At 49.7% G+C, this 54,725-nt stretch overlaps 2 protein-coding genes across 2 annotated transcripts; one reads left to right on the top strand and one right to left on the bottom strand.

Annotated features, from left to right (window-relative positions):
* The first annotated feature begins 8,600 nt into the window (after nucleotides 1–8,600).
* On the top strand, nucleotides 8,601–11,489 carry PSRC1 (proline and serine rich coiled-coil 1). Its single transcript, XM_044675506.1, has 6 exons — nucleotides 8,601–8,619; nucleotides 8,753–8,810; nucleotides 9,820–10,258; nucleotides 10,768–10,902; nucleotides 10,941–11,175; nucleotides 11,389–11,489. Exons 1-6 carry the CDS (start codon nucleotides 8,601–8,603, stop codon nucleotides 11,487–11,489), a joined length of 987 nt encoding a protein of 328 aa, XP_044531441.1.
* A 4,021-nt stretch (nucleotides 11,490–15,510) lies between these two features.
* CELSR2 (cadherin EGF LAG seven-pass G-type receptor 2) lies at nucleotides 15,511–48,576 on the bottom strand. The gene is made up of 34 exons (XM_044675505.1): nucleotides 48,531–48,576; nucleotides 47,748–48,395; nucleotides 31,073–31,295; nucleotides 29,461–29,576; nucleotides 29,142–29,230; nucleotides 28,694–28,851; nucleotides 28,168–28,331; nucleotides 27,940–28,065; nucleotides 27,351–27,517; nucleotides 26,775–27,071; nucleotides 26,518–26,692; nucleotides 26,290–26,431; nucleotides 25,334–25,454; nucleotides 24,985–25,168; nucleotides 24,627–24,728; nucleotides 23,661–23,755; nucleotides 22,163–22,372; nucleotides 21,609–21,792; nucleotides 21,204–21,347; nucleotides 20,843–21,008; nucleotides 20,407–20,574; nucleotides 20,068–20,194; nucleotides 19,770–19,970; nucleotides 19,272–19,446; nucleotides 19,072–19,184; nucleotides 18,681–18,760; nucleotides 18,453–18,579; nucleotides 18,181–18,303; nucleotides 17,540–17,667; nucleotides 17,269–17,357; nucleotides 16,936–17,122; nucleotides 16,653–16,822; nucleotides 16,228–16,465; nucleotides 15,511–15,628 (listed from the first exon to the last, which is right to left on the bottom strand). The coding sequence occupies exons 1-34, from the start codon at nucleotides 48,574–48,576 to the stop codon at nucleotides 15,601–15,603; spliced, it is 5,511 nt and encodes a 1,836-aa protein (XP_044531440.1). The 3' UTR covers nucleotides 15,511–15,600.
* Between the last annotated feature and the right edge of the window lie 6,149 nt (nucleotides 48,577–54,725).

Raw genomic sequence — 54,725 nt, 5'->3', positions numbered from 1 at the left:
GTGATGAGAACAATGTTAAAACAGTCTTGTCCTACCTCCCCCCACCCCCTTACCCTCAGTCCTACCTTCTAGCCCAAGATAATATGAAGAACCAGATGGATATCCAGGGAAACCCCAAGTACAAAGCCCTTACTGACCAGGGGCTCTGTTCCTTGGAGATCCTGCAAAGCCAGGACCTTTTTTGGTGGGGGAATCTACACATGCAAGGCTATCAACCCTTTAGGAGAAGCATTTAGGAACTGTCGAGTGGATGCAAAAGGGAATTCTTACATAAAAGAGAAAAACTTGGGGCCCTGGGAACTTAGTCATTATTATCTCTTAGAAATTATCCCACAGTTGGAAACTGGGGATCTAAAGCACAAACACATTTGAAGGAAGAGCGGCTATGCTTTCCTTCTTATCCTTTAGGCTGTGCTATAATAATCATTTTCCCAGTATATTTGAATTTAAAAAAAAATTATCATTTCATTTCTTCACACTCCTTAAAATAGATAAGGCAAAAATCCCCATTTAACAGATAAGAAAACCAAAGTACAGAGTATGGCAGTGGTTGGTAGCAAAGCTGAGACTAGTATGCAAGTCTCCTGAGCCCATTCATCCCAGATTTTTTTTCCTCTAGAACCCCCAGCCTCCCCACACTTCAGATAGTTCTGTATGCTGAAGACCCCCCTAATAGGGTTTAACTCTGCCCTCGAGATTATTCAGGGAACATTTTATATCCTTCCACTTCTCTAAATGCATTCCATCAGTCGAGATCATGGCCTTTCCAAACCTCTCTTGAAAGAACCCAACATAGCCAAGAACCTAAGGATTTTTTCAGTCTTGTGAGTACTGGGAAAGCAACAATATGAATGTCCAGAAACCAAAAATCATCTGTCCTCAGGGCACTGGGAATTTTCCTATGAGCCTCTGAAACTGATGTGATAAAATGTCCAGTTTCTCATAGCCCCCAGAGAGCCCTCCTGCAAGAATGTGGTGGACTGTAAGGCAGGTAGGACAACTCTGTGGCACAGTGGGCCTAAAGTCTGGAAGATTCATCTTCCCGAGTTCAAATCTGGCTCCAGACACTTATTAGCTGGGTGAACCTGGGCAAATCACTTAACCCCGTTTGCCTCAGTTTCCTCATATGGTAAAGTGAGTTGGAGAAGGAAATGGCAAACGACTCCAGTTATCTCTGCCAAGAAAACCCCAAATGGGGTCACAAAGAGTCAGACATGACTGCAGAGCAACAACAATAAGGAAGGTTAAGGCGAAAAAAAATCAGTCTCTTAAAATTGAGTTTGGAACGAGTCTGAGTCATTTACCCTTAGTCCCTTAACACTTTAGTATGCAGCCACTACATATTTACAACTTAAATCCATTCCTTCTTAAGAAATAGAGCTAGAATCAAACCCATACTTGATAAATCCTTTATTGTCTACAACGTTTAAATCACCCAGATGTTAGAAATTTTCCCAGTGGTTATTAGAAGCTTAAATAGAAAACGAAAGAGTGGAAGGAGAGAAAGTGGAAGCAATGCTTATAGATGACTTTTTATAGGAACTATCTGTGAAAGACAGGAAAAATAAAGGTTTTATAAGCTTGTGGTATGGTAAAGTCAAGAAGAGGGTTTTCCTTGCTCCAATACACATGCCTAAATTGTATCTAGGAGTTGGGATTGAGTTGGTATAAGAGACCCCCAAGCTATTGCTTTTGCAAATATTCTTTAAAAGATAGAAAATGCTGATATTGACTTAAAAGTAGACAAACTAGATAATTTTTGCCTTACTATATAAATGATTAAACACAGACTATACCTTTCTTCATATTCTAATTCTAATAACCCTATCATTCTCTTTATTTAAAAAAAATTTAGCCAGATTACATGTAGATACAATTTTAATAATCATTTTCTGACATTTTGTGATCTGTGGTCCCTCCCTCCTTCCCACCCCTCCCCTACTCTTCTATGAAATGATATTTTGGCTTAACCCTTTGACCCTGGGGCTCTGATGGCCTTGATGGCCTGATTAGTAGTTGCCTATCTTTTCTTCTTTTTTTTTAAACATCTAGCCACACATCACTTTACTCTCCAGTCACCTTGTGGCCATACCCAATATCAACTATCTCTAATACCCCACCCCACTCCATGCCATCCTTTTCTAGTTAGGGGATCATCGGGATTAAACCAACTCTGTCATTTATCACCCCAGTAACTTTCTACCCCAAAATACTTCTCCCAGGCCACAGTCTATCCAATTGACAGGGGTTCAACCCAAGAGACAATGAAGCCAAAGCAAGGTAATATAGCAAAGCTTTCATGGAGGAAAGAAGTGCCAAGGGCGAGTCTGATGCCAGTAGAGGTGGCTGCGGAGTCCCACTGGGTTGGGGAATCATGAGATCCTATAGCATTAGTGGGGTTCAAGGGTAATATGACTTGGGTCAACTCTCTTGGTTGTCTCTGGGGAAGGTGAGCTACTTGGATTAACTTCATTGGATGTTCCTGATTGGGGTGGGAAGTTGCAAGATGTTGTTGGCAGCCATGTTGTGGCTTCCTGTTGCCTATCTGGGGTTTCTCAGTCTTCCGGTTCATCAGCCACCATTCCCTTTTATGTCTATTAGAATGTAAGCCCCATAAGAGCTAGGATGGTCTTTGCTTTTGTATTGGTATATCCAGTGCTTAGCACAATGCTGGGCCTATAGGGTTAATTTTTCATTCATTCACTTATTCAGTCTCCCCTCCATCTCTCTTTACCATTTCAAAACTTGAATGAATGGTTACTCCTTTTTTTTAGTAGCCCACAACTTAAAAAATATTTTTTTCAATTATATGTAGAAACAATTTTTGAGATTCAGATTCTCCCACTCACACACACACACTTTTCCTCGACCTGGGTTGTAAATGTCATGCCAGGTCCCTTCACTCTTCCTACAGTTACTGCCCACACAGGATGTTGATGCCCACAATGAATTCATATAGACAGAATTCAGGATCCAGCTGGAGGACGACGCTTCTCCCGTGCCCAGACTACAGTCTGTGCCTTTGGCCACCTAGTATCTATCTAAACATTATTGTCAGTGCCTTGAGTCATTCTGGTTGGTGACTGGTCTTGGGAAGCTACACAGAGCACAAATCGCCTGCTGCCCACTGACTTTAGTTTTGAATGTGTGGATCCCTGGAAGGAGCCTCACATCTGACACTCAAGGGAACAGTTCTGAGAGAGGCCGACTGATTTACGGAGAGTAGCAACGCAACAGGTTCTTTCTCTTTCTCAAACCTGAGCTCTATTTACTACATACAAATTCCCCTTTGAGTTGGATTTTTTTTTTTGGACACTTTTTCCGTAGAAAGGATGTGATAGGACCAGAGAGCAGGACTAACCCAACCCCATCTATTGGGCACCCACTGCTTACAGATCTCTACTCGTTGGGTTCTAAGAGGCTCCAGCAGAGCTGGAAGAGACAGAGTGGAAGAAGACATCAGCATAAGAAGGAGAGACAGGACACGTATACTCAACAAAGATATTAATAACCAATATAGGAAAATCAGGTTTCAGAACTCTGAACCTGAACGCGGGAAGGATGATGGAGTCAAGGACATCCCCTAAAAGGAATGGACTTTGGTTGGCTTCCCTTCCCACCCCCACCCCCCACGAGAAAGTGGTCCTGGATCAATGCCATGTGAGGTAGTGGGGAGCTGGGGCCTGGCTGTGGAGAAAGCACCTTTGGGGTAGAGGAAAGTTTGGTTGGGAAGGCTTTGCAGTTTAAAGGAATGTTCTGCAGGAGGTGTCAGAGGTCAGAGCCGACAACTCACGGGCAAGTGAGCAGATTTTCTTCCCACTTGAGCAGAGTCCAAGCCAAAGGCTTAAGGAAACATGATACTCAATGATGCTGATTCAGTTCATAAACCCCAGCCTACCAGCTGTCCTGTGGAGCTCAAAGCTAACCGACAGGGCTTACTTCCTCCCCTCCCCCCCAGCTTGGTAAAGGAGCAAGGGCTTAGTCACACTCAATGATCCTTTCCCCATCTTTAAGCAAAGACTCTGGCAATGAGGTGTGAAGAGTTGCTTCCTCTCTTCAGGTCTCTAACCAGCCGCCCACCCACAATCCCCTGGGGAGCCCACAATGAATGGCCTGAGGTTGGGTCAGAGGTTTCTGTGGTTAGGGTGGCCATATTTCAGCTTTTGCTGCTGTTGATAAACTCTTAGGACCCCAGTGACCCTGGGTGAGTCACTACACCCAGTTGGCCTCTGTTCCTCATCTGGAAAATGAGCTGGAGAAAGAAATGGCCAACTACTCCAGTGTCTTTGCCAAGAAAACCTCAAAAAGGGTCACCACCAGTCAAACCTGACTGAAAAAAATTACTGGAAACAAAAGGCCCCACCAGTGAGTCAGAAGAAAGGGAAAGTGGTCTCGGTTCACTGGCTTTTTCCTGGTTCTACAACTTTCCATTTAAAGGAGCAGCCCCAGAGGCACTAAACCCTGGACAGTCCCACACAGCCTCCCAATAAATACTTTAGGGTGAGGAGGGGCCCAGGGACACAGAATGGCTTCCCTTCCCCCCAAAGTCACCCTCAAGTCCAATCCTGGCACCCCGGAAAGTGGAACAGTAGAAAGGCACAACGGATTGACTCCTAGATCTCCCAGGGGCCCTGAGCCTCCCCCAGTGGATGATTTCAAAAATCCCAACACAGTTCCTCAAATCCCACTTAAAGACAGGAGACAGGGAGGCAGTCTCTTTAGCCCTAAATCACATAAACCTTCAACTTCCTGATTTCCCTCTTTCCTTCACCCCACCCCCCCTTTACTTCCTTTCGGAGTGAATGCAGTTAACACTTCACTGAACAGAGAGGGTCATTGTCCAGCACCCTCAACTGCCCTTAACACAGTTGGGAAACAGGAAGCAAAAAGGGGGAGCCTCATAGATGTCACCGAGTCCACTGACTAAAATTTCTGCTTTTGTTGAGGAGAACCCCTGGGAACCTTGCTCTGAGCTCCCTGCATCCCGCTGGGAATTTAGACAAAATGGATCAACCTAATGACTTTTTTTTCCTCCCTCCTCAGCTCTACCGTATATTAGAATGAGTAAATTGGGGTGTGTGTGTGTGTGTGTGGAGATGTTAAAAAGAATCAGGCTGCAGCAAGAATTGAACAAAAGGGACAGAAAAACTGGAGGAAAGGATACAAGAACTAGTGCAGGGTATGGAAATAGCCCTCCCCGCCACAGTAGACTACTCAATAACTGTAGTTGAAATTTTTCCCTTTTTGGGGGGTGGGGGTGGGGTGGAGAGATCTCTTCAATCTTTTAATCTTCAATTGTCTCGGAAAGCCACGAGTGGGGAAAAAAAACCACCTCCTCCCGGCAGGGAAGGGGGAGGGGCGCCGCCGAAAGGGTCAACGATTTTGGTTCTTAATTTAACCATTTTCTCATCACTTCAATTGCCAGCATTTGCTAAAATAAAGTTATAGCTATTTCCTCCTAAGTCTCTTGCGATGGTCTTCTTCAAACCTATCTACGTTAGAAGGGTCTAGTTTTCTCGTACATTAGGTTGTTTCTTGGGGGGAAAGTGCCAAGCAACTTGTTCCCCAGCCACAACCCTTGGTTTTAATGGGATAATTATATCGCGATCATCTCTCTCGGTTCAAGACTTCGGTGGATCACCGTGTCTGCATTTTTCTAGCCAAATTTCTCAACGCATGGAGAAAGGTTATTCATTGTGTATCCCTCCTTCCCCTCCACCCCGACCCCCAATAGGGTTGTTTTCTGTAATAGATATTGCATTTTAGAACGATTTCCATCCACTATGGCTCTTTTCTGAAGAACAGGGGATACGGTGATTTTGAGCAAATCGCTTAATCTCCCTGAACCTCAGTTTTTCCACCTGTTAAAGGGGCAGGGTTTGATCTAAATGGGCTCGGAGGTCCCTTCGAACTCTTAATCTGTCACAGTCTTCTTGTCTCGGAAAGCCACGAGTGGTAAACCACCTCCTCCCTCTCCTATTAGTTATTAGCCTATTAGTTTAGGTAGTCATCCGAATAAACAGTGGGCGCCTATTAAGAACCGAGGGGAGCAGGAGTATGGAAAGGCCCTGCCCTCGGGGAGCGTACAGTCTCGGTGGGGGGAGGGGCGCAAGGCGGTACAACGAGCGCATTAAAAAATACCTGCTGGGGGCGGGGAGAGGGGAACTAATAATTGGGGGCAATCAAAGGCTTCTCAGGCGGTGGCCCGAGCTGTGAGAGGACTGAGGTGCGGTATGGACAAAGGCTATTTTGCATCGCTCTCCGCCTCTGATCGCACAGTTCCAGAAAGGCCTAAGAACCACCTGGCCAGGATGAGCCAGGCCAGGCCGTGTCCGGGCGCGAGGGAAACAGTTGGGGAGCATTAACTGCCCGCGGAGGCGGGGCTGGGCGTTCAACAGCCGCTCAAAGGAGCGCTTTCTCGGGCGCGCCCGCCCCCTCCTCCGGTTTGGGCTCCCACCGAAGTGGGGGCAGGGTGCGAGCTCTCGTGCTAGCTCTCGTGCTAGCTTCTCCACCCCCACCCAAGATGCGACCACCTACGAGAAGCTGCAGCCTCTCAGGTTCTCCCGGCTCTTTCCGTTCGGACGCCCCGCCCCTCCTCCCTCGGACTTCCGGCCGAGAGGCTCCTCCCTTCCCTCAGCGGGGGGCGGGGTCAGGAAAGAGAAGTTGCCAATCCGAGTGCGCTTTCGGGAGAAGAGGGTGGAGTCTGGGGGATTCGAAAGGTACCTCGCGCCTTAGGGGTCAATTCCCGCGACTGGACGAAGAGAGAGGGTCTGCGGACTGCGTTAGGCAGTGGTTCCGGGGAGCCAGGTGGAGTGGGGGGCGCGCGAAAGACTGGCATGGGGCGGCAGGGACGGTGTGGGGGGGCGCCAGGGAATTAGAGATGATCCAAGAAGAGGTGAAAAGAAAAGGTCTGGGAGGGAGGAAGTGGGTCTCCGATGGGCAGGAGGGATGAGACTTGCAGGGCCGGTGTGCAGGGGGAGAGAGGAGGGCGTACGGGACTGGGGGAGGGGGAGTGCGTGCGGTGGGCTGGGGGACGTGCACGGTGTATGTGTGTGAGGGTTCTACTTGCCGGGCCTTGGGAAGGGGGCGTGCACGCGCAGCGGCCGTAGCCGCACCTGAGAAAGCATCCTTCCAGGCCCACCCCATTCCATCTTCTGGATGAAGAGGGAGGAATTAGAGCTCATGCACACACGGCCCCTCCCCCTAGCTCTCAGGTGTATATACTAACTGGGGAGAGTTTGGGTCCTGGAACTCAGGAAGATCTAAGTTCAAATTCGGCTTCAGACTCTGGGGAAATCATCTAACTTGTTTGTCTCATTTTTCTTAATCTATAAAATGGGAATAATAATAGTATCTATATCCTAGGGTAGTTGTCGAGGATTCAATGAAACCACATTTGTAAAAGGCTTTGCAAACCTTAAAAGCAATATGTGTGTATATGCATGTATATATGGGAGTGTATATATATGTGTGTGTGTGTATGGGGTGTGTATGTATATATGGGTGTATATGTGTATATACAGGGTGTGCATGTATATATGGGGTATGTTAATATGTGGGTATGTTTATATATGGGAGATATGTGCATGTATGCATATGGATGTGCATGTATATGTGATACATATATGGTGCATATGTATGTACATATATGTCTAGGTGGGAACAATACTATGTATTGGTTCCCAGGCAGAAGAGTGGTAAGGGCTAGGCTTGGGCAGGGTCACACAACTAGGAAGTGTCTGAGGCCAGATTTGAACCCAGAACCTCTGTGTCTAGGCCTGGCTCTCAATCCACTGAGCCACCCAGCTGCTCCAGCCCAACTTCTGTTTAATTTACACATATTGTTTACTTACCTGCATAGAAGTTATGCCATTTCTTCCTTCCTCCCGTAGTGCAGTCTCTGACACATACATAGTGCTTAATGATTATTGAGTCAATCCCCCTCCTACTCTGATAGTCTCATGATTCCATGGCATTGGCTCATTCCGTCTAATCCAGAAGAGCCTGCCAAAGAACGCACAACATCTCCCAGGTAGAAGGGTCCCATGATCTAGTACAGCCTCTATCTGAAAGAGAATTCCTCCACAATGTCTCCAACCAGGAGCTCTCCAGCTTCTTGAAAATCTGAGGTGGGCAGCTGGGTGGCTCAGTGAACAGAGTCAAGAGGACCTGGGTTTCATTCTGGCCTCAGACATTTCCTAGCTTTGTGACCCTGGGAAAGTCACTTAACCCCAATTGCCTAGCCCTTATTGCTCTTCTACCTTAGAACTAATAATTAGTATTGATTCTGAGACAGAAGATATGGTTTTTTTTAAAAATCCAATGAGAGGATACCCCACTCACTGCCTTTAGAGGTAATCCATTCTATTTGGGGGCAGCTCTGTTTGTTAGGAGGTTTTGCCTTACATGAACTGAAATCCACCTCTGAAATTTATGCCCATTGCCTCTGGTTCTGCTCTCTGGGGTCAGAGGAGCAAAACCTGGGTAGAGAGTAGGGAAATGCCCACTCTGAAGAGCGAGGGAAAACCCAACCGTTTAATGCTTCCCCCCCCCCCCCCCCAATTCTGGCCCAGGTTGACTCTGTCCTTGCTGGCTACAACATGGAGAATCTGGAGGAAGGTAAGAAATCCCTGATGCTGAATTGGGATCTGGGCTTGGAGCTGTTTGGGCTGAGAATCCTTTGTAGACCAGTGATATGGAGACAAAGTCATTTCTGGAGCTTAGCTTTAGTTCCCGTTATCTCTCCCTTTAGACATAAAGTTTATTGTGGACGAGACATTTGATTTTAGTGTGCCATCACCTTCCGACAGGTAAGGGTCTTTTTGTCCCATTTCTGTGTGTGTGTTTTTAAAACCCTTAACACTTAAGTATTTGTTCTAAAGCAGAAGAGTGGTAAGAGCTAGGCAATTGAGGTGACTTGCCCAGGGTCATACAGCTAGATTGATTTGTTACTCACTGCTGATCCAAGGCCTTAAGGATTGGATAATCTGGGCAGGCTGGTATAAATGGGCTGGGGGGGTGGGGGGTGGTTGACTGGGGCCAAGAAGGCATGGTATCATCAAGGATCAGCGTTCGTAATGTCTGGGAGGGAATGATAATGACTCTGTGTTAGGATTTCAGAACAGTGAAATAAGAAAATAAGACGTTTGCTCACCCCTCACTGTGGAGTTTTCTTGGTCAACCATCCCCAAAGTGGCCTGATAGATCTTTCATTTGCTGGTTGGGGCAGTTGCAGCGGTGTGCTGGCTCTCTGAAAAAAAACAACAAACCAACAAAGTTTAATCTTCATAATCAACTCTTTCTATTGCCTTTTTAAAAATCCTTCCCTTCTATCTTTGAATCGATACTAAAGAGTGGTTAAGTGACTTGCCCAGGATCACATAGCTAAGAAGTATCCACTTAGCTGTCCTGATTACTTTCTTAATTATAGACCATCCACAAAACAATAATTCACTCTGATTTGTAGCATTTGCCAATTTCTGAGGACTAACTGCTCACACTGAAAACTGAGCCTAGAGATAAGCTGGCTCCAGCACACACACCCCTATTGGCACTCCAAGTAGCCTCTAGACACTAAACTTTGTAGCCTGAATTTTGAATGAATGAAAAAAAAAAGTTCCAGGCATCATGGTAAGCACTGAGAATGCAGATATTTTTAAGACAGAGTCTCCCCTCAAAGGACTTCTCTTCCAATAGGGGAATACAGCCCATGTAGTGGCGAGATGACTTTGAGTTCAGCTGGCACAGCTGCCCCCCTGTCCCTTCCTGGGTGGGATCGGTGCCTGGTTCTGGAACACCTAGGTCTGCTCTCTGATTCAGCCGGGAGGAGGAAGAGGCTGCTGACCCGGGGATTCCTGAGCGGCCGCCCAGACGGGGCCTGGCCCACCGGAGTGATCTGAATACGGTGGCTGAAGAACCCCAGGGATTAAGGCTAAGCTTAGGCCCCCTTAGCCCGGAGAAGCTGGAGGAGATTCTCGAGGAGGCCAACCGTCTGGCGGCTCGGCTGGAGCAGTGCGCCCTGCAAGAGAGGGATGCCATCGGTGATGGCACCGGGCGGAAGGTGAAGGCCAGTCCCCGAAGGGAGACTTTTGTGGTGAAGAACAGCCCTGTCCGGGCCCTGCTGCCCACCGTGAGTGCCTCAGTCCGGGGGGTCTCTTCCCCAGGAGGCCTGAGCCCCCGGCTCCGGGGCAGTGAGAAGAAGGCATCAGTCCGGGCTGTGCGGACCGTGTCAGGGAAGAAGCCAACCAGCACCAAGAAGGTGAGTGTGAAGGGACACTGGGGAGATCTATGCCAGGAAATCTAGGGGGACCGAGGCGTGGCTTTGCCCTGAAAGTTGTCACTCTGGCCTTCTGGAATGGGGCCTGGAACTGTAGGGCCGGTCCAGGGTGACTCCAGTGGGAAGAACTGTGCGCACGCCTGCTGGCCATCTTTGAGGACAGGGACAAGGCTTAGAGCAGGGAGCCTGGGATGAGGAGAGGCCTGGAGGCCGAGCCACAATAACTAGCATTTTCAAGTAGTGCTTTACATGTCATTTGAGCCTCCCAACATCCCCTGGAGGTGGGTGCTGCTATTACCCCATTTTATAGATGAAGAGACTGAGACTAAGCAGGGAAATGCCTGGTCCAAGGCTTGCTTTCAGACCCTTTTCTACATCACCATGCCAGCCAGGCCCATCATAACACAGCCTCGGTCAAACGTGGGGGGTGCTTCACCTCAGAGCTCTTCTTGCTTCCCCTTCCCTTTGTGTCCTCTCTCTCTACCCCCCAGGAGGTGCCCACGAGTGGTGTGTCCCCCAGTACCAGAAGTCAGCCTTCTCCCCTCAGCCGGATCACCCCTCCAGCGCGGGTAAAGGGGGGTCCTGCTGGGAGACCACCTGCTGCCGGTAAGGAGGCTGGGGACGCTGTGCCAGGAGCCAGGGAGTTGGTGGTTCTCTTTGCTAGAAACGCTTCTCTCTGCCATCAGGCTCAGCATCCCTTAGCCTACAACTTCCCCTGAGCACCCTCCAGCGCCCGGCCGTCAGGCCCAGCAGGCTGCCCACACCTACCATTGCCCCCAGACCCACCGGCCAGATGCCACTCACCAGCCGGAGCCCCCTGTTCGGGAAAGGCAGCCTGCCTCTGGAATCTGCTCCGCCTCGGAAAGGGCCGTCGAGGCCCAGTGCAGCTGGGCCCCGAGGTGAGGAGACTCTTTCCCCTCAGCCAGAGGTGGCGGCGTGTGCCCTGCTCCCCTCTATCCATGCACTGGGCCTCGGGAGGGGATGGGGAGAGGGGAGACCTGGCAGAGAACTGGGTGTCTGGGGCTCAGGCTTTGTTTCCTGGGGTCTCCGGGCACATACTTGCTCTCTTCTAAGGGGGTCTCCCTGTTAATAACTTTTGTTCACCCCCCACCAAGTTCCTGCTCCCCAGAAATCAAACCTTCCGGTGTCTGCTGCCTCCCGAAACCATCTGCAGGCCCCCAGGAAGATGACAGTCCCTGGACTCACTAGGTAACGGGCATCAAATGTAGGTACTCGGCCTTGGGAACGGATGGAGCAGGGCTGTGGGGGAGGCCCCCAGCCATTCAAGTTCTTATTCTGACTCTAGGTAATGAGGTCAGGCCTGCGAGGGCAAACCTTGGCCAAGCCAACTCCGGGAGCTCCTGGGCCTGGGCCCCGGCCCTTCTCTCAAGCCAGCTGTCTTTACCCAGCTTTCATCATCATCACCCAGGCTAAGAGCTGAGGATCCCCCAGACCCTGATGCCGTGGCCAGAGAGAGCCTCGATTTGAATGAGAAAATATTTCTTGGTCAAAAGGGTAGGAGACCTGAAACATAATCCTTCCCCCCCACCCCCCCAATAAAAAGAGTGAAGGAAAGTAAACCCTTCTCGCATCCCATCACCACCCACCCACCTCTCACTCAGCCTGAGCAGCTCTGATTCTGCGTGTTGGGTGGCTGGGCAGAACTTGGACAAAGTGACTTATTTCATGGTCTGGGCAGTGACCACGTTACCTCCCAGGAGAGACATGTTCCTGAGTCACCACCATGCTGGATTCCATGTTGGTTTGGGGCCAGCCTAGCCAGGATCTCTTTTTGCAAAGTCTGTCTTCTGGGAACACATGTACACAGCTCCAAAGGACCAGTTTTAGAAATAATTCTCATACTGGTTTTTCTTCATTTTTTTAAAAAAAGTATTTTTTTAAACATTTATGTCTCTTGTAAAAATCATTCTGTTCCATCTTTAATAAATGTTTTGCCAATTTTTGCATGACTTCAGTGTTTGGGAAGTGAGATGGTATGTGTGTGTGTGGGGTGGCCTCAAGAATGCCAGCATTAGTGACAAACCCTAACCAGAACTAGCTTTAGTCTCCAGAATTTTCTGCATCATCATCATGGACTGGGGGGTGTTGGGTCATAGGAAAGCTGCTTCCCTTTGGAAGGTGGTGGTGGGGAGCTACAGTTGTAGCATCCAGAACTCTGGGAATTGAAATGAGAGCCTTCTAGTCAAGTCCCAACTCTGACACTAGCCTAGGTGTGACCCCAGGGGATGAAGGCAACTCTCAGGACTGGAAGTTGTAGCCAGAAGCCCACTGGCCAGGACAGAGAAAGGGCCTCATCCAGAGGCCAGATTAGGCCCAATCAAGAACCCAAGCAGTGTGGGGAGGCTTTCCCTCAGTCCTTCCCTCTAAGAACTGGGGAGCTGGCTGGAGGAGGGGTGCTGCTGCTCAGCGGTGTTGGGGTCACAAGCACCTACACCTCAATTACCACAAACCCACCTCTGCGGGGCCCTTCGGTGGCTCTTCCCTCCCCTTCATACTGCCTTTCATGTCACATAATTTTCATATGAGTCATTTTATAAACTTTCTCTTATCTATATTGAAATGCCTGTAGGTGGGGAGAGCACATTCGAATTATCTCTTCCTGCTGTGAAGCCAGGGTAGTGTGAGGGATGAAGCTGGCACTCAGGCCAGGCACGGCCATTGCCATCTTCTAGCATCATAGACAAGTAACTTCCCCTCCTTTACTACGCCTGTTCCTGGTGCACATGAAGCTCCCACATTTCCTCTGTCCCAGAGAGTTGTGAGAAGAGCACTTTGTAAGCCCAAATGCAATGGCTTTGCTCCTGTCACCTCTGACAGACACGGACAAGGCAGGACCGAGGGATGCCTCCTCTGTTGCTTTGGCCCATTTCACTGGGGAAACGCCATACTTGCTATCTACAGCACTCTACCATGGGCCAGACAACCTGTGGCCACTGAGGCAGACCTGCATCTGCTAGATGGGGAGCTGAGGTCAGAATCCACCTAGCTGGCCACATGTCGAGTCATCTTGCCCCACAAGATACCACCGGGGACAGCGGTGGTCACATTTCTCTTCGGGTGAAGAAATCCACATTTTCCTAATGCATCACAGATTTACTGCTCTAGACTTGAGCAGTGTGTGTTCTATCAGCACCTCGGGGTCCTTTGGTTTCCTGCTCTTCACCTGACCCTACTTTGGCATCCTCCTTCCTCTTCTCATTCATTTTCTTCCTCTGAATCTCAGCCCTCGGCTTTGCTCCCCAGATCATATGAACGCTTCTGCCAGAGAATTAGGGGATCAGTTAAGAGCTGCACGGAGCTTCAGGCTCCACCTGCTGAACCCCCTTGGTCACTATTCCCAACCTCAGCCCTGCCCTGGGCACGGGTAACACGATTCAGGCTTACCGCCAGCACCGTGTTCCTTGGCCATGGCAAGCAACAGCTACAGGGATAAGGCTTTGTGGTGAATGTAAGTCAAGACGTGAAGGTAGGAAAAGTGCTGCCATTAGGCAGCTGTAGGGGGTACTGGGCCACCCTAAAACTTGCCTGAGCTTTCTCCATCCACTCAGACCAATGCCCCTTCCTTCCAGAAGAAAGAGGCAAAATGGGTCAGGCTGGCAGTGCTCAAACCTGCACAGAACTAGTTTATTAAGTAGAGGGAGAAGGCCAAACAAACCAAAAAAAAAAAAAAAAAAAACCAAAAAAAAAACTAGAATATTTACAGTGACAATCAAACTGTACAATCCAACAATTAGTAACAAGTCCTAAGTCCAGCATCTTTGTGTGTTTTTTAGAAGTCTTCAAGTAGTAAAAGCAGTTGCAGTTTTAACCCTTTGCAGGAACCAGAAGGGGAAGGGAGGACCAGGAAAGAGACGGGTAATCCAAGGCTGTAGGAAGAGCCATCCACTAGCCTAACCTCACAAGTAAGAAATGTCAACTCGCCCAGGCTGGAGCCTTTCTTCCCAGCCCACCTGCCCCAGGAGAAAATCGGTGACATCAGATTTGGTCTGCGTGCTTAGGATAAACTGACTCCAGTGAGCGGCAGCCGGCAAGATGGCAAGAAACCGGCTTCTCCCCCGAGGGGGCACCTAAGCCTGGGCCCCAAGCCAAAGCCTAGAGAAATACTAGATCCGTGACAGACATCCTCTGGGGCCAGACACAGTCCCATCCCAACACAAAAGGCAAATAAATTAAAAATAATATATATTATCTCTCTCTTCACAGGGAACGAGGGCAGGGTGCAGGGAGGGCAGATGAGGAAAGAATTGGAGAATAGTTCCTGGGACTTGGAAGAAGAGAGGCAATTCTGAGACCCCATCTTGAAGGCCACATCAGGCGATGGCAGACAAGATGAAGCCAGAGCTGAACGATGGCACGTGCCCAGAACGTAGAGCCCTCCTCACCCCAGGGCTGGCCCAGCCAGGGCTTCAGGCCTCCCCCAACACCTCTCCAGAGCAAAGGCGAGCAATGTAAACGGCCCCTCCCCAGCACGGTTTGGGCAGAAAGAAAAAAAGCACTTTTGGGTCAGCAAACTGAGCAGAAACCTTGGTTCTTGAGCACTGCCAGAGGCCTAGAGAAAAGGAAAGGGGCACCATTCCCAGCTGGGGGCACGGACTCCTGGGTCCCTTCCCCTTTTCATTTGTTCATGCAGCATCGGGGGCAGGGAGGCCGGGCCTTCTACACCCCCTCCTCCAGGCAGGGGTCTTCAGTTCTGGAAAGGACACTACCCAGGGCAACATGGTGTGTCTCTGGTCCCTTTTCCCTCAAACTGGAGCCCGCCCAGGGCTGGTGAGGCAAGCTGTCCCCCGCAGGAAGTGTGTGGCTTTGTCCTTTTCTTTTGGTGATGGCAGAAAGGGGGCAGGGAATTCCCATGCCCACCCCCCAGGACCTTCCCCTCCTCCCAGAGGCACAGCAGATGGGAAACTGGGGGGAGGCCGGGGAGAATCCTGGGAGGTCCCATCCTCTTGTGGGCAGAATAGTCAGTTTTCATCATATAAAAAATTCATCCCTGAAGACACAAGAGCAGAGATCCTTCCAGTTTTTTTTCTTCCTTTTTTTCCTCTTTTCTGAAAAAACGTTTCCTTGGAAGTGCAGCCCCAGAGGTCCAAAGTGCGTTGGGGCCAAGGGGAGATGAAGGGGGTGATTGGCACAAGATAGGCCGGGGGAGCGGGCATTCCTCCCGGCAATGCCCGGGGGCTCCTCAGATGGATGTCTCGTCACTGCTGTGGGGCAGGAAGAGGGAAGAAAGCACAAGACACCGTATGGGGCATGAGAGGGGCTGTCGAGGGAGGGGAGCCTTGGGCGTGGGGGCCACAGGCCCAGGGTTAATGCAGGAAGTTAAAGAAGAGAAATCTGGAGATGCAGGAAAGGAAAAGTGACAGAAAGGCAGAGAGCAGGTTAGTGTCAGAGCAGAGAAAGCAGAAGCTTCAAAACAGAGAAGGAAGACAGGAAAGGACCCCAAGCCCTTGCTTCCTCAGCTTCCTGGCCTGAAATCTGGATTCTCCAACCTTTGGGGCCCCCTCCCCCTTGGGTTCTCATCCCCCTCCCTCAACAGCAAACCTCTGGGCAGAGATGGCACATCTCATGCCCATGACCCCCGTCAGGGGCCCCACAGAGCCCAGGGCAACAGAGTGACCCCCAACCACTGCCACTGCCATGGGGTGGGTGACAGGAAGGAGGCAGCTTGCCCAGGCCCTGGGGGTCCACAAGAGAGGGAGGAGGCTTGCTCAGACCCCAGGGGGGCCCACAAGGGAGGGAGGAGGCTTGCCTGGGCTCTGGGGGCCCACAAGGGAAGGAGGAGGCTTGCTCAGAACCCGGGGGGACCCACAAGAGAGGGAGGAGGCTTGCTCAGACCCCGGGGGGGCCCACAAGGGAGGGAGGAGGCTTGCTCAGACCCCGGGGGGGCCCACAAGGGAGGGAGGAGGCTTGCCCGGGCCCAGCCACACACTCACTCTGAGCCTGATGAGTCCTCGTCCACTGTGCCGGCCTTGATGCTCATGGCAATGGGTGTGACCCCGTTCAGCTGCTCCTGCAGGGTCTGCCGGGGAGGGGGGCGAGGTGGGAGGGGCCCGGCCCGGCTGCCCTCGCTGGCTGAGGAGCCCCGGGAGGAGCCGGTGCCTGGCTCAGGGGGCAGTCGCAGGAGGTGGCTTTTCTCGCTGATGGTGGGCAGACACTTCTTCTTGAGTATGCCTGGAAAGGAGGGAGGAGGTAAGGGCAGGAGCAGAGGTGGATGCTGCTGAGGGCATAAACAGCTGGGGAAGGGCCCAGAGGTGGCCTGAGCATCATAGGCTCCAGCTCAGGCTGCGGGCCCCAGACCAGGGTGATAGTGTTGTCTGGCCCATCGGGGCAGAAGGCAGCAGGCTGGGGCGCAGCTCACCTTTGTGGGGCTGGGCAGTGGGGGGACAGCCAGGCAGGGGGCCCAGGGGGCCATCTCGAGACACGGCATCTCCGTTTTCCCGGAACCTGTCCTCGGGGCCGCCACCTCCATTCTCCTTGGTGGCTGTGGCAAAGTCGCTGGGCCAGGGGGCCTTCCCCGGTCCTGGGCCACTGTCAGCTGGAAGAAGGAAGAGGGGTCATCTCCCACAAGCACTCGGGCAGCTCCCCCAAGAGGAGGCTTCTCAGAGTCGTGCCTGCTGCGCCCGCCCACCCCGGCTGCCCACCTACCCTTTGGGGTACTATGCAATGGCAGCCTCTCAGCACCAGGCCCCAGCAAGCTGTCCCAGCCGGGCTCCCCGGGGAAAGCCCCATCCTCCTCTTCCTCCTCACTGTCTGACGAGTGGGTGGATGCATAGGAACCACTCTGGTCATCCTCAAGGGACAGGTCACTGTCCGAGTCTGTGTCAGGGCCTGAGCAAGGTGGGAGGAAGGGGAGGGGGTCAGAGATAGCCCCCCTCCTCTGTGTACACCTCTGCAGACAGAAGAGCTACACCCGGGGTGGAGGGGAGACAATAGGCATCTCCCCAGTGTCCACCAAAGGACCTGCAGGAGCTCACCGTGCTGCGGGTCTTGGGCTTCTAGGAACAGGACTCCTGGGTCCCCCAGCGCAGTGGGCCCTTGGCCAGTGTTCAGGCTTGATTCTTCCCTGCGGGGAGATGGGTCCACACCATGGAGGGGATCCGCGTCCCCCCAGCTCTCCCTCTGACCCATCTTCACCAAGCACTCCAGCCCCAGCACCCTGCCACATGCCCACCCTTGGGCCCATGCGTGCCTTGAGGGGGCACCTCGCTTCCCAGAGTGGGCCCATCTCTGCCCCCAGGCCCTCACCTGAGCAGGAAGGGAATGTAGCTGGGCTGACTCTTGCCCGAGCGGCTGGCGCTGTGCAGGGAGCCGGCCGAGTCTCCGTAGGGCTGGTAGAGTCGGCCATCTACGTAGGGGCTGGGGCAGTTGTAGGACTGGGGACAGAGACAAAGGTGAGCAGCGACAGCGGAAATCCCGGGGCCGGCTCTCCCTGCACCCTCCTGCAGCACTTCTCTAAGGGGAGGCCCCACGTCCCTCTGCTGTGGCTAAAAGCCTGCCTGGCCCAGGGAGCCCACATGGAAGGAAAGGATTTCTGGGGAGAAGCGGATGCTTGGAAAGGGCCTCGTCTCGCTTCAAGCCCCAACAGTATCCCGCGCCACGGGGAAGGTTTCTCTATAGGCCCTCTTCATTTCAAGTGTTTGCTAATTATTTCAAGGAAGTCCCAGGGCAGACACCCCCAGGCCCCCCACTAGCTCCCTCTTCCTCCACAAGCCAGACACTCCTGCCCCATTCTGCCTCTGGGGAACAGGGAGGAAGAAATTCAACCCAAGCAACATCCCCAAAGCATCTGCCGGGCCCTCCATGATGGGAGTGAGCAGACCCTCCCAGGACTTATGTCCTACCTCCCCCAGGTCTAGGCGCCACTCCCCAGGGCCCCCCCCCCTCACCGAGGTCAGAGTGGACTTGGTGGTCAGGGCAGGGTCAGGGCTGGGCTTGTGGCTACAGGCGAACCTCAGTGCCTTCCGGACCTCCCTGCTGAGTACTACATAGGAGAGGAAGATGAAGGGGCCCTGGAAGGAGAGGAGGGAGGAAGGGGTGTCTGGGAGTCTGGCAGCCCCAGAGCCCCCCAAGACCACACACCTCTGAAAGCTTCTGGACCCAGAGCAGCGCCCCCCTCTCCCAGCCCCAGGCCAAGCCGGCCCCCCGCTGCGGCCCCTACCTGGACGCAGTTGCAGGCTGCAAAGAGATGATGAAAGAGGAGAGCGTCGCTGTTGACGGAAAGCAGGGCCAGTAGCCACGTGGCACTGAGCAGGAGCAAGACCACAAAGGCCGAGCGCAGGCCTGAGCTGAGGAGAGAGGGGCCCTGCCTGGTGAGCCCCAGATGACTGTGGTGGGCACAGCCCCGGAGAGTGCGCCCTGCCCCCCGTGGCCACCACCCTCTACTCACACGGTGCCCTTCTTCTCGAAGCCCTGGCGCTGGGCGGCACACGAGGCACGGGCTGCCAGAAGATACAGGAAGACGCTCATCTGGGGGAGCCGGGGGTGGGAGAGAGAAGGAGCGTTACCAGGGGGAGGGGAGAGCCCGGCCCCCGCCAAGGGGTCCTGATCATCCCCCTCCTGCTGGCACATGGATCTTGGCTGTGCCCAGGGAGAGCCAGTGAGCAAGGGGGTGTTCCTGTCCACTAGGTGCCCTGGCTCTCGTGTAGTCTGGGCCTGATTGATCTCCCATTTGCTTCCAGGGGACTATAAGGAGCCCCAAAGCCGCCCGGGACCCCTTCCCACCCTCCTTCAACACGGAGAACGCCTCCTGCCCAGCCACCTGCCCTCTGAGCTCGCACCGAGACGGCGAAGGCCACGGGGCCAGCGAAACTCCAGATGAGCGTGTCGTAGATGGACAGCCAGCAGAAGTCGGGGTTCCCATAGCCCTCGGGGTCCAGTCCCACAGCAAGGCCTAGAGAAAGAGAGGAGGATCAGGGACGGGAACCGCAGCCAAGGTCTGGTTAGGGTCCCCCCGGATCTCCAGGGGCAGCCCGGGTACCTGTGATGAAGGCGGGCACTCCCCAGCCCAGCATGTAGTAGAAGCGCATGGGGCCGCTGTTGACGTCGCGCACCTCGGTGAGGGCCCGGTACAAGTGCAGGGCCTCGAGCAGAGCCCAGGAGAAGGCGCACAGGTACAGGAAGTGCAGCAGGATGGCGATGACCGTGCAGGCAAACTGTGGGGGTGGGGCACAGGCCACGACTCAGCGGCCTGAGCACCGGCGAGCCGGCCTGCCTCCTTCCCTGAAGCCAGGTGGGGGGGGGGGGCAGCTCTGGAGTTCATGAACTTGGAGGAAAGTCGTGTCTTCACTGATTTCCATCAGGGCCTCGGCCAGGCCCACAGAACAGGGAGAGCCTCTCCGCTGATGGGGCAGGGCAATGGCGGAGGGGGCTCTAGAGGGAGTTAAGGGGGTAACACAGCCACGGGAGGGGCAGGGAGCTGGGGGGAGGTGCCACGAGGGTACGAGGACTGTGGCCAGAGCTGGGGGAGGATGCTTACCGGCAGGTCAGCCTGATTGATACCCAGCAGGAAGACGAGCTGGGCCAAGCCAAGGGCTGCCACCAGGTTCCTGCGGATGCCGTGCTGGTTAGAGCGCAGGGCCCGCAGGGAGGCCAGGAAGAGGAAGGTGAGGAGCAGGGCAGCCAGCGTCACGCCCAAGGCTGCGTAGGTCACCGTCTTCAGGGGCAGGATCTCCCCGTTCTGTGGGGCGGGGGAACACGAGGCGTTCATCTCTCCCAGGGGTGCCCCTTGCCCCCAGCCCTGTGGCTTCCTCCACCCCCCAGGACCCAGTTCCCACCTCCCGGCGGGACACATCCATGAGCACGGCAAAGCTGGTCATGTGGTTACACTGGCAGCTGACGTGGCTCTCGTTCCTGAAGACCACCTCGCAGCCTCGGGCTGACCAGCCGCCTGTCCCGCTCACCCTGGGCGGGGAACAAGGCAGGAGGACATGAGCAGTCTGGGGTCAGCAAGGCGGGGAGCCGGGGGTGGGGGCTTGGAGGAGAATGGGATCGGGGCCCACCTGGCCCAGGGTGCTCTAAGGGCCCCAGCGGGGAAGGAAGGGAAGGAGGGGGTCCAGGTGAGCCTCCAGGCCTCACATCCTGGGGGAGGCCGCCCCCCACCGGCCCTGGCTCACAGAATCGAGTGATTCCAGAAGACACAGATGGGCTTGGAGCGCTCCTCAGTCTCCAGCAGCCGGAACTGCACGGTGACAGGCTTGTCCAGGGCCCGAGGCAGCTGATCCTCGTCATCATGGACGCTGATGCTCACCACTGGCGTGTTGATGACGGGACGTTTGGGGACCCTGGCAGGGAGGAAGGAGGCGGCCCCCAGGGCCACGCAGGACACACACCAACTCACCATCCCTTCCTTCCCCTGCGCACGCTCTAACAGTGACCCGAGGCAGCCATCACCCCCACAGCCCCATGTAAATGCCGGCTCTTCCTCCCGACCCTCCCACACGCACCCAGAACCCCAATGAGCAGGGTGGCCCCCGCCTGCCCTCCCCAGTTCTATGGCATCAGAGGAAGGGAAGGAATGGGGGGAGGGGGGAGGCGGGTGCCTAAGCTCACCGAAGACTGCGCTTGTCAGGGTCATAGTTGTGGGGCAGCAGCCCAGCCAGGGTGCGATAGATGATGACACTGGCCACAGCCTGGCCCTGGCTCAGCTCGGGGTGTCTCCTCTGCCGCCGCCCCAGCTCCTCTTGCTCCCGGGCCTCACCTGGCACCACTGGCCCACCTGCTGGATGATGGTCTAAGGAGGAGGAGTGAGGCTCTGAGCACAAAGACCTCTTCCCTTTCCTGAGATGCCTCCCCCAAAATCTGCAGCCAAAACTAATCCCTCCCCACAAACCCCCCTCTTCCCAGCCCCCGATGCCATCTGCCTATGAATCTGTTCCTCTGTACCTGGAAGCTTGCCCCCCACCACACAAACCTTGACTTTCTGTTGGCTTAAAAACAGATTCAGGGAGGATGACAGTTGTCTCAAGATCAGGGGGCCGCTCCCCCCGAAGTGCCTCATAGTGGGGCAGCTTGGCCCCAGCAAAGTTCCCCTTGTCCAGGCGCACAACAGAGATGACTACGGGAAGAGAAGGACACGATAGGTCAGTTCCGTCTACTCTAAGGGACAAACTAGAACCCAGAAATGCCCTTATTGAATGTGGGACTTGTGAGTTTCCCAGAAGTACCCTGGACTACCCAGGATACCCTTTCCAACTGCCTTGCCCCCACCTTCCTGGTCCCATGCCAACCCACTGGGCCTTTATGTTTAATTATTGAATGGGCCAGCCTCACTCTCCCTATTCCCTCCCCCCCAAAATCCAGAGGACTCTGTTCTGACCAATGTTGGGTGTGATGATGGTGAATGGGCTCAGGTAAGTGTGGCGCATGTTCTGGGCCAGCGCACTGGCATAGGCCTCATAGTGGTGCAGCAACCAGGCCGTGCCACCCTCCGTCTGCTGAATCAGTTCCCAGTGACGCTTATTGCCAACATCGAGAAGGGAACTGCCAACCCTCAACAGATTCTATGAGACAGAGTTGCAGAAGGGAACAAAATCAATCTGTGGAGAACCAGCTCTCCTCACCGCCCCCCCCTCCAGCATGGCAGCGGGCAAAGGAAGACCACTCTTGGGCATTCCCGCCACCTCCTCTTCTCCCCTTCATCCAGGATCAAGATCATCTCCTCCAGGTGTCTTTCCTTCTGTGTCCTAACCTAGCTATCCGCCATGAGCCCCGATGACACGTCTTCCATCCTGTTTGTTCTGACCAGTCTGGGGCCTGGGCCCTGCTCCCCGCTCTCCTCCCACCATGCCCAGGACGGGAATCTGCCTGGTGGAAGCCTCTCCTGACTCATAGCTGCCTGGTCCATCCCTGAAGTTACTCCTCTGTGCCCACCTCAGTGAAGTGCACATCCTGGGTGGCAGCCAGTCCAAAGCCCCTCTGGACGCTCTCGTGGGCCAGAAGTTTAGTGGCCAGCTGGTAGGCCACTTTGACATCACTGCCAAAGTAGCCAGCAGTGTGCTGGGTGGCATTCCGGAGCAGTACTGCCAAGCGCTGGGAGCGCCCGGCATCTAAGCCCGACTCGTTCCTCTGTAGTCGTTCAGCCTGGGGACATGGGCACAGGGAAAGTGGAGGGCGATGAGATGGGGAATGAGATGATGAACCTTCACACAGGTCAGTTCACCTGCCCCAAGCTCCCAATACCAGTGGCCGCAGGGGCTACTCAGGAGCTAAGGGCCTCATCCAGGGCCCCAGAGCAAGGGGCACAGCAGGACTTGAAGCTGGACTGCCCGTACTCCCTGGCTAGCACATTACTCCCGATACTGCAGTGAGTACTGCAGGGATCCAGCAGTTGGGGTCACTGACAAGCAGGACCACAGTCTCCCTGCCTTCTTGTGAAGTAAAAGGGGGTAGATGGAGAGCTGTGTGTCCCATGTCCATGAGTTAACAAGGGGAGGACAAACATTAGAAATTCCAGTCAAACCACCTCACGCCCATGGGACTGGCAAAGCTGCCAAAAGGGGGAATGCCCAATGCTGGACGGGATATGGGAGAGCAGGTCACAGGTGCCCTTTGGTGGAGCTTTGGCCTGGCCTGGCCCTTCTGAAAGCCAGTCATGAACTATGTCCAAAAAGTTATGAACCTGGGCATGCCCTGTGACCCAGGGATCCACTCCTGGATCCAGACCTTGAAGAGGAAGAGGGCCCAGGGACACAGAAATAATTGTCACAGCAAAGAACCAGAGCCTGAAAAAGAGATGAGCATCCACAGGGGCAGTGGCTGAGCAAGGAATGGCCTCTAAGAAATGAGGAAGACTACCTGGGAAGACATCTATGAACGGATGCATAGCAAAGGGAGTAGAACCAGAACCATTTATATAACAACCATATCAGGCTGCCCAGCACTCTGTCCACTGTGCCATCTAGCTGCCTCTATTCCCACCTGGCAGAGAATGTGTTTTGCTTCACTATACATATTTACCATGGGTTTGCTTTTTTTTGCTTTGGGTGGTGGAAGGGAAATGGAAGAGAATAAATTTGGAACTGAAAATTAAAAAAAAAAATACGAGTGCTATTACCTATAAATTCTGCTTCTCATATAGTATTATTTCTTTTGGAGCTAATGGCCAGGAAACAATGGCTGTTGAGAAAGGATGCCCCTGTGCCCCTCTCCCTCCCAGGGTCACAGATCTAGAGTGGACCTCAGAGGTTGCTGTCTCTCATCTTAAAGCCCAGGACTCCAGGGAGGTCCCGAAGCCTGGGAAGACTGTCAGAAGCAGGCCTCTCTTTCTGGAACATGCCAAGGTCTGTCTGTCTGTCCCCTAGGTGCCCCCCTCTCCACGTTGAGGAGCAGAAGGGCAGGAATGCTGAGCAGGGGAAGGGGAGCCACTCACAAAGCCCTTCAGCTCCGAGAAGGTGACTGAAGTACAGTTGAAGAGGTCAGGGGGCAGCCATCCTCGGTGCTCGTCACAGTGCCGCACTGCTGTCCCTGATGGGGGGCAGAAGGTGAGGGGCCGCAGTGGGCAGAGAGGAAGGAGGAGGGAGCTCTCTGGAGACCCAGGCCCAGCTGGGGCTCCTGTCTTTGGACGTTCTTGGCCTCCATGCCATCACGTACCCAAGTTCTCCCCTCTTCTTCTATCAAATCAAAGCCCTTTCAAGGTCAAGTATGGGGTGGTGGCTAGCACACTGGGGGACTACTGGGGGAAACCTGGGTTAGAATTCTGCCCCCAGAGCTCTCATCTGGAAGTTCCCTCCATTGAGGTAATCCTAGTTCTTTCTGGAATTAACGAGCCCTTAGTAAGAGTTTTATATAAACTCTCTCATTTTCCTCCAGGGTTATAGACAGGGCCAAGTTGAGGCCTGTGAGTTCACTAGAATAGGAACTGCAGCACTGAGAAGTTAAGGGGCTTCCAGGGTCCTGAAGCCATGATGCATATAGAGGCAGAATTGGAATCCAGGTGGCAGGCCTATAGCTGGTTCTTTATCCCACCAAACCTTCCCTCTCTGACACCCCCGCTTAAGAGCAGCATAGAAAGAGGCAGGGATGACTCCCCCTTCCATACTCTCCATTCTCTCCAGGGCAAGGAGCATGGCAGGGCCAGCTGTCCCAGAGCCCTGGACCTAGCAAGGGCTCCTGAAACATCTGCAGTTAACTGAAATGAAGCGCTAGAGAGCGGAGGACAGAGCAGGGCCTCTGATGGCCTGTCCTGGGGCCTGTGGCCGCAGGAAGCTTCCTGCCCTGGCCTCACCTACGGGGTGAAGGGGATGGTGGTGGGGTGAGCCCTGAACTGGGGCACAAAGGCTCCTCCCAGCTCAGCAGGGCCCAAGGGTGAATGGTATCCCAGGGCAGGAAAACTTACCGAAGGAGCCCTTGGGGCAGGGTGCTGCGGCAGGCAGCCCAAATCGGGTCCGAGGCCACCAGATGCCAGCTTCAATTGCTCTCGGGCAGCTGTCGTAATTCACTGCAATGGGAGAGAGGATTACTGGCGGCGGGGATGGGGGCACCCTCTCCTCCCATAGCCATGCCAGGGGCACAGGGCGGCTCCCTCGGCGGGGAGCTCCTCATGTCTTTTCCTGGGAAGGGGCCGGCCGGCAGTGGCTTGATGTCTGCCCAGAAGCCCTGGAAGCTGGGGCAGTTAGTGCAGCCCAGCTAGCGCACCTCCCGGTATCCCCACAGGGGGACGCAGCCACTCTGTCTCCCATAACCTGCATACTCACCTTCGCAGCCATTGGCCGTCACCTCAGCGAAGGGGTTGTCGCAGCGGTCACACTGGCGCCCGATGACACCCGGCTTGCACGGGCACTGGCCATCCTCTGGATCACAGACGCGGGACAGAGAACCGGTGGGGTAACAATCACACAGGAGGCACGCGGGGCTGCCCAGGGGCCGATAGTGATTCTCCTAATGGGGAGGAGCAGAGGAAAGGGAGAGGATGAGGATGAGGAAGAAGCTCTCTTCCCTCCCTGTCCTGATGCCTTCTCCCTTGGGGCTGAGGGCAGCAGGGGGGCTGGGGGGAGCGAGGGGGTCAGCGGGGACGGGCAGGTCCGCAGAGCGGCCCCCACACACCTTGCAACGGCATTCCCCACTGGTCTTGTTACAGTCGGGGTCGAAGCCTTGGCTGACGTCACAGTTGCACGGGCCACACATGGGATGCCCCCACCAGCCTCGAGGGCACGGCTGGTCGATCCTGCAGGAAAGAGGCCCCCCAGACATAAGTGGCAAAGTCCCACCGTGCACACTGGCAGGGCCTGATATGGCTGGGGGTGCCAGGCTCACGCAGGGGCCCGGCCTGTCCCCCTTGTGGGGAGTGAGGCTGCAGTCAGAAGCGATGCTCCTCCAGGGCAGGAAGAGTATTTTTCTGCTGACTTCTGGATGAGGCCATTCCTCACTGCCCCCAGCTGCTGAGCTCCTTGAATGGGTCATGTCTAACAGTCTGGGGCCTGACATTTAGGATTCCCATCTTACAGAAGTGGCTCATCCAGGGTCATTGCTTCTAAGTGCTGACACAGATTCTGGACTCGAGTCTTCCTGACTCCAAGCTGAGTATCCTCGCCATAGTGCCAGCAATGGCTACAGCAGGGACTCCTTTTTATCTTTTCATCCCCAGCACCTGACAGAGATGGCACGTCTACACCTGGTTTCACTGGTATCAGGAATTCCTGATGAAGAAACTCCCTCTTGGCAGGGGCAGACCCCTGTCTGATCTGCAGCAGGTCTGGGGGGGCCCCAGGCACTGAGGCTCAGAGCGCCAACAAGGGCTTGGCTTGGGCTGCTTCTCCATCGGCTACACCAGGTGGCCTGTACCTGGCGTGCAGTCAGCGACGAACAAACATGTTCCCATGAGAGCAGGGGTGTTTCCTGCCCCCATTTGGCCCTCCTACCGAACTGGGCATTAGGGCCTCTGCAAAGGCCTCTGAGGTCTTCTGGCCACCCTCAACTGGAAATCCCCTCATGACTTTCCAGCCTCCCACAGAGACTCCCGAGCCCCAGGAGCTGCCAAGCCTTCCTGCGCCCCAACCCACCTGGTCTCACAGTACGGCCCAAAGTAGTTGTGGGGACACTCGCAGGTGTAGCCATGAGGAGCGCTGGGTTTCCGGGTACACACGGACTGGTGCTCGCAGGGGTTCAGGGTACAGACATTGGCACAGCTATCGCCGTAGTAACCTGAGGGCACAGACTCGGGCATCAGGGCTCCGTCCTTGCGGCCTCGGTTCTCGGCTCGGCTCCCCCTCCCCGCTCCCGTTCAGTACCAGGATCGCAGCTGCAGGAGTAGCTGTCCCAGTCGTCGCTGCAGTAGCTGTTAGGCGGGCAGGGGTTTGAGTCACAGGGATCGGGGAGGCTGCAGCCCTGCTCCACATTGGCACGCTCCGCTCTGCTGGGGTCGAGGCTGCTGGCACCATCTGCTGCCTCACCCACTCTCACGCCCTGGGGGGGGGGCAGCGCTGAGATGAAGCAGGGCCACCTCAATAGGAAGGCTGCCGCCCCCATGTCCCTCCCCGGCGCTCACCTGCATGCAGCCCCGGAAACCCTGGGCCACGGTCCCACCAGGTCCGGCCACAGCACCCACAGTGACGTTGGTGAGGTGCAGCCCGTGCAGCCTGGGACCGAGGTTGCCCTCGGCCTGCTGCTGCCCATAGTCAAAGGACAGGACGGCATGGCCGGGTTCTCTGGCTCCTCCGCTGACTCCAAGGACGAGCTGCACGTGGTGCCAGTCCCCATCATTAGCCCTGCCTGGCTCCAGCCGAAGAGAGGAGGTTTGGACCCCAGTGCCCTCTACGCTCAGCATCACGTGGCCCTCCCTCATCTGGGGCAGGGCGAGAGCAGAGAAGAATGTCAGGAAACAGCTTCTACCCACCCTGCCCATTCCAAATGGCCCCCAACCTAGGCCACCTCCAGAATGGGCACAGAGTGTTTTAATCCACATGCCCAGCAGATGGCACTGGTTGTCCATCCCTAAGAAGATGAGGGCCTTCCTAGGTCTTTACCCCATTTCTAATCCAAAGCCCTCATCCCTGCTTTTACCCCGTGAGCCATCCCCTGGGCTCTAGTCCTTGTCATTCCCCAAACCACCCTGAATGTCCACCTGTAGGGTGATGGTACTGTGCCCTCTGGTGATCCCTTGCAGGAGGACGCCATCCGCCTGGCGGGTACGGAACATGAGGCTGAGGTGCCAGGACTGGGTAATGGGAAGTGCCAAGCCATGCCAGGCCATTAGGCTCCTACCCAGGAAGCGCTGAGGATTCGCCATCTCTGGAGAAGTCAAGGAAATGGGACAATGGATGGAGAATTTGGGGAAAAAATGGTTAAAGTAATCAGGGGAACTTTTCTGCCTTAGGGAGGGGATTGTGGAGCACAGCTGTCCATTTCGGGCATATCCTTTCTCTGCTCACTCTCCCCCAGCCCCAGCCCTAGCCCCAGCCCCAGCCCCAGCCCCAGCCCCAGAATCCTCTCCCCACCACACCCTAAGAGCCAAGCTCAGACCCGCAGTCTGGCTGGGCTCATTGTCTCCTCCGCTGCCCACCCCAGGGCAGCTTCGCCCAGGCAAGCTTTTCCACCCACAGACAGACTCAATTTGTCTCTGAGACATCAGGGCTCCTGAGCTTGGAGGAGCAAGTAGCACAGTCAGAGTGAGTGGAGCCTGCCCCATGCTCAGCCCTAACTTGCAGGCTTACCTTGGGCACAACTCTTGCCCCCATAGCCCAGGGGGCACTCGCAGCTGAATGTGTCCCACTGATTGACACAGGTGCCCCCATTGTGGCAGGTGTTGCTGTCACATACATTCTTCTTGGCTGGGCACCCTGGAAGAGAGAGACAGTCTCAAAGTGGGTCTGGTGCCTGGGCAGCCCTGGCAGGGCTGTGCCAAGGAAGAGTCCTCCCTGCCACTGCCTGCCCGTTCCTACCAGGCATAGTGCCATTGTTGGCAATGAAGTCAGCCATGTCCACGCGCCGACTATCCACCTGCAGGTTTCGCATACAGCCCACAAAGTGGCGGGTGCGGATGGGAAAACTCTCAGGCAGGTCAGGGACTCCTCCCAGCAGCAAGGGACCTGTGAGATCCAGGGACCTGATCCAGACATCACAGAAGGGAAGAAATAAAGGGAAGAGGCAGCAGACTTTTGAATCCTTTTCCCTACCCTTCCCAAAGCTCCCCAAGTCCTGACTACCAGCTGGTCTGGGCCCAGACTCTAGAAAGGGTGCCTGGCAATGCTGGGCATGACTGATGATAGGAGATCACAGCAGGAAGATGATCTGACCTGTGCTCAGGCCCCTCTAACTCCTCTGCTATCCCCTAACCTCATTCTTTCTCTCCCCTGCCCGTGTTCTCCCCCAATGTTTGACAAGGCTGGTAGGGAAGAGGAAAAGAAGGGAAGAAGATGTGCAGGGCCCTGGTGCCCAGCCTCTGACCCCCACCCCACCCCCTCTTACTTTTTGCTGCCAGCCTGGGTGCCCTGGGCAGCACAGGAATAATTTCCCAGGACGGCTCCAAAGCGCAGTGCCACGCCAGGATCACAATCATCCACTGTAACCACGGCCACTTTCAGTTCAGAAGGACCCTGTGGGAGTCCAGAACGCCCCAGCAGAGGCTATGGAGGAGATGGAGGAGAAAGGGTCAAGCTGGGGCAGGGGCACAGATACCCCAATACCTAGGCATGCTCCATCCCTTCATTGTGTCCTCCCTCTAGCACCATCTACGGGACACTGAGGGTGTTGAGGATGGAGGTGAAAAGTGACAGGCTCAGAACTGACCCTATGACAGAAGGTAAAGGTGGGGAGAGGGTGGGGGAGGGAGAGAAGAAGGGAGGGAGGGAGAAGGAGGAAAGAAGGGAGGGACGGAGCGAGGGAAGGAAGGAAGGACAGGGTCCACGAGCCTCACCTTATTGTAGTACTGCAATTGGACGGTGTGCCACTGGCCATCACTGACCCCTCCAGGGATGAATGGGGACACGGTGGTCGTTGATTCTCCTGAGAAAAGGAATACCAAGTGAACCAGAGCCCTGAGGGCTCGGGCATACTGGTGAAGTAGAGGAGCTAGCAGGAAGGGCACCTTGGGGTGGCATGCTGTCCTCAGGAGAGGGAAGCAGGGCCAAGTTTGAGCAAGGCCTGCAATGAATGCATGGGGCACGGGGAGACAACAAAGAGCAAAGAAATTCAGACCAAGGTGGAGGAGGGTGGCGGGGATTGAGGGGGCACACCTGCAGAGAAAGTGAGCTGGACTTGTTCCTGAATCACTTCAAGGGCCACAAAGTCATGCTTTTCATTGAAGCGCCCATTGTACAGAAGAAGCCCATCTCTCTCCTTTGTGGCAAACCTGCTTGTGGGATGCAGAGAGGGTTAAGAAATACACGGGAGGTGGTAGAAAGTAAACCATCAGGTGGGCTAGAATGAGAGTAGGCAGGCCTGCCAGAGCTGTCAGGGCTGAGAACTGGGGGAGAAGAGCTATGGGGAGGGGGTGGGTGCCTGCGGGGAACCAGGAGGCTGCCCCATCCCTGATGAATGGCCTCCTTTCTTCCAAGGACTGCCTTGGAGAGATGACAAGCAGAAACAGGTTCATGATGAACTTCTACTAGGTGGGAACACAAGAGACTTGGGTTCTGGGCTTTGCTCTGCCAATGACTTGTTTGACCACCACAGCAGGAGGGCCCAGCTTCACCCCACTGACCTCCCTGAGAGAGCTGGTGTGAGAATCATGTGAGATCGCTGATGGGAAACTAATAGAGAAACTATGAGTCACTGTGGAAATGTCAGGGAGAATGACTGTTCCTAGTGCTCTGGGCCAGAACCAAGAGAAGTGACTGCTCAACATCTGGGGGGCCAAACCAAGGAATACTTTTATTATTACTTCTTATAAATGCTTTTATGTGTAAAGATAGGTCTGAGAGCAATGCAATGGGGGGCTGGCCTGAAGCCCCTCCTCTGACCCATCTCAACCACCTGACCCTTAGAAGTCACACCCTCAGGGCTCTGAGCACTTCACCAGAATAACAGGAGAGAAGTTGTGGAGGCAGTGTCCTCACCCAGGAATTTTTCAGATCAATGAAATTACAAGTCCCACCTTCCTATTCTTATAAATACATAAGCTTTCCCCCTTTATGCCCTTACCTTTCATCTTCCAGAATCAAGTAGAGCGGTAAGGACTAGGCAGTGGGGGTTAAGTGACTTGCCCAGGGTCATACAGCCAAGAAGTGTCTGAGGCCAGATTTGAACCCAGGACCTCCTATCTCTTGGCCTGGCTCTCAATCCACTGAGACACCCCAGCGCTCCACAGTTAGAATATAAGCTTTTAATGTGCCCAAAGTCCTCTCCTAATAGCACACAGTTATTTTGTAGTAAGTCGAGATTTATGTGTTAAAGAAAAGGGTCACCATTGCTGATGGACAGTGATAATAACAGCTCACATTCCAAACAGCATCATAAAACTTCCAAAGTGCTTTACATAGATTATCTCATGTCCTCCCAAGAGACTGAGAAAGGGATGTTATTATCTCCACTTTACAGTTGATGAAATTGGGGCTAAGAGACTTTTGCCCAGGGTCAGACAGCCACTTAACATCAGAAATGGAATTTGAACCTAGGTCTTCTGGGCTCCGAGCCCATTATTCTATCCATACGTCATACTGCCTCTTAGAAATTAATTTTAAACTTATGGATAAGGATGAGGGGAAGTTATACAATTTCCCAAAGTTGTCTAGGGTCTAGGAGCTCCTGGTTTAGACTCCAGCCCCAGCATTTCTCCCAGTTCCCCCAATCCCTTTTCTCTGGGGCTCTCCCCTCCCTGATCTGGACCTGCTCCCTATCATCACTCACGTGAGGGCCAAGGTGAAATGGAAGCGCTGCCGAAGACCTCGAAGGGTAAGGAAGGATCGAGCCGGGAAGCTGCGCGTGGTCACTTGGCAGTAAGGTTTCTCATAGTCACCTGATGGGCAGTCACATTTGAAGCCCCCAACCAGCAAGTTGACACAGGTGCCTCCATTCTTGCAGACTCCAGGGGCACATCGGCCTGAGCGGGCGCTCACCTCACAGTGCTCTCCTGGGACAACAGGAGAGGTGGGGATGAGCAGCCCCCTCAGCCCCAGGGCATATCCCAGCCCCAGGATGCTGCCATCAAAGACCTGAGGTGCCCAAAAGGATTCAAGGACCTCAATGCTCCCAACATCCTCCTTTTCCCAAAACCCCATGTCCTGAATCCCACTGGATTTCCAACACTCCCTGTTTATTCCCCTCCTCTTCTCTATCCCCCACATTGTTGCACCACCAGACCCCCTCCTATATGCAGCACCACCCTGTCCCTGACCCAATCCTCAACCTTACAGATGTATACCTTGCCCACTCTCTTCCCAAATCTCCATCCCCTCATCCTCCTCAGCTTTATATCCCCACCCCCTGCTGTACCATCTTCATAATTCCTTAACTCTCATTGCACGCTAGACCAAGCTCCAATCCTGTGTCCCCCATGACCTGTGGCAGGCCTGTTCTGCTGTGTCTGACTCTCCCTTAACTCTCACCTGCCGAGTCCAACCAGTTAGCACTTAGTATGTTATGGTGACTCTGAAGACTGAATGGAAATTGACCCTGGCCTTCCAGAGCTTAGAACAGAAGCTAGCAGAACGTACTGGCGGGATCCGACGTGTCCAGAGAAGCAAGGACCCGCTAGTACAGGCTTTTATCGCCTCTTCCCTGGACCACCTTCTAATTGGTCTTCTCCTCCCTCCAAACCATCCTATGCTCAGTGACTCCAGCAATGTCCCTGGCCACATCACCACCTGCTGACTGAACTGCAGGGGCTCCCGAGTGTCTCCAGGACCAAACATAAGATAGTGTTTGGTGCTTAATGAAATCCCTTCAAGTTCTGGTTCCTTCTACATCCGAGTCATACTCTATTTGCCTCCCCATTGTGATCGGGTGCCCTCTGAGATCACCCCACATTCATGCAGCGAACATACAAAGTGCTCTGCACATTTCACGTGGTCTCTCCTGTTCAACCAAGTCTGTGGTGACTCAAAGCTAGTCAGAATGGCTAGCACAGCAGATGGCAGAGCTGGGGTGAAAAAAAGATGTAACAGACTAGAAAGTTGGGTCGAATCTAATAAAGATGAAGACTGAACCCTGAATTCCATTGGTACAAGGAACTCCGAAGGGAGAAAACTCCCTCTGCCAGGGCAGGGTGATATTTCTCTGCAACTTTCAGTGGGAGAGAGCTGCCTAGAGGAGAGCTATTTCAAGTGAAGTCCAAACACTGGCACAGGGCTAAACCAGATTAAATTATAATTTGGAGGGCAGCTAGGTGGATAGTGTTAGGTCTAGAGTTGAGAGGACCTAGGTTCAAATCTGGCCTCAAACACTTCCTTGCTGTGTAACCCTAGGCAAGTCACTTAACCCCAATTACCTAGCCCTCTCTGCTCCCTACTTTCTAAGCCTTGTATCGACTCTTAAGAGTTTTACAAATCAAAAAACAAAAACAATAACTGGAACATACTTAACAAAATAAGTAACACGAGAGAAGACAGATAATATCAGGTGGTTTTCTAAGTCAATATCCCCTGGTTTACTGGCCTTCTTTTCTATCTTGAGTTTGATACCCTTGGCCTAGTGCACTGGAGAAAGGAAGTGACTTGCCTTGGGTCACATAGTCAGCATGTGCCAAAGGCAGGACTTGAACACAGGTCTTTTTTACTTGGAGGACAACTCTCTACCCCACTCTGCCAAGAGTCAGACTTGCCACAACCAGCCAGAAAAACTCAAACCAGATTAAAATTTATTAGGAAATGTTTAATTAAATAAAAATATAATACAACACAGACAATGTGAATCTGTAGTTTTCTAAGTCAACAGTATGCCCAGGATTTGCTTCTGACTCCACTGCACTGTACCATAGTACTTCTCCTGAATCTAAAAGGGTAAGATTAAATAAGAAGTAATTAGGTCCTAAAATTCAACATCACAAGTGAAAAATATAAAAGGTGTAGCTAGTTGGGAGTTTGTCTGGAAAAAATAACAAGCAGTCCTTTCCTCCTCAATTCCAAGTCCCTACAGAAATGACTCCAAACCTCCTTCCTCTCTTTTCTTCAAGTCTCCCACTCCCCCATCCTTGAACATCACAGGCCATTCTCTCTTCCTTTTGCTGGTCTTTAATGAAGTCGTAACCCCTCTCTTCACCAAAGTCAACTCCTCTTTGACTATCCTTAATCCCATCTTCTATACCCATTATTCCCCAAGTCACACACCCCCACCTTGATAATCTTCAATCTCTCTCTATCCTCTAGTTTCTTTCCTGCCACCATCTCCTCCTTCCTCCACGCACACTCTCACTAGACCCACTCTATCACCTACTCTTTGCCAAATACAGAGTCCTCCTCCACACTTTCACAACCTTCTGTTAGCTCCACACATATTTCTTCATCACCTCCGTGATCCTTTCAGACAGACACCCACACCCACACACCCAGGGGAAAGAGTTCTAGATTTGCAGTCAGAGAGGCAAACCTGAAAGCAGTACTACATATGGGGTATCGTTATTACTGTCCACCAGAGGCCATTGTCCTCTGTAAGGAAGGCGATTTGACCTATTTTATTTCATCTGTAAAATGAGGGATTGTACTAGCTGAGCTGAAGACTCCTCCTAACTTCAGATCTCTCATCCCACAGTCCACCTTCTTCCCTCAAACACACCACGCCATCCCATCCTTGAATCCCACCCCTCTGCGCTGCTCCTGTTCTGTCTCAAAACTTCCAATTCTCCCTCCCCACAAACAGAGAGTACTCCCTCCTCTGGCCTTCCCGAGGCTCCCTTTGGGCCTCCTCTGCTACCAGATAAGAATTTTACATAGCAAACTGATTTCATTTGGAAATTTCAGTCCTGTCAACACAGATTTGGAGCTGTGCTAGTGGAGCCAGAAGCCTGGGTCCACTGAGCCCTTAGGCCTGTGGCCTGGACAGAAAGACTACCCATGGGAGTTCTTTGGGCAGATGCAGAGGATACTTGCTCTGGGTCTGGCTCCCTTTCCTATTGCCTCAATTTCTGTCATTGTTGGGCAACAAGATCAGGTTCTCTCCCCGGGGACAGGAGACACACAGATTCCCACTCAGGTGGACCAGGAATAGGCAGACGGTGGGGGAGGGGCCTGAAACCCAACCATAACCAAGTCTGTGAGCAGAGAGGGGATACGCTAGTTCTTTAGGGGGTCTGGAGTCCAGACAGAGGCCCCTGTGGGGTCCCAGGATGCTCTGGGGCTAGAAGCCTGGGAAGCTGGAGAGGGGCTATGGTTATCCAGGCTCCTAAAAAGCTAGTAATATAAAGTTGAGTAAAATGGCAGCTCTAGTCCCCATCTCACCTCCCTGATTTCCTTATCCCACTCTATCCTCCCTGTCTCTCCCCCAAGCCCAAACCAACCAAACCAACAGGCCCAAATTCTAGAGATGAGTTTTCAAATCCTTTGCTTGCTGACTGGCTTGTTTCCATGGAAACTGTTGTCCTACCACCCAGCCCTTTCCTCCTCTTCCTCTTCTTCTGGATAAAGACTACCCCCCTCTTCCCTCCTCATGTACCCCTCTTCCATCCTCTTCTTTTCTTCTTTACTTTCTGTGGAAAAGGAACATGGCAGATAGCTGGCTAGAGACCGAAGGACTCTATGTATGTGTTCTAGGGTCTCTCCTTCCCCCTTGTCAGAGCTGCCTAACCTTATCCCATGGCTCCATCCCCTCATCTGGGGGTCCCTCCTGCCGGCAATGACCCATAAAGAATAAGCTGGTATGGCCTGATGTGTGTGGAGGAAGAGCAGAAGGAACAAAGGGTCAGAGAAGTCTCAGAACTTTGGGAAGGAAGAGCGGTATGGGGGGAAAGGAAAGAGAGAAGATAGTTTCCTCCTGTTTTCCCCAAAACCAGCCTTACCTCACTGTAATCCATTCTCTATCCATCTGTCAAATTGATATTCCTAAAGCATAGATCTGGTCATGTCACTTCCCTCCTGAAGAAGCTTCGCTAGCTCCCTACTGCCCCCTTAGGATAAAAAAAAAAGTACCTACTTGGTACTTCAAGTCCTCCACAATCTAACCCTAATCCATCCTCCCAGTCTTGTCAAGTAGATACGACAACCTCTCATATACTCTACACTCCAGCCAAACTGGTTTACTTGATATTTTTGAGATATTCCATTCCACCTCCCACTTCTGCTATTTTCTACATACTTTTGCATTTATTCATTTGTGCACATACTAATTTCCTGAATTAAAATGTAAACCCCTTGAAGATGGGGGACTGTTTATTTTTATTTTTTTCTATTTTGGTCTTTATATCCTACAATGCCTGGCACATAATAGAAATCTAATGAATGTGGAACAAATTGAATTGATCTGAGAGTAAAGAGGAAGATTGAGGAAAGAGACTAGGAAAATGTGAGAGGAAAGAAAGTAGAATCCTGGTAGATGAAGGGAAGAAGTCCAGAGTGGGTTATTAAAATGAATGCTTGTAGAATTTAAAAAGAATAGGTAACATTTATGAGCCACTGGATTCATGAAGAGCCAGATACGGCAAACATAATTTTCTTTTTTGACAAGGTTAAGAGATTACTGGAGTACCACAGTCTGTCAATCAACAAGCATGTTAAATGCCCACTATGCGCCAGGCACTATGCCAAGATTGGGGATACAAAGAAAGAGGAAAAGATGGTCCCTGCCCTCAAGGGGCTCCCAGCCTAACGGGAAACTCTGTAAACAACTATGTACAAACAAGCTCTAGGATAAGTTGGAAATAACCAGCAGAGCAACGGCATTAGAAGTAAGGGGAATTGGGAAAGGCTTCCAGTAGGTGGTGAGGTTTTAGCCGGACTGAAGGAAGCCAGGAGGCAGAGGTCAGGAGGGCCAAAATTACAAGCATGGCAGACAGTCAATGAAAATGCCTAAAGTGCAGAGAAGGAGGGTCTTGTGCAAGGAAGCAAGCAGGCTAGTGTTACTGGATTGAAGAGTATGTGCTAGAGTAGAAGCTGTCAGAAGATCGGAGAGATGAGGAAGAGCAGGTCACAAAGAGCTCGAATGTCAAACGAGATTTTTATAGCTGATCTTGAGTCAACGGGGAGTTTGCCAAATAGGGAGGTTTCGGGGCCAGGCCTGCACTTCAGGACGAGCACTTTGGCAGCTGAAGTGAGGAAGGACTTATGGCAGGAGACCCACCAGTGGGCTGCTGCAATTGCCTAGGGATAAGGTGATGAAGGCCTACGCCATGGTACTGGCAGTGTCTAAGGAGAGAAGGTGGTGTATATGAGAAATCTGATAAAGTAGAATACACATAGAATATCTGGATTTTTGCAAGGCATCTCCCCAAATCTCTCACAATGCTACTGCAGACAAAAAATGAGAGGACAAGATAGAAAGATGGATTAAAAATAACCCAAGTTACCCAACCCAGAGAATGCTTGTGGATTACTAATGGACTAATGTCAACCCAGAGTAAGGTTTCTTATGGAATGCCAGAGGCTCAGTTCTTGGCCAAGGACCATTTGACGTCAAAGCTCACGTTTACATTACGTGAATGATACATAGGAGGAGTTGATAATGCTTTAGATTATAGAATCAAGATCTAAAAAAATCCCAATGAGCTAAGAACAGTGGGCTAATGAGATGAAATTAAGAAAGATAAATGTAAGGGTCTTATACTTGGTTTAATAATCAATTGCATCAATAGATAATGAAGATGTGGTTGGGTTACAGTGAATGCCAAAAAGGCTCCAAGATCTAGAATAGACTACAAATTCAGCAGGCACCAGCAAGAGATTTTTGGGGGGGTCCAAGACCTGTGATATTATTAGTGTAGTAGGGAACTCCTAGCAAACTCCTCTTCTATTAATGTAAATCTCCAACTGTCTTGCAGATTATATCCCTAAGAGAGTAGCCTGGGGCATCAGGAGTAAGAGGATAGATGATTTGTCCAGGATCATGCCATCAGGGTGTATCAGAGGAAGGACTTGATCCTATATCTTCATTACTCCAAGACTAGCTCTCAAGCCATCATATCATGATGTCTGTCTCTCAGTGAGGGGATGTGGAAGACAAAAAAGCTAATACAATTTTAGGTTTCATTAAGAGAGATAGTGTCCAAAGTATGGAGGGGCTAGGCTAGTCCCACTGTATTCTGCCTTAGTCAGTCGACACCCACAGTCCAGTTCTGGGTATTAGATCCTCAAAGAAGCATTAATAAGCCAGGGTCCAGCTGAGGAAGGGGACAAGGATGGTGAGAAGGCTCAAGTCAAGGGCATATGAAGATGATGTTTAATAAAAGCTGCTTCATTCATCTGAAGGATCTGAGAATATTTGCTTCTAAAGAAAAGAGGAAGTTGTCTTCAAATATTTGAAGGGTTGATATATGGAAGCAGAATTAAGTGATTTCTGTTTGGGGTCTAAGGATCAGAACTAGGAAGCAGACTCAACTCAATTCCTAGCAATTAGAAAGTCTAGAAGCAGAACACATTGCCTTTCTAAACAGTGAGCTCCTCACCACTGATAGTCTTCAAGAAAAGGCTAGAAGGCCTTTAAAAGGATATAGGATGACTTTGGGGGCAGAGGACAGGGATGCTTCATTCACATTTAAAAGAGCCTCCACAATTCTCAGGTCTATGGAAGGAGGCTAAGCAGCAAACATGAGACTAAGGAAATTATTTTGGGAAGAAGGATAGTGAAAAAAAAAAAAGCACAGTGTTGGGGGAGGAGGGTTTCAAGGAATAAGACAAGGTGCTTAAAGGGTAGAATGTCCCATCCCCAATCTTTCTTTCTGTCCAGTCTTTTGGACCCAACAATACTAGCTCCTCTATGAAGTCTTCAAATATCTGAAGAAAGAGGAATTAGGCTTATCCTGTACAACTCCAGAGGTTAGAACTAAGACCAAGACATCAATTATACAAGAGGCCTTTTCTAGACAGGTAGGTGGTGTAGTGAATAAGGTAAGCACTGAATTTGGGAGCACAAAGACCTGAGTGGGAATCCTACTTCAGATACCTACTAGCAGTATAACCCTAAGCGAATCACTTAATCTCTCAGCCTCAGTTTCCCCACTTATAAAATAAATGTAATGATGAAAAATATTGTGCAAAACGTTACATAACTGTTAGCTACTATTATTCAGACTGATGCCAAATATAGTCTTCCTAAGATATAAGGCTGACCATATCACTTCCCTATTTAAAAATCCTCTCTGGCTCCCTAGTTGCTCACAGGATAAAATAAAAACTAAGTCTGGCATTTAAGTCCCTCCTCAATCTGGCACGAGTCAATTTTTCAAGCCTTATATTCTACTCCTACCCTTAGACAGATTCCAACCAAAGTGTCCTTTATTGTGTACTAACCTTAACTCATCCCCTCATGCCCAGAATACACTTCTTCTTTGCTTTAGCTGTTAACATCTTTTTCTTCAAAGCTCACCAGGTGCTACCTCCTCCACAAAGTCTCCCTTGATCCTCCCTCTTCTTTCCTCAAGTTTCCTAAGAGCATTGGGCCTATCTCTTGCCTTTTCCTCTGTCATACCCTGCCTGCCTCAGTAAACTTCTAGACACTGAGCCATTTAAAAAACCCACAAGCATTTATTAAGTGCCTACTAAATCTTTGTATCCTTGACACAGCAGTGCTTTTCTCATAGGAGACATTTGTTTGCTGAAGTGAATCACTGACTTAGCATACAGAAGAATTTCCTAATAATTAGAGTTGTCTAATAATAGAATGAACTACTTGATAAAGTGGGGAATTCCACATCACTGAAGATGAAAAGCAGTGGCTTGGTGGACAGAGCACTGGCCTGGGAGGCAGGAAGACTTTTGGATCTGGCCTCACTTAGGAGCTGTGTGATCCTGGGCAAGACCCAGAAGGGGTTAGACTCAATGACCTCTGAGGCCCCTCCCAGCTCTAGATCTAAGAAGCCAAGCTATAGGACCAGACAATCACACATCCAGCATTACTATGGGGTGGGGGTGAGGGTGGGGAAATGACGTTTGAAAGTGTTTTCAGTCTGAAGGAAAGGCAGAGCCAAAATACAGAAATGGGTAGGAACTTGCTGAGTTTTCCCCAGTTTCACCTCTAAACAACTATTAAAAAGTCTTAAAAAGAATTATGGAACAGCAGGACAAAAAGATGGGGTGAAACAATTCTATCCCAAGACAATGTAGAAGATCTGCAGGAAAAATCCAGATCATTGGGATATGAGGGAAGTACAGTTGAGCACAAGTGGTGTCTGGGCAGGCCAGCAGCAGGCTTTCCCCCAGCAAGACCCCCTACATAGGTCCATAAGGCAGCCAAACCCAACTCAAGCACCAGAGCAGGCCCCAGCACAAGAAGCTTGGGTCAGTGCCTCCCCTACTCCAAGAGCAAAGCTCAACTTTAACATGAAGGTAAAGCTCACATATTAGTCTAGAAGAATGAGCCAAAAAAAAAAAAAAAAAAAGAAAAAGAAAAAAATCTGATCATAGAAAGCTACTATGGTGACAGGAAAGATCAAAACATAAACTCGAAAGAGGACAATAATGTCAAAACAGCTATATGTAAAGCCTCAAAGAAATTGAGAAATAGTGTCAGGACCAAAAAGAAAAAAAACTCTAGGGCCAAATGGATTCACAAGTGAATTCTATCAAACATTTAAAGAACAATTAATCCCAATACTATATGAACTATCTGGAAAAAGAGATGAAAAAGTAGTCCTACCAAATACATTTTACAACACAAATATGGTGCTAATACCTAAACCAGGAAGAGCAGAAACAGAAATAGACCAATTTCGCTAATGACTATTGATGCAAATTTTTTAAATAAAATTCTAGCAAGGAGATTCAGCAATATGTCACAAGATCATGTACTATGACCAGGTGAGATTTGTACCAGGAATGCTGGGCTGGTTCAATACTTGGGAAAACTATCAGCATAATTGGCCACATCAATGACAAAATCAACAGACATTATGTGATTATCAATGGATGCAGAAAAAACTTTTGACAAAACACAACTCTTGTCCCTACTAAAAACACTAGAGAGCCCAGGAATAAATGGAGCTTTCCTTGAAATGAAAAGTAGTATCTATCAAAAAACCAATGAGCAAGCATTATATGTAATGAGGATAAACTAGAAGTCTTCCCAATAAGATCAGGAGTGAAGCAAAAATGCCCATTATCACAACCATCATTCAGTATTTGTACTAGAAATGCTAGCTATAGCAATAAGAGAAGAAAAAAATTGAAGGAATTAGAATAGGCAAAGAGGAAATAAAACTATCACACTTTGCAGATGATACAATAGTACAGCTAGAGAATCCTAGAGAATCCGCCAAAAAAACATATGAAATAATTGACAACTTTAGCAACATTGCAGAATGTAAAATAAACCCACATAAATCATCAGCATTTCTATATATTAATAACATCCAGCAGCAAGAGATAGAAAGAGAAATTCAATTTAAGTAACTGTCAACAATATAGAACACCTGTGAATGTTTATTTGCCAGGATAAACCCAGGAACTATATGAACACAATTACATAACACTTCACATAAAGTCAGATCTAAACAACTGGAAAAACAGTAATTGTTCATGGGTAAGCTGAGTCATTCATTCATTCATTCATAAATACCTTTATTTAGTTCCTCCTTTGTATAAGGTTAACCATACTAGGATCTAGAAGATAAAAATAATGAAATACAATGCCTGTCCTCAAGGTATGTACAGCCCATTAAAGAAAATAAGTCTGATCCCTTTTCCAAATGACAGGCCTTCCTATTATCTGAAGATGGATACCATATCCTCTCTAAGTCTTCTCTCTCCCATGCTAAATATCTTCAATTCTTTCAAATTATCCTCATAGAATAGGACTCCAGGGTCCTTCACTAACCTGACTGCCCTCCTCTGGACATCCTTACAATGAAGGCTGAGCCTTGAATACAAGACTATGTGAATAAGTAACCTAACCCAGGACAGAGCACAGAGAAGCTATCTTCCTCATTTTAATGCAACCCAAAATTGTTTTAATTTTTCTGGCTGCCAAATCACATTGCAGACATACTGAGCTTTCAAGGCTACTAAAATGCAGATTTCTTTCAGACATAATACTATCTAGCTATGCCTTCTCTACTTTGTATTTCTGTAGTAGAATTTCTAAGCCCGTGTTAAGACTTTACATTTATCCCTGTTTAATTTCATCTAATTATATTCAGCCCAACACTCTAGTGAAGTTCTCAAAACTTTTTGGTCTCAAGAGCCCTTATATTCTTAAAAATTACTGAAGTCCCCAAAAAGCTTTTTTTAGGAGAGGTGATAGCCATTTAACATATAAGAAATTAAAACCTCTTACTATTATCATGTAAATAGTTTTGACTTATGAAAATAGTTTCAGGGACCTCTAAAAGGGTCTCAGGGATGTCTAAGCATCACCAAACCAAACCTCAAGAACCACTTCTTTAGCCTGTCAAGACCTTTCTGCATCCTGACACTGTTATGCTATGTGCCAACTGCAAATCTGATGACATTAACCAAAAAAATGTTAAGCCATACAGGACCTAGAACTCTGGGGTTCTTAATGGAGACCCCTTACCAAGCTGACTACTCTGAGTCCAGCTATTCAATAGATACTAAATCCATTTAACTTCATTATCATCCAACTCATGTTTCCCCATCTTTTCCATAAGAATAACATGAGATGTACAGGATTAATTCATTAATATGTACAGGATTGTCTGGATCTATTTCTTTTACCTAGGAAAGAAAAGAGGGAGGGAGGGAGGAAGAGAGGAAGGAAAGAAGGAAGCAAAGAAGGAAGGAAAGAAGGAAGGAAGAGAGAGAAGAAGGGAGGTAGGGAAGGGGAGAAGAGGGGAGAGGAAGGGGAAAAAGCTGTGGCAGGAACTGCTTCTAATAAAGTCCTTCTTGTTCTTTATGGTCTCTCCTGCTTCTTCTATATGTTAACTAACAAGCACTTTAATAATGCTTTCCAGAAGATTTCATCATTTTCCTTTTATCCAAATTAGGCCTTGTCCTCCATTTGGGCAGTACCCCTCTCTACTATTCTCTACACTCTTTTGTAGATAAGGGATAGTGACTCAAAAGTCCTGGCCCAAGTCTTTCAGTACCCTAGAACTATCAGCTAATACAAACAAACAAACCAAAAAACAACAATCTTATCCAGAGGCTCAGCCTTATAAAACCAACCCAGAAGTCCATCTTGGGTTCCAGGCAAAAGAGGACAGCTCAGATACTTTTCAAACTCCCCAACTCTTCTAGGCTATCCCTGAGAAACTCATTTTCACCAGATTCCTGCAGCATTAAAATGCTAAGGAATTATCTCAGCCAAATCCACTCCATTTGGGATTATGGAAAGTGCCTTTGCTTTTGAATCAGGAAAACTGAATTCAAATCCCAACTCTATTAACATCTCCCTCCAACTCCAAAAGAGCTCCCCAGACTTTCCCCCAAGCAAAGAGACTATCCTGCTAGAATCTAAATTAGAACTTTGGAGTTCCTTCTCCTTCTAAGGGTCCTCCAATTCCTGTCCTACAGAATCAAGTTCTCATCTTCTTTTCCACTCTGCACTAGGATTTGAATTCCTGCTGCCTCTCCCCACACTCATCTCTAGCCTGCTCAACCTTCTCCTTCCCAGGTTCCAGGGAAGTTCCCTCTTGTTAACAAACTAGAAACATGAGCCTCTGGAGGACATTACGCTGTAAGCATTTAATAAATACTTCTCTTGGGAAGAATTTAAGACCAAACAAGAGATAGAGAACATTACAAGATGTAAAATGAATAATTTTGATTATATTAAATTTAAAAAGATTTTATACAAACAAAACCAATGCAACCAAGATTTGAAGGGAAGCAACAAACTGGGAAAAAAATTTTACGACAAAAATGGTCAAGGGATATGAATAGGCAGTTTTCAGATGAAGGAACCAAAACTATCAATAATCATATGAAAAAATGTTCTAAATCCCTCCTGATTAGAAAAATGCAAATCAAAACAACTCTGAGGTACCACTTTACACCTAGCATATTTGCCAATATGACATTAAAGAAAAATAATAAATGTTGGAGGGGATATTGCAAAATTGGACATTAATGCATTGCTGATGGGAGTTGTGAACTGATCCAACCATTCTAGAAAGCAATTTGGAATTATGCCCAAATGGCTTTAAAAGGATGCATACCCTTTGATCCTGCAATACCACTACAAGGTTTGTATCCCAGAGAAAAAAAAAGGGGAAGTACCTGTTTGTACAAAAACATTTATAACTGCACTTTTTGTGGTGGTAAAAAATTGTAAATGAGGGGGCAGCTGGGTGGCTCAGTGGATTGAGAACCAGGCCTAGAGGTGGGAGGTCCTAGGTTCAAATCTGGCCTCAGACACTTCCCAGCTGTGTGACCCTGAGCAAGTCACTTAGCCTAGTCCAGGGGTCGGCAACCTTTTTGGCCATGAGAGCCATAAATGCCACATTTTTTAAAATGTAATTTCATGAGAGCCATACAGTGCTCACAGTGCGTGCTCCTGTAACAGCGCCTGAAAAAAAAATTGACTTTATGGCTCCTGCAGAAAGAGCCACATCTGGCCCTCTTGAGAGCCATACGTTGCTGACCCCTGGCCTAGTCCTTACCATTCTTCTGCCTTAGAGCCAACACACACAGTATTGACTCCAAGACGGAAGGTAAGAGTTTAAAAAAAAAATTTTGAAAATGAGAGGTTATCCCTTGACTGGAGAATGGCTGAACAAATTGTGGTATATGATGGTGATAGAAGAACTGGAAAGACCTCCATGAACTGATTCGAGGTGAAATAAGGAGAACCTGGAGAACATTATACACAGTAACTGAAACACTATGGAACAATCAAATGTACTAGACTTTGCTACTAAAAGCAATGCATTGATCTAGGACAATTCTGAGAGACTTGTGAGAAAGAATGCTATCCACAGTTAGAGAAAGAACTGTTGCAGTAGAAATGCAGAAGGAAACATATGATTTATCACTTATTTATATGGGTATATGATTTGGGGTTTTGGTTTTATAAGATTATTCTCTTACAAAAATTAATAATATGGAAATATGTTGAGTGATAATACATGTATAACTCAGTGGAATTGCTTATTAAGTCTGGGAGGGGAAGGGAAGAGGGGAGCAAGACAACAAGAATCAGGTAACTATGGGAAAAAAATTTTTTTTAACATTATAAATAAATAAATAAATGTTCTTCTTCCTTCCTACTTTCTCCTTCAGCCTATCTTCTTCCTTTCCCATGCTTCCCATCTACCTATCTTCTGGAGTTAACAAACACCTGCCTTTTTTCTGAAGACACACTATCCTTAAAGCTTTCTCCAATGCTAGCTGTTTATTTACAAAGTCAAAAGGAAGTCAAATAGTCCTTCCCAACCCCCTTCCACTTCCATATCCTCCTCTGAGCTCCAATATGAAGCAGCTTTTCCTCCTTGGAATTCCACTGCTTCCTGTTTCATTCACTCTGTCCAGGTCTTCGTTGCTGGCACACTTTAGGACCCTTTCCTTCCTCTCTCAATGACTTCAGTACCTGGCCCCAAGTCTTTCTCTCCACCCTTCTCTCTAAGCTCCTTCTTGGTAACATCATTATTAACACCGGCACTTCAAATACCCTGACCTCCAGGTTCATGCTGTTCAGTCGTTTTTTTAAATCATTTTCAACTCTCAGTAACCCCACTGGGGGTTTTCTAAGCAAAGCCACTGGATTGTTTAGCCACGAATAAGTGACTTGCCCAGGGTTACACAGCCAGTAAGTATCTGAACTCATAGTCTTCCTGACTCCAAGCCACAGTGCCACCTATCTGCCATAGCTTGGCTGCCTCCTGCCTCATCCACCTCCTCAATTCTCATGCCTTATATCTCCACTCCACCTCAGTCCCCTACAGAAGTGGTCACACCTTGGTCTTCACCACCTCCATGATCTTCAACTCCAGCTGCCCTCTGATCGCTATCTCCTGGGTTTCAGCCTCTCTCCACCTAAACCTGCTCTTCAACCTCTCTGACCTCCAGCCTCTCTAGTCTTTACTCTTCTCCCCATCCACAATCCCTATTCTTCATTTCCTTTCCTTTCCTTCCTTCTGGTGGGACTCTACAGTGATGCTTTACTTTCCTTCCAAATTTCCTTGCACCCATGGAACACAACAGAAACCTCCCAGGGATCTAAGTTCAAAACCTCGAGGTCCTCTTGGATTCTTCTCTCTCCTCCAGACATTTGCCACATCCTGTCTACTATATCTCCTCAGCATCTCTCACATCTGTTCCCTTTCTACTCCCAAAAAGCTAACACCCTCACTCAGATCTTCTGATCCAATTTACTTGGATTCTGCTAAATGGTCACCCAACTTCCAATCTCTCCCCTCTTCTAATCCATTTTCCACAAAGGTGCCAAAATAATCTTTAGAAGGCCTAGGGTATGTGTCTAATGGATATGCCATTCTTGTGCCAATCCCCTACAGTGGCTTTCTATTGCCTCTAGGATAAAATTTAAATCCCTTAGCCTAGACCAGTGGTTCCTAAACTTTTTTGGCTTACCAACCCCTTTCCAGAAAAAATATTACTTAGCTCCCCTGGAAATTAATTTTTTAAAATTTTAATAGCAACTAATAGGAAAGATAAATGCACCTGTGGCCATCACTGCCTCTCTGGATCGCTGCAGCACCCACCAGGGGGCAGTAGTACCCACCTTGGGAATCACTGGCCTAGACAATTAGAACATTCTTTGTTCTAGCCAAACTAGAATGATAGCTGTTCCTTGAATTTGCCATGCTTCATGCCTGAAAAGCATTCTTTTTTCCCCCTCGACTTTCAAAACCTTTCTCTTCCTTCAAGGCTTACTTTTCAAAAGCTCCCTTATGAAACCCTCCATGATCCCTTAGACTGAAATGATCTCTTTTCAGAGATTCCTAGAGCCTATCAGAATTTCTTTTGTCTCTACCACTTTGGACCTTATACAATATGTCTTTGTACCTATCATATTCCTTTTCAAACCATCTCCAACCCACATAGATTGTAAGTTCCTGGAGGCAGGGATTGTTTCAATATGAATATGTATTCATACCACCTATCACAGAGCCTTTCTAAAGTGAAAAACAATATAATTTGATCTGCCTTCCAGCTCCAACAGTTCTTTCTTTGGATGTGGATAGCATTCTTTGTCATAAGTCCTTCAGAATTGTCCTGGATCACTGTATTGCTGAGAGTAACAAAGTCAAGCAGAGCTGATCATGCCACAATAATGCTGTTACTGTATACAATGTTCTCCTGGTTCTGTTTATTGCACTCTGTATCAGTTTATTTGGTCTTTCCATCTCTTTCTGAAATCATCTTGTTCATCATTTCTTAACAGCACAATAGTATTCCGTTGCCATCATATTTTTGGGAGGTTCAGCCATTCCCCAACTGATGGACATCCCCTTAATTTCCAATTCTTTGCCACCACAAAAAAAGCTGCACAAGGGCCTTTCAAACAGCAGCCATTTAATAAATACTGAATTGAATGCTGCCACTTAATAACTGTGTGACCATAGGCAAATCAAAATCACTTCATCTCTCTGAGACAGTGTAACTAGAATAAGAACCCTTGCCTCACTTTCCTCCCTTGGATGTTGTGACAATACAGAGATAGATGTACTTTCTTATGTGCCCTGGAGCCTGAATCTACAGGGAAGAGCCCCACCTGCCCTGGTCACCACATGTTACTGAGCTGCCCTACAGTTCGCTCTGCTCTTATTCCCCAAATCCCCTTCCTGTCTCCCATTCCCACCCTGCCCCTGCCAGCATTCCCTCCCCTCTCTCATCATGGACATGGACATTCCCTCAGTTATCCTTTCCATCCCCAACCCCTCCCTAGCACCACTTCTCCAACATTCAGTATTGCCCATACCTTCTTCACTTCCTCCACTTCCCCAATTTCTACCCCTCTGCCACTTACCATCTCTACTTGTCCTATTTTCTTCTCCCCTCCCCCCCCAACCTTCTTAATATCTCAGGCAGAATGGCAGCAAGAACTAGGCAACTGAGATTTAGTGACATCCCTGGAGTCACACTGCTAGGAATTATCTGATTTGAACCCAAGTCCTCCAGATACCAGACCTGATATTCTATCCTCTGTGTTACCTAGCTGCTCCCTATTCCTCATACTTTCCCATCAATGGGCATGCCTTTCCCCTTCCAAATCCCTTCACCCAATAATCCTTACTCATCAGCTCTACGCCTAATAGCTCCCCTTCAAGAGCATTCATTCCCATCCCACCCACCCTCATTTGGCATCTCCCTTCCTTTGAAACCACTTTCTCCCAGTGATACACATTCCCCTCCACTTCCATTTCCTCCCCATATCGCTGGCATTCCCTTCCACTGCCAGCCCATCCCCCGCCTTCCTCATCCAAGATCATTGGCCTCTTCTCTCCAAGACTGTGCATTCCTGACACTCACACCCCCACACCCCACCCACATGCCTGTCCATCATCCCCCTCCCCTCAGCTCCTCACCAGTGAAGCCTTCCCTGCAGAGGCAGGTGTAGCCACCTTCGCGGCTGCGGCAACGCCCGTGGGGGCCACAGGGCCGGGAATAGCAGAGGTCCACCTCAGTCTCGCAGTAATCTCCGGTGAAGCCTGGCGGGCAGCGGCAGCGGAGGCCTCCGACGGGGTGAATGGGCCGGAAGAGCACAGAAGCTGAGGCGATGAAGGGCGCCGAGGAGTCGAAGCGCAGCACGGACACACAGCGCATGTAGTTCTCACAGGGCTCCCTCAGGCAGATGTTGTCATCGAAAGGCAGCACGCGCTGCGCCGAGATGGCTGCCAGCAAGCTGCGGTTGAGGTAGAGGCGCTCCTGCAAGTCCTCAGAGGGCACAAAAGGAGGCCCACCGCCGGGCCCTGGCGGCCGCCCCACCGACAAGCTCACGTTGAGGATGTGTGCTCCTGGCGCATCCGTGTCCCGCTGCACATTGAAAACCACCACGTGGTCTGGTGGCGTGGCTAGTGTGGCAGCCACACCGCGGATGAAGAGTCCCAACAGTGGGGACAAGAAGCGCTCTGGAGACATGTCCTGCAGGCGCAGCGTGATGCTGTGCGTGAGCATCTCGTCTGTGATGATGGTAACTCGAAGCACGCACTGGGCACTCACGCTGTGCGCGCCATCTGCGGAGCAAGATGAAAGGGATCAGCAGCGGGATCATTGACTTCCGGGCAGGGAAAGGCGGGAAGTGGAAAGATCTCCAGACTTAGAGGAGGGTAAGAGGCCATGAGGACGAGGCTGGGAACCCCTCCCCCAACCCCTCCCCACAACCGCCCAGATGACCGAGAGGCGGCTGGTGCGCATGCGCACGCACCCACTGCTCCCCCACTGTCCGAGGAGGTGGGGCATGCTGGGCAGGTGGTATCTCACTTCTCAGAACGAGTGGATTCCCACAAAATTGAATCAATAATTCTCATAAATTAAATCCTATTTTAAGGGTCTTTTCACTGGCTTCCCTCCATACATGGCCCTCTGCCTTCCTCCTCACCTATCCTCCTTGGCTTCCTTTAGGGTTCACTTCAAATCCCACATTCTGCAAGAGATTCCCAGCCCCGACTTGTAGTACCCCCTTCTGAGATTACCTTTCATTTTAGGTAGTTTATGGCCTCCGTGGACACACCCATTCACACCCGTTTTCAGGTTGTCCACCCAATTAGAATAAGCTTTCTCTCCCCATTAGAATGAGCTTCCCCTAATTAGAATGGGAGCTTCCTCTCATTAGCATAGAAGCCTCCCACATCAGAATGTGAGCTTCCTCCATGAGAATGTGAGCTTCTCCCAATCAGAATAGATAGAATAGAGTTCCTCCCGGAATTAGAATGTGATTTTCCTTCCCTTCTCCCTACTTAGGATGTGCCCTTGAGAATGGTGCCCATTTTTGTCATTTTTCATATATCTAGCACTAAGCCCTGTGCTGGCTACAGTAAGCCCCTATTAAATGCTCTTTGGCTGCCTGGTTGACAAGTGTGCTAGGGAAGGAGGCTTCTTAAAAACAATTATTAGACTTTTTTTTTGTAAAGTAAAATTTAACCTTTTTAGCACCTCCACTCCTTCCAATTTAGCTTTTGCATAGATCAAACACTCCCTGCATTCCAGGGTGTTGTGACCCACAAGCTTTGTGTGAAATTTTCTTCTTGTTCTGCTGTGTAAATAACAATAATAATGGCATTTACAACTGTATAGTAAGGTAGCTCATGGAAAATAGTCGTTTTAATATGAGGAATATTTTGACATAGGGCACTTTAAGGTTTGTAAAACATTTTGAGCTCTTTTGGGGGTTGGAGGTCAGTCAGCAAGCACACATTAAACATGTACTTTGTGCCAGACACTGAACTAAGCACTAGACCTTCATTTTTACCATTTTACAAATTGGGAAACTGGGAAGCTAGATAGCAGAGTGGATAGAGAGCCAGGCCTGGAGTCTGGAGGTCCTGGATTTAAATCTGACCTCAGGTACTTCTTAGCTGTATGACCCTGGGCAAGTCATTTAGCCTTGCTGCTCTTCTGTCTTAGAGCTGATACTAAGAAGGTAAGGATTTAGAAAAACAAAGAGGAAACTAAGGCTGACAGAGGATACTGAAATGTTTCTGTTTGTTCATGAACTATTAAAGTTCACACACACACGAAAAAGATAATTTAACAGAAAAAAACTTTAAGGTACTATACAAGGACTGTTTCAGAAGTCTTAGTTCAGATATTATCTCCAGCTTCTCTATGAAGCCTTCTCTGATCCCCTAAACTGAAAGTCTTCTCTCCACTAATACTTTTGAAACAGCTTCTGTTAGTAAATCTAACATTTACAAATTGCTATTTATTTGGCTCTGTGAATTCACCAGTGTAAGGAATTCCCCTTCTGCTAATGCAGGAGAACATCTGCTCTGCCCCTCGAGTCTCTGAGAAGTTAATGTCTTGCCCAGAAGAACAGTGCCAGTTAGTATCAGGGGTGGTACTTGGGTCTACAACTCCCTGACCCAGGCTGGATTTGCCATACCAACATGTTGTCTCTATCATCCCAGTAGATCTATCTGGATTTAACAAGCCCCACTGAGGAAACTCTTGATTCATGAAAAAGCTAAATGAATGGGAGACTATTGAAATGTACTTTCCAAACAGATCTTGCTATATGACTCCTTTAAGAAGTCTGCTTTCCTAGGGCGCTTAAAATGTAATCTGATTCAGTTTGTAAAAACTCCTATATTTGCTCAACTTTTCAGGAATTTGCTTATTATATAAAGGAAAGTCCAACCTGTATGGCTAGTTATCTTTGAGGCAGGTTTCTATTTCTGTTTCTGTAATTGCCTTATTTGTGTGTAGGATCTGTCTCTCCCAGAACTGAGCCCACCTAGAGGAGCATCGACCTTGCCCCTTCCTTCTTCTGTATCTCCTCAAGAAGCCCCAAAATGGAGATAGCTGAGTACAGATTAACAGAGAGCTCCTAGCCTCTCTTCAATATCCTCAGTTTCTTCATGCTCTCCACCCCCAACCCCAGACTAGACAAGCAAAAGGACTAGATGGGACAATGGGTAGCTCCAGCTTTGGGGGCAGTTCCCTAACCTGCTTCTCCTTGGCCCCTATAGCTGCCTGGAAGCAGGACTTCCATCCCCATGGCAACTGCCCCCAAACAAAACATTCCTCCCTCCCAGCTCCTTGTGTCTTCTGGAAGCTCAGCTCCAGCCCTACCCCAGGGAATCCAGAGCAAACCCTCCTTAGCTGAGTACTGGGTGGGGAGGAGAGACACCCCCCCTCTCTTTCTTTCCACCTCTCTCTCTCTCTCCCCTCTGTAGACTGAGTGATGGCTAAGTGAGTTGGGCTTTAGGGAAGGAGGAGCCAGACACTCATTGGGGCTCTGGACCCAGACAATCCTTGGCACAAAAGCGCTCTAGGATGGGACCCTTGCCAGGTCTCCCCCACCCCCAAGAAATCTTTGCTAAAGGCTTCTCAAAGTGCTCTTCCCACAGACACAGGCACAGATACAGACACAGACATCCCTTGTGCCTGAAAGTATTTGAGTCTGTTACACTGGCATGCCCAACTTCACACACTCTCCATAACACACCTAAGTGACTTACAAACACTCGATAGGGAACTGGTATTCAGAAATAGTCACACGCCCAAATACCTATAAAAAACAGGCTGCTGACCTGGAAATGGAAAGAGGAAGCCCTACTCCCAGAATTTAATAACCTAGCCATGTTACTATCTCCCACCCACATTGTGTCTGACTCTTTGTAACCACATTTGAGGTTTTCTTGGCAGAGATGCTGGGTTGGTTTAACGTTTCCTTCTCCAGCTCATTTGACAGATGAAGAAACTGAGGCAAAGAGGGTGAAATGATTTGCCCAGGGTCATACAGCCAAGTGGTCAAAGGTCACATCTGAACTCAGGTTTTCCTGACTGCAGGCCTGGCACTGTATCCACTGTGCCCCTTAGCTTTGCTGCCTCCACATTGAGAGAGAGAGAGAGAGAGAGAGAGAGAGAGAGAGAGAGAGAGAGAGAGAGAGGTAATGGGATGGAGAGTTAGTCTGGGAGAGCCAAAAAGAACTGAGTTCAAGCCTCAGCTCTGTCAGGTACCCTGGGCAGGTCATGTCCTCCCTCTGGGTTCTAGACATCTAAGACTGTATTGCAGAGAAGGTGTCAAGGTGCTTTGGACTTTACCCAGGAGTTCCCTATGCCACTCAAATCATAAAACTCACCCCTATCCCTATCCCCCATCTCTACCACCCCTTTTTTAAGACCAAACTCAAATTTCACCCCTTCCATGAAGACTTCCTTGATCTCCTAGTAAGTAAAGAGCCTTAATACCATCTCACCTCACCCTGGAGTTTAAAAAAAAAAACAAAACCCTAGAGTTCAAGAATCTAGAACTCACAGTCAACAATCTAAGTTCAAATCCTGTTTCTGACCTCCAAAAGCTGTGTGATCATGGACAAGCCACAACCTATCTGAGCTTCAGTTTCCTCATTTGAAAAATGGAGTTAATAATCCTAGTATCTATTTCATGAGTTGATGATGAGACTTAGATGAGATCATTTATGTAATGTGCTTTGTAAACTTCAAAAGCTCGAAGTAAATGCCGGTTATTAGTATTATGCAATTATCACGTGTCATTCTGTACCAGTAGTCATTTGTGTATGTATTTTTGTAGGTTGTGAGTGCCATGAAGGCCAGGCCTACTCTTCGTTTCTCAACACCCAACACTCTCTGCCTTTCATAGGTTCTGAACACAATTTAGAAAGGCCCAACTGGACAGATCCAGGAGGCCAACCAAGATGGCCAGAGCAGAGGAAGCCAGGCCCCACAAGGATCAGTCAAACGATATGATTTGGGGGATGAGCAGCAGATCTAGAGTGGGAAGTTGGATTGAAATTCTAGTTTTGCTACTTACTCCCTGTCTAACTTTATATAAGACATAGCTTCCCCATCTGTAAAATGGCACCTGGACATTTTGGTGGCACAATGGATAGAGTGCTAGACTTAAAGTCAGTTAGATCTGAGGTCAAATCTGGAATCAGACATTTACCAGTTGTGTGAGCCTGGACAAATAAGTTACTTAACTTCTGTTTGCCTCAGTTTCCTCATATGTAAAATGGGATAATAATAGCAACTCTATCTTTCAAAGTTTTGGGGAGAATCATTTGAGAAAACTGTAAAGCACTTAGGGGCCTGGCACATAGTATGTACTATGTGAATGTAAGCTATTATTATTATTATTATTAAAATGAGGATGCTGAACTAACTGTTCCCTTTAGGCTTAGGAAGGATTAAAGGGATAGAAATTGGTACAGATTTAGGCTTCTCAGTAAAGAAGTAGTATTGTCCTTCAATATGATGTTATTGTGGGATCTAGGTGGATTGAGAGCCAGGCCCAGAGACAGGAAGTCCTGGATTCAAATCTGATCTCAGATACTTCCTAGCTGTGTGACCCCTGGACAAGTCACTTAACCCCCATTGCCTAACCCTTACCTCTCTTTTGCCTTGAAAGTAAGGGTTAAAAGAAGGAGGAGGAGAAGGAAAGAGCAAAGAGGGGAACAGTCCTAGAATGAGCCCCTCTAAATGCATACACATTCGAATTCCACTCTGGACCCACACACAATCTTGCTCAGCCAGACCCGAGGCTCTTCTATAAAAGGAAGGAGTTGAAGTAGATGATTTTTAAAGCCACTTTCCACTCAAAATCTGATGACCTTACATGGAGCCAGATGCCCCTCCATTACCCTCACTCCTTGTGATTAGCCTGAATGGACTGGATGCTCTAGCTAAGCAAACTCCATACCACCCCCTACCTCTGAGAAAATAAAATACTTGGTCTGGAATTAAAGACAATGCTGGGTTCAATTTCTGCCTCTGTTACTAACTACCCATGTGACTCTGGGCAAGTTATTCCAGCTCTCTGGGCCCTGATTTTCCACATCTATTAAATGAGGATCTGGATTAAATGACCTCCACAGTCCTTTTCAGCTCTGAATCTCTGATCCCAGGACCTCCCAGCCTCTAAATAGGCCACTCTCCCTGACCTGAAATGCCCTCCTGCCTTCCCTCTCCTGCATTCTCATCTATGAATTCCCCATCTTCTTAACCTCTCCTGAAGCCCCAACTTCACCACTGCCAGGAAACCCAGATGAACCCCTTCTGGCTTGGGGATCATCTGTTACTGTTGTTGTTCAGTCCTGTCTTACTCTTCATGGCTCCTTTGGGGATTCTCTTTCCAAAGATACTGGAGTGGTTTGCCATTTCCTTCTCCAGTTCATTTTACAGATGAGGAAAATGAGGCAAACAGGTTGAAGTGACCTGCCCAGGCTCACACAGCTAGTAAGGGTCTGAGGCCAGATTTGAGCTCAGCTCTTCCTGATTCCAGGCCTGACACTATCCACTGAGCCACTCAACCACCCTAAAATTCTCCATTACACAGCAATAAAATCCTTGCACATAAGGAATGGAGAATCAGGAGATTCATATTCAAGTGCAGCGAACTTATACTGTCAAAACTTAATAAAGCCTTGTTCAATTGAATTATTATTAATAATAGCATTCGCATTTCTGCTTGTGAAGCACTTTCCCTCATAACAATCCAATGAGATCATGATGATGATCACATTTACATAACACTTTAAGCTTAACAAACACTTCCCTTGCCTAACCCTGGGAAGTAGGAAAGATATATTACCTCCATTTTACAAATGAGGAAACAGGTTCAAAAAGGGTAAGGGACTTGCCCAAAGTGGCCATGTTAAAGTCAGAACTTGAATGCTGGTTCTCCTGACTTTCAATGTTTTCTCTATAGAGTTTGTATTCTGCCAATAAGTCAATAGTATTTATTAAGCACTTACCATATGCTATGAACTGGTTGATGTTTTAGGAGGGAGGGAGAGAAGGAAGGAAGGAAGGAAGGGAGGGAGGGAGTGAGGGAGGAAGGAAGAAAGGAAGGAAGGAAGGAAGGAAGGAAGGGAGGGAGG

This window comes from Gracilinanus agilis, chromosome 4 (assembly GCF_016433145.1).
Source record: "Gracilinanus agilis isolate LMUSP501 chromosome 4, AgileGrace, whole genome shotgun sequence".
In the NCBI taxonomy this organism is placed as follows: domain Eukaryota; kingdom Metazoa; phylum Chordata; class Mammalia; order Didelphimorphia; family Didelphidae; genus Gracilinanus; species Gracilinanus agilis.
This window is presented reverse-complemented; position numbering and strand designations above follow the sequence as displayed.

Coding starts and splice junctions, on each gene's coding strand:
- PSRC1 (XM_044675506.1), top strand. Junction 8,811..9,819: donor GTGCCATCACCTTCCGACAG/GTAAGGGTCTTT, acceptor TCTCTGATTCAG/CCGGGAGGAGGAAGAGGCTG. Junction 10,259..10,767: donor AGCCAACCAGCACCAAGAAG/GTGAGTGTGAAG, acceptor TCTACCCCCCAG/GAGGTGCCCACGAGTGGTGT.
- CELSR2 (XM_044675505.1), bottom strand. CDS start 48,576: ATGCGCACCAGCCGCCTCTCGGTCATCTGGGCGGTTGTGGGGAGGG. Junction 28,852..29,141: donor AATTGCAGTACTACAATAAG/GTGAGGCTCGTG, acceptor TCTCCTCCATAG/CCTCTGCTGGGGCGTTCTGG. Junction 20,195..20,406: donor TTCTGGAATCACTCGATTCT/GTGAGCCAGGGC, acceptor TTCCCCGCCCAG/GGTGAGCGGGACAGGCGGCT.